This window comes from Pyxicephalus adspersus, chromosome 6 (genome assembly GCF_032062135.1).
Source record: "Pyxicephalus adspersus chromosome 6, UCB_Pads_2.0, whole genome shotgun sequence".
NCBI lineage: Eukaryota > Metazoa > Chordata > Amphibia > Anura > Pyxicephalidae > Pyxicephalus > Pyxicephalus adspersus.
Genome location: NC_092863.1, coordinates 82,039,967 through 82,112,055, shown reverse-complemented (window position 1 = coordinate 82,112,055; position 72,089 = coordinate 82,039,967). Strand labels below are relative to the sequence as shown.

The 72,089-nt window shown below is 37.5% G+C and overlaps 1 protein-coding gene across 3 annotated transcripts; it reads left to right on the top strand.

The window, feature by feature from the left end:
• The first annotated feature begins 33,467 nt into the window (after positions 1-33,467).
• On the top strand, positions 33,468-70,020 carry RNF180 (ring finger protein 180). 3 transcript variants are annotated; one of them, XM_072416364.1, is made up of 7 exons: positions 33,468-33,557; positions 36,652-36,776; positions 45,917-46,012; positions 47,401-48,282; positions 65,077-65,305; positions 68,353-68,478; positions 69,754-70,020. In XM_072416364.1, the coding sequence occupies exons 2-7, from the start codon at positions 36,672-36,674 to the stop codon at positions 69,945-69,947; spliced, it is 1,632 nt and encodes a 543-aa protein (XP_072272465.1). In that variant the 5' UTR covers positions 33,468-33,557; positions 36,652-36,671; the 3' UTR covers positions 69,948-70,020. The 3 variants fall into 3 exon arrangements, with proteins under 3 accessions (XP_072272465.1, XP_072272464.1, XP_072272466.1); XM_072416363.1 differs by lacking the exon at positions 33,468-33,557 and adding an exon at positions 33,567-33,668; XM_072416365.1 differs by lacking the exon at positions 33,468-33,557 and adding an exon at positions 33,575-33,684.
• The last annotated feature ends 2,069 nt before the right edge of the window (positions 70,021-72,089 follow it).

The following is a 72,089-nucleotide window of genomic DNA, read 5'->3' as shown; positions in this document are numbered from 1 at the left end:
AAAATTATAGTGATCATATAGGTGCTGTAACGGTCCCCCCACCCCTATATATATATATATATATATATATATATATATATATGTATATATATATATATATATTATACAGATGAGTGCAAAGCGTGATAGTCTTTAGAATATAAATAAACATCTAAGATTTAATTTTAAAATCCCAAGTGTCATAAGAATTGTACTAAATCTTAATATAACAGATGGTAAAAGGCTATTCCATAGAAAAGTAGTTATACAAACAAAAGAAAACCTTTAACCCCAAGTTTATTGCAAAAAATATATTCAGCATTATACACCAAGTGAATATCACTGAGAACATCTAGTCCGAGAGCTTTCTAGTTTACGGATATTGTCATTTCTTTTGTCTCTAATGCAATTTCAACAAATATTCCAAAGGCATAAATATTTTTCTAAAAGAAATACAGGAGATAAAACACATTCTTTGTAGAGATTTTTATTTCTATTGATGTGATAGCAATTCTAAATTGCACACATTTGACTTTGGAAACAAGTAATTACGTTTTGTTATCTACAGTATAATATTATGCTGCTTTTAATGTATCCATTTGTAAAATGTATATCTTAATGGGCCCTGTATTTTAATGTGTCATTAGTTTGTTACATTTACTTAAGTAACAAAATGTGTCCAGGCAATTGACCCCTTTGTTTTTTTATAATGTGACCTTCCTTCTACAGAATTCTACAGCTGAAATCCACCCATTCAAAATATGAATTTTATTTTAGAGTAAAATGTATAACACCAACATTTACTTACATTATTCTGGTGTTCACATTCATTGGGCTAATTCAGTTCTGAGCTATAGTTGCCTTCTATTCTCCATTCAGCTGAACAGTCTTGTGTCATAATGCCATCATACTACCTCTATAATCAGTACAGACCATTTCATTAAACGATTCAAAAGCAAATTGGCAGCATCTGGACAATCAGGAATGACTTGGATTTTTCCAGGAAATACTCTTCTATAATGCAATGTTGAGGATTAAAAAATTGGGATACAGCCTGTAACATAACCATGGATTAAGGTAACTAGATGTTGGTTCTAAAGGTTGAATTTTAAAATAAAAACTATGGCGTTCTTACAAGTGGGTAGAGACTTAAATAGCAGTTGGCTTTTTCCAAGTAAGCTTTGAAACTAGACAACGAATATAATACTTTAATGAGGGCAGGGACACAGTGGTGCATTTTCAATAAAAACCAGAAAGCCTCTGCAATGATAAACCAAACCACAATTTTTAAAAAGTGTGTTTATGGTTAATGTAAATGCCTCAAAAAACTACCGGTAATGGTTTTCTAAGGTACTGGGAGGAATTACATAGTAAGTCAGGTTGAAAAAAGACATAAGTGCATCATGTTCAGCCAGTGGGGAATAAAACATAAATCAGATATAAAAAACCCTATGGACATAGTTGGTCCAGAGGAAGACAAAAAAAACCCTGGTACAATTTGCTCCAACAGTGGAAAAAAATTCCTTCCTGATTCCGTTAGACAATCAGATGTTCCCTGGATCAACAGTCTTCATTTTATTTACTGTAAAGCTTTAATACCCAGTTATATTCTGTGCTTCTAGAAAAACATCCAGCTTTTTCTTAAAGCAATCTATAGTAGTTGCTGAAACTACTTCCTGAGGGAGCCTATTCCACATTTTCACCGACCCTACAGTGAAGAATCCCTTCCTTATCTGGAGATTAAACGTCTTCTCTCCAGATGTAAAGAGTGCCCTCTTGTTCTTTGTAATGATCTCAACGTGAATAATGGGGAAGAGAGTTCTCTATTTGAACCATTTATATCTTTACACAGGGTGATCATATCCCCCCTTAGATGTCTCTTCTCAAGGGAGAATAGATTCAGTTCAGCTAAGTTCTCCTCATAGCTGAGTTCCTGCATTTCTTTTATTAGTTTAGTTGCCCTTCTCCGCACTCTCTCCAATTCCACAATGTCCTTTTTGTGAACTGGTGCCCAAAACTGGACTGCATATTCCAGATGTGGTCTGACCAATGCTTTGTACAGGGGCAGGATTATGTCTCCATCTCTGCAGTCTATTCTTCTTTTAATACAAGAAAGTACTTTACTAGCTTTAGATATTGCAGCATGGCATTGCATGCTGTTATTAAGTCTATGATCAACCAGAACTCCCAGATCCTTTTCCATTTCTGACTCCCCCAAATGTATTCCCCCCTAGACAGTATTAAGTAATGAAGTATGCATGTTGTTATCCCCCAAGTGCATAACTTTACATTTCTTAAAATTAAATATCATTTGCCACTTGGTTGCTTAACAGTACATGTTTCAAAAATGGTCATTATACAATATATATATATATATATATATAGTGTAATATTTGAAAGTAACAGAGCAAAAAAATCATATATATATATATATGATATATATATCATATACACAAAAAACACACAAACAAACAGAGCAATAAATGAAGTAAAAAACTTTTAAAAAGAAAAAAAATAAAGAAATCAAATTTCAGCTGAGCAACTGATTGAGAAAAATTATAAGTAATGATTTTGGTACAAAATTAATTCATAGTTTATTGGCTAAATCATTTTTACCGAAATCACTTCACTTGATCCACTTGATCCAAGGCCCAGATCAGCGACAGTCCGTGAGCAGCTTTAATCCTAGTCTGGCAGATTTGCACTGGTAAAATGTACACACTATTGGTTCCTATCCAGTAATTACTAATAGAGCAATTCATATCACAGCTGTATCTATGATGAAAACACAGATATTAAAAAAAATGTTAAATATTCATTACCATTTATTTCAGAGTTAATCAAAACTGTTTTTATCTGTTTAGTGATTCTTGACTGCAGGAGAGTATGGCTAACAAGACAAGACACAACCATCAGTGAGGGGTTAATCAGTTTCCTGTAAGTGGGCCATGCTTGAGGGTAATGCAAGTTCCATTTCTTCAGCCTGATTAACATATCCTTTAAAGTAGAAGCATCAGGAAGAGATTAGCAAGAAAAAGAAAACTCTATAAAAGCTTGATTACATCTCCAATGTTCAGTAATCTCTTTAAGAGTGTGCAAATGTAAGATTGTCCAGCTCTAGAATTCTCATTTGCTACCATGAAAATTGCAGAAGAAAAGGACATATGGGAAACTCTTGAGTTTATAAACAAGCCTCTTCAGGCACAGCAATTTTACAGCAAAATTGCCAATCATTTTATCCATTATAAAAAATAATCTTTTCTAAGGCCAAACTGTGAATAAATTACAGCCAATGATGCAAGCCAATAAGCCATTTTCTTAGACAATCAAAATATTTTCATTAGAAAAAAATACTGAATGATTGACCGAGTTATATCGCTTTAATTTGGGTACATTGTATCGGCTTGATTTGAGTTTATTCTATGTTTCCATCTGCTCATGCATCTATTCTGATTTTTATTTCTATTTTCTGCTTCTCCTTGAAGTCTGCTTTCAATATGTACCAGTTAGCATGGCACTGAAAACCAAAAGTCTTAGTGACCTTCTGCTGCCCATTTATTACCCCATATTGTTTCTATTTCAAGTCTTGACTTTTCAGTTTATATAGAGCCATTGTTTTTGTAGTAACAACTACTTTTACCTTGGGGGGATTTCTTTTTATTTCATGCAACTACAGGACAGAAGAAAGAAGAGGGAAAACCTCTAAAACAGGACAAAAATTGCAATAAAACTGCCAAGTTTACCATTGCCTACTGCACTGATTATGAAAAAAAGTTTTGGTATTCGATGGACATAAATAAAGGAATATGATGTTCCTAGGTCTGTGATAGCCTAATGGCATAGAATTGCTCTGCTGAAAGTCATGCTGTTCTTTGCCTTTCTTTGGTAGTTGCTCAGCTGCCGACACATTTATACAAACACACTATTCTTTCTATGTAAGAGGCTGCTGTTTAGATGAATGCATGACTTGAAATGGCCACTTGATCTTGTTTTGTCTTGTGTTTGTTCCTCATGTTGTCAAGCTGAGGACAAAATGACTGTTTGGGATTACAGACATTTCCAGTCCTTAATGTTGCAGCTGGGGTGAACAAGAGCTCTCAAACTGCCATACATTATCAAAAGTAGATCTATGGTCTCCCCATAAAAATATGTTGTGGCACTTTAGTATATGTCTATCTGCACTTACAATATTCCTAGTTCCCATACAACATGCCAAAAATATCTGTTGAATAATTTCTGTTCAAGTAAACTAAATTCTACTTTTTGGGCTCACCTAATCCACCAATAAGAGTCCAGGGAGAAACAGGGGACTTTGGCAACCTTCTTTTTTGCTGGTTCCCTTGGAAGTGTCCAACTGTACACCTTCATTACATTGTGTGCCCCAGCAGACATTGCAGTGTGTTGATATGTGTTCCTAGTCAAGGTAATACTACTAAAATGATAGAATGATAGAGACTGTAATGAGACAAATTTATTAAAGCTCTCCAAGACTGAAAAGGACACACTTTCATCAGTGAAGCTGGATGATTTAGAAAACCTGAAATAGAACAAACACAAATAGCAAATCACTTTAAGAAAATTTATTCTAGGTTTGCTGGATCACACAGCTTCACTGAAGGAAGTGTATACTCTCCAGCCTTGGATATCTTTATTAAATCAAGGCCAATGAAAAACAATGGGACTTTGGGGCTCAAACACTGCACTTGGTAACTACTGCTTTGGGGTGTAGAAGCTATGTTAGAACTTGGTGGGAGAGGGAGGGGGGTGAACTGGGGATTTCTAGCTGAAACTTTACTTATATTTACACACTGGTCCTTTATTTCTTAATTGGTCACTACATCTAATATTCAGGTCATTGCCACTGAAATAGAAAAAACACCAAGATGTCTTTAAATGAAAAGAGACTGTAGATTTCCTATGCAGTTCTAAAAAGGTGAGTGCTTTCTTTTATATGTGACATGTTTAACACCCACTTTGTGCCAACTTCCAAAAAAAAAAAGAATATGACTTCCCCCCTTGTACCTGTTCTAAATCTTGTTTCTTGCTTGTCACTCAATACCAGGCTACACCTTGCTTTCTGGATTGGCAATACTGCTGCTTATAACACTCCAGTGTGATCAGAGGGGGAGCATGAGAAGCAAACTAAGAAGAAGTAGTCAGGGGAGGTAAAAGAATTTACTAATTAACTTTTTGAGGCTTGTGCATCACATCCCACTAGATTTCTGACTTCTTTAAACTGTTATAAAGAACCCTTTAGTTGGGCTTCAAAATGGCACACGCCACTGTCCTACCTAAACTAGAACCAGGCTAAACAGACTTATGGAGTTATTAGACATTTTAAAAGGGACATTTAAACGGACAGTTTTTTTAGAGTTCACCTTTAAATCTCAAATTCTAACAACCATTCCTTTTCTTTCTACTTTACTTTTTACAGCTAAGACTATTGTCACGTTTTCCCGGTATTATTATATTTTGATGGAGCCAGAATGTCTGAACGCTGACTGCCTGTTATCATCTATACTGTCATCCGTTGATGTCTCCCCAGGTTCCTTTTCTTAGTTTTTTGCAGTGTAGAAAATAACTTTATTAATTTGTGGTAACAGAATTCACAGCGTTATTCTCATTAAACCAAGCTTTGCTCGCTCATCATATATCTGAAGGTTTATACGTGTAGGAATTTTAAAGATATTTCTCCAAATTATCACCCAAAATTCATATTGTTTCATGCATTGTAATTAAGTTCTACTGAAATGTTTAATCTTATTCCTCATTGTATTCTTAAGGCTTTTCAATTATTCTTTTTTACCAAGTAACACCAGCAAAGTTTTAATTTTTTTGTTATTCTATACAGCTAAAATGTCTCAGTCTCTAATAATATCCTTGGCACGCATTGTTCCCCTCTTCAGTCTCTGCTGCCAGAATGACAATGGAATTTTATCATCCTGCTCTATGATTATTTGTCTTATTGCAATCTCACCTCCATGAGAACTGTAATATCTCCTGATCATGAAGTCACTAGGTCATGGGCATGGTAACTCTCGGTAAAGCTCAATTTATAATATAAAAAAATATATTATCCAACTGGCCCTTTTGTCAGTTCATACATTAGAAATAATTAAAGTAGTAATACACCTTCTGCTTTTTAACCTTACACTATTAAAATTCACCTTCATGCTAGCTTTACTTTGAATAGAAAGGTAAAGGGTTGGAACATCTATCATCGATGGGTATGTCCTGTCTAGTGGGATTTAACCTTTCCTAGTGACGAAATCTAAAAGTTGTCACCATAATAAGAATAGTGGGGATTCTTCAATGGGCATAAATGTTCCAGCGGCAACTCTATGGTAGGGGATTAACTTTTCTGTGTCCACATTAAAAGTGAATTCTGTCAAATGGGACATACATGTCAAAAAAAAACTTGACAAGGCTTCTGACCCTCTATATGCGTTTCGCATCGGAATTACCAAGACTGCTATCGAACATTTGCTATAGGCTGTAATATGTTATGTACCTAGTATAACTAATTTTGCTCAGCCAAACTTGTATACTGAAACTTTACATTAGGAGGCAAAAGTTTTTTAGATTGTATGATGTTTTGCTTTTTAAATATATGATCATAATAAAATGATTTTATCTATTTGGGCTCTATGCATGCTGCCTTAAAAGTCCCACTATGTTATATATTGTTTGGTTCTAAGTGAAATAGGGATGTTGGCAGCAAGGTAAATCTTGAGGATTTGGCAAACAAATTACTTCTTTCTATTAAATAATATATACTGAAAACTTAAATATTACTGCCATAGAAGCTTGTCAACTAGGAAAAGCTTGGTTTCTTTTGCAAAATATAAGCATTACATTAAATAGATGAGGAATTAATTATTGTAAGAATTTGTGGGGGCTTGTTGTTTGAAGGTTACTTTTTAAGCTTTTAATGACCTTGACTCTTCAGTATAATGGAAATGTTTGTGGGATATTAATGTAAATGGGAATCAGTGTAAGAGAGATTCTGATCCACAACTGTATTCCCCAAGAACACATTTACCCTATTTACATTCCTGTGTGTTGTTTTAAGCAACAAAAAGGGCAAGTACCATTTCTTTAGAGGGAGAGCATGTATACATTATTTTGGATTTAAATACATATGCAGCAGAAGTGCATTCAGGTGTAATGCATGGATAGTTCATTGGGTAACATTCCCACAACCCTTGGGATCCATATGTTCTTGTGCATTACATTTAAACATAGAAGTGTTACCAGGCATTAAAATGTATTGCCTCGGGGCAGCACATTCAGATAAATGGGCTGAGAATGCATCAGAATAAATAATATAAACAGACATGCACCATTTTTTGCAATGCAATTACGTTACGCTGCAACGTCAATTTAAAAAGTTGCCACTGCAAATGTTTTACTGCAAAGTATATCTCTGATTGGACCCAAAAAGATTTAGGAAGGCAACATATAATTTCACTTTTCAGCAACAACCCTAAAAAGTCAGTTTCAGATGATAACAATACATATAACAATACATAGTTGTAGCTTAAGCAAATTTGTTTAGTTTGCACAAACTTGGATTTGGACAAAGCACAAAAGCCAGAGCCGCACTGGTTATGGGGAGAAGGAATTTGTCAAAAGTTGAAGTAGATGTAACACTGATAAATTATTAAAAGCATTACAACATAAAATATTAACTAAATTTATAAACTAGTGCAGATTGTAACAAGAAGCAGGAGAGGCAATTCTTTACAAGTTCACAGAACTGTAGTCTATTGTCAAGTCACCTTGACGTCCAATGTAAAGAAGAAGCCTTAAGCGTTATATAAATCAAAAAACATTATCATTCTTACTGAGTTTAAAATGTCAGAAGAACATATTTAAATAAACTATCGTCTTTTTCTTACAAGCTATTTAGAAGTGCTTTGTTTCATGTAGTCTTGTAATTCAACATAATGGATATTGATTGAACCATCAACTTTTTTGTACCGCTTTAACAAGATGTTAACCAATAGTTGTATTCTACTTTTATGTGTTGTTTTTTTTATGTGGTCTGTGTTCAATTAAAGGGTTAATTATCTTACAGCATTTTTGCTAAGATATTCTAATGTACAGGCTTTTACCTTGATATGAAATTACAATTGCGGCAAAGGAGCATTCTGTGTGTAGCTATTGGCTGTTTAATGTGTTCTTAATAAGGCTGTGACATTAATATGGGATAACATTAAAGCAATGCATTCCTCACTCCGCATAACTATGATGTGCAATCGTAGTCAGCATGTGCCAATACATTAATTACTGTCAAATGCAATCAGGCACCGTTGTTATGAGTGCTTTTTCCAGGCTCTCCCCCAGCCATACGCAGATCTTCTGAACTGCAAAGTATGCCAAATTCCACAGCCTAGTGTCTTAATCTTGCTTTGACCGACTATGTACAAAACTTTACTGTCCTATTTTTTTAAGTTGTTGTCATGGTTACTCTTTGCCAGTAAAATTGATGGGGGAGTAGGGAATGGCTGTATCACAGGAGCTGAGATAAAATATAAGACAGCTTTCATAGATGACGATTACATTTTGTTTAACACAAACCTGACATCACTTTACTTTATTAGCTTTTAGTAGGAACCAAAATGATGTTTGCAAATACTGCTATTTGCAGTTAAAATTCTTCTCTGTTCATTAAATACTGGTAAACTTACAGTGCACGCTAGGATGGGGTGCTGAGAAGTTCCTGGCTTTGCCCTCTTCCAGATGAAATATAGAAATGAGTGTGGGGGCATATGACAGCCTAATATCTTAGTATGTAACTGCAAATATCAGGTCTTTACGATTCTTAAAACTGTTTTTTTCTTTTAGTGAGAAGCTGTGATGGCAGAGGCACAAGAAAGTTTCACGTCGTTGGCATTACAGGCCATCGTGAAGTTTTTGTTTCTCCAGGGAAAGTCAGCAAAGGACATTCACACTGAGATGTCACAAACACTGGGGGAGAAGTGTCCTTCCTACAGCACTATCAAAACCTGGATATCTCGTTTCAAGGCTGGGCATTTCACCGTTGAAGATGAGCCCCACAGTGGGCGCCCCCAACCTCAACTGACCCGGCAACCTGTGATGCTGTCCATGAGCTGAATATTGAGGACCGGCGAATATTTGCAAAAAAGGTTGCCCAGATACGTGACATCTCACGGGAGCGTGTTGGGTTTGTTATCACCACTATTATTATTATTATTATTATTATTATTATTAAACAGGATTATTCTAGGCATGCGCAAGCTATCAGTGAGTTTAAGCATCCAAAGCCGTTTTGACCTATTTTGAAGCTGCACAGGACTTTTTGGTTAGGTTAGTGACTGAGGATGAAACCTGGCTCCACATCTATGATCCTGAAACCGAGGAACAGTCAAAGGAATGGCGCCACAGCGGGTCCCCGCAGCCGAAGAAGTTCCAAACCCAGAAATCTGCCGAAAAAGTCATGGCGTCCATTTTCTGGGGCAAAGACGGTATTCTGTTGGCGGAGTTCCTACCTCAGGGCTCTAGTATCACCGAACAGTATTATGCTAACCTCCTGGACCAGTAAAGGAGGCAATTAAGATGAAACTCCATGGAAAGCACTCCCTCGTAAATGCTCGAAATGCAGCCAAGTCAAACATTTCAATTATCCCTCTGTGACCATTGCTTAGGCAATGTGAGATATCGCGGCAGCTTGTTCTTTGGTATCTTGCGCTGCATAGATATCCTAAAAGTGGCAAAGTCTGCAATCAATGGTATTGAGTATTTTAGGTACAGTGAGAAATACTTATGAACCTGTTTTATGCCATCTAATGTCCAGGCAAGTGGTGCTAAAAATTATTATAATTATAATCTATTAAAAGACAATTAAATCAAGTCCACTTGACTATAACTTATTAGGTATATATAATCCCCATTGACTGTAAATCCAATAATCACTAAGATTTTTAGATCCAAATGGCATCTGAATTCACTCGTAAAAGAATCAGAAACATAGTGTGGTGGTTGGATAGTTCCAATTAGAGTCAATTCTGACACAGATCTCATCTATTACAATCTCAGATTGCTTGGGATCATCCAATTCCAGGTTACTCTGTAGTATCCTTCTGCTGGAATGACATTACTGCAGCTCTCACGGTGGTTCATGACTATCCAAGGTGCCGTTTTCTGTTAGTCACAGACAGAGCTTGGCGCAAAGCTTTACGGACAGGTAAAAGATTTGCTGAATCCTTGGTAAAAAGAACCAAAACAGATCTGTCCATCACTACTTATTGATCCTGCTAGGGAAGACCACTCAACGCAGCTTGCTAAGATGGGTGACAACACTTCTGCACTGCTCCTGAGTTCAAAGTGATGTAACCCTTATGTAGGCTGTGTCTGCTTGCACGACAGAGGGGGGAGAAGCCGTTTCAGATTAAGGGGGTGTCTATCAGCATTATTACTGCTAATTCACAAGGCACCTTACTAAACTATGTACTTCCAGTCTTATAATGTATTATGAGTTTATGGTGTACATATGAATAGTTTAATCTTTGTTGTAAAGAACTCAATTTACACATTAGTCATCTGTGAGGAATGGTATCAATGTCTTTAGCAAAGCCAAGTATGTTTTTTAGCAAATGCCATTTTTACATTGACATCCGCATCAAATAAAAACCGATCTCTTTGACTTCTGTAGCTCCCAACAGAACAATGAAACACAACGCTTTTAAGCCCTAATCCAAATTCTATACCTATTATACCAGTTTCCCAGATCTCAATAATATTCCAGCTGTAATGAAGAGGGACATCTGGAACCCAAAAAAGGAATTGGTCACTTTTGTTAAATTTAACAGCTAATGATATATATTCTGGACAAACAACATTGGATTGGTGCTACTTTCTTTACTTTTTCCTCATGTAAATTAATACTTTTAGCTTCTTTGTAATTGTATAGTACCTGCCTCAGTCCCCAGGTCCAAAATAGTTTAATAAATATTGTCAGCCATCAGTGTCTGGAAATATATATTCAACAATAATAGTTAAGAAATAATAGGAGCATATGGGTTCAGTACATGATTTCTTTCTGCAACACACTACTAAGGTTGCCAAATCCAACACTAGAACTGCTGGCACCGCTTTCAAGCTTTCAGTCAAGTCAACTGAAGAAATGGTTTTGCTGAACTTATACTCAAACATGAATGGAAGGTAACAGTGTACATTTGGTCTATGGCTGTATGCCATGAAGAAAGATCCTCATAAACTCCTCTAGATTGCTAAGTTTTCACAAAGCCCAGCAGGTATACAATGCAAAGCAAGAAAGTAAAGTCTGCAAAACACGGTACAGCGGTGACAGTGGTTCTGTGTGTTTAAATCCTCATTTTGTGTGGGTAAGCTTTAAATGGCAAGAATGCCAAGAATACTTTCCAATTATGGCACACATTTATCTTTTTGTAGGTACCCTGTATTGATGACAAGGCAAGGAATCTGCAGCTGCAGCGTTACCTGAAGTCAACAGCAAAGATGGCAGCTTCAGGGAGTCTATGGGGATCATCTCCAGCCTCATGTTGTAAAAGGAATTAATGATTTCTATTAAAGATGAATTTTGTATTTTTATTACAGTGGGGAATTATTTACAATGTTTGGTTTGGCAGAAAAATGATATGCCTTCTAGAATCCTACCACACAAGGTTAAAAGAAAGAATAAACATGGGCAGCCGTTGCTGACCTTCCTTTTATGATGCCTATTGTCTATTTAGTAGATTTATGGACTTCAGTACAATCTGAGTCACTGTATCATTGGAACAAGAAGGTCGGGCTGGCAGCCAAACTGTTAACATTTGCTAACTCAACAGCAAGAATCAACGGCAGTTTCCATGATTCTCGTATGAAATTTCAATTTTTAAATTGTATGAAAATTTTTTTTTCTAATTAAACAGTTGGTATGTCCTGTGTATATTTCTTTGCTGGCTGTTTTCCATTTCCAGGTTGTTTTGAGCAGCAATATTTGACTACTATTTCTACTATACTACTACTTGTTTTTCTCAAATAGGCAGAGTATTTGTACTATGGTTTATTGCATATGCAGTCATTTTAATAAATATTTTTCAATAATTTGTTTAAATCTACAGCTTTTAGTAAAATAATGCATGGTAATCCTTCAGCTGGTGTCTTTGTTCAAAAATTTCTGTTATAGGTTCTAAAACTCCCCATATCCTAGCTGTGCTTCAGCAATTTTACCTTGTGACATGGGCTCCCAATGAAAGGAGCCAAGTTACCACCCCTTGTTTCTTGATCTTTTTAACATGGTGGAACCCTTGAAATTACTTTCAGGTCTTCAGGAAACCCCTGCTATAATTACTATTTCCATAGCTCACAGTACATTAGTACATTACATTACATTGTGGTGGTCAGGGGTAAGAATGCCTCTTGCTGACCAATGGGAAGAATGTCACTCGTAGAGATAGAATTATCATGTGTGTCATTAGTGTCAGATAAACTGACCTGAGCGTCACAAATTTCTTATTGCTCAAGGAACCCCCAGCAACCTCTGGAGGAACCCTGGGGATCCACAAAACCCTGGATGAGATACACTAGGCTAGACAATGCCAAACAGCCAGATAGGAAGAGGCTACAAAGATGGTACAGTAGATCAATTATTATTATTATTATTATTATTAAACAGGATTTATATAGCACCAACATATTACACAGCACTGTACATTAAATAGGGGTTGCCAATGACCTACAAATACAGACAGTGACACAGAAAGAGGAGAGGACACTGCCCCGAAGAGCTTACAATCAATAGCACCAACATGCAATCAGAGATGGAAAAAATTGGAATAAAAGCATTTCTATATTTTGATATAAAGCTATTGTTTATGGTACAGCAAAATAAACGTCATTCAGTTCCAGGTTACCTCTATTTTAAGAACTGAGTATGTATTGTTGATTGTGAGTAGTTTGTTAGCTTTAAAGTGAATATAAAGAACTTTCAATGTTAGAACAAAGTATTCAAATTAAAGTAAAACGATAGCAATCAGATAGCAATAAGATAGAGTATGTCTATGACAGAAACCATTATAATCAGTGTTTGTTCAGAGATGAGCTATGAACTGGAGCAAGGATTATTTGTATTTTATGAGTCATAAGCAATCTTGTTGGTATTGTTTTTCCAAAGTTTTATTTACTAAAGATATGTTATGAAAAGCACAATAGGACTGTAAATGTAAACTTCATATGTAGATACAATGTTCACTGCAAGACAAACAATGCCAAATGACTTTAAAGTGGAACTCCAAGAGTTCCCAAAATAGTAGACCTGTATTAAAAATAAAAAAATAAGTTTTCCATGCAATCTGGTGCTGTCCTTTGTGAAAGGTTCACTTTGCCCTGCTGCTGACATTGGTTTTCTAGGTTGTGACAGCCATCATCATTCAACCCATTTCCTGTGAACCCAGGCTGGCATGGTACTGCCCCTGAGGACTGGAGCTCACATATCATTGGGCTGGTGGTGCCCAGTCCAAAAAGAATGACCACTCACCACTGCTAACACCACATAGAAATATTGGGGTTCAGACGGAAAGTACTTTAAAGCGTGCACTGTTTCCCCGTTACTTCTATTGATAAATCTGAAAAGCAGTGTTAGTCAGCACACATGAATTTTTTATAATTAGTGATGAGCGAACCCGAACTGTAAAATTCGGGTCTGTACCGAACTCTACGATATTGGGTACCCGGACCCGAACCCGAACTTTGAGCCGAAGTTCGGCCGAACCCGGCCAACCCCAACTTCCAGGTGTTCGCTCATCCCTATTTATAATATATTTGCAAACAATATTTTTCATGTATTACAAACCTTGTATAGAGATATATCGATTATAGATGTGTAATATAAGATATATAGATGTGTATAGAGGATAATCATAGTATAATGTAGTACACACAGTGTTTTTTTTTTTGTGCAGCCTTGCCAATTGTTGTCTGCAGCTACAGCAGGTGACATACTCTAGGGCTTATCCCATATTTCCGAACCAGCAGCTAAGCTACGACTCAGACAGATGGCATCGGGTCATGAGAGCCGCAACAGTCATATGCCAATATAGTACTGTGCAATATGGCATGGGCTCTCAATCCGCATTCAGCTACTGCTACTGTGCAGCTCTAAATTGGCTACCATAGCCAATCAATATCCTAGTATTTAAGGTATGTATTTCATATCCAAGAATGTGTCTGCAAAGATGACAGTGCCAAGGACAATTTTATATTTTCATTGAGCCTACTATACTATTATCTTTTTAAATTTAGCATAGTATACATGCTTGTATAATAATAAAGTGTATGGCCATTTAAAAAAACTACATACTCCCACTTTAGTGAAGTCATCATAATATTTAAAAAATTTTTTATATAGGTGACCACAGTTCTTGTCATTTGTTACAGTAAAGCAAAGGACCGATTTATAGTTCAGTGATATGAATAACAGATTAGCAGAGCTCTAAAAATAAAAATAAAAATAAAAATAAAATTTGGGCAAATACAGAATGGTAGCATATACAGAAGGAAGGATAAGACAAAACATCAAATCAAATGAATCACTGACATAAAGGTATTACAAACTTAATAAACAATATTTATATAGCGCCATCATATTACGCAGCGCTGTATTATAGACTGGGGGTAGAAAATGATCTATCTGCAGTAGTTTTTGCAAGTGTTAAAATACTTTGGAGCACAGAGAAAACTATAAGACTCGTAGGGGCTGGGTGTGGAGTCATTACATTAAAAAAAGTAATTGCACCAAAGCCTCAATTCCTATTTTTTGCCTAATTCAGATCATGTACCCCAAAAATATTTAATTAAAACCTATAAATAAAAGTTTGTCTAACATTTGTTCAAGCATTAATATTCTATCTTTCTTTTTGTCATTTATTGTTCGTTTTGTTTGTATGTTTTTGTTTTTACTTGGTGAGGATTAGAGTTGTGCCAGTTATATTTCTGGAGTGACAATGTTACCTTGATAGTTGGTAACTGGCATTGTTGTCACTATTGAAGATGTTCTCCCTGTGGACTCCAAGCAGGGATCTGATTTCCTAAAGCTCTCCAAGGCTGGAAAACATACACTTTTACCAGTGAAGCTAGGTGATAGATCTGGTCCAAGATTAAAAACATTGGCTAAAAAATAGCAAATTACTTATATAAAATCTATTACTGGTTTGCTGGATCACCCAGCTTCACTGTAGAATGTGTATCATCTTTAATAAATCAGGCCCATAGTATACAAGCACCTACAGCTTGGTCATGTCACATGTTTGGTCCACCCAATCCTTCCAAGGTACTCTGAGCTTGGATCCCCAATACAGAGCCTTAAGTAAGCTGAATCTGAATTACTCCCAGCCTTATCCAGTATCCAGGCTCTTTAATTATTTTACCAGGAAAAATAGAGGAAGATGATGCCACATACCCACTATATTTGGTCTCACACACTCCATGATGTTAATATATTATATTTATTTATTTATTTAAACATACACCAAGGACAGACTCTAATAGGATGGACATAAAAATGAAAAACTAGAATGGGTTGTTTTTTTTTTTTTGTTCCCGGATGTTAAATTATGTGTGTCAGGCAGTGATATTGTAAAATGTATGCAATTCTTAATATACTGGGCTTCCCTTGCTTCACATTATCCATTGTACAGATTCTGAGTCAGGGGAAATGGTTTGAATTAATAAAACCCATACAATTCTTTCTGGTATGTGTTGTATCAATATACAGAATATCTATTGTGCAGATGGGAGTCAGAAAGCAGGGAATTGTCAGTGTGGGTTTAGAGCAGCTGTTCAAAGTTTAATAATTTATATTTTTAAAAAGACCAGTAAAAGTGTGTCAGTTCCAAAATGGACAAGATTGGGGAAATTACTCGGTGTTGGTGAAAGTATCACAGTGGGCATATGACAGTGGTCAGTATGTGTTGGAGAGAAGTGTTTAGGGTATGACAGTGGACAGGTAGCAATTCCCACCTACTAAGGTAAGCTCTTCAGGGCAGGGTCCTCTCCTCCTATATCACTGTCTGTATTAGTCTGTCATTTGCAATCCCTATTTAATGTACAGAGCTGCGTAATATGTTGGTGCTATATAAATCCTGTTTAATAATATTAATTGACAAAATATCAGTTTTGTTAAATGTGAAATTGGCAATTCAACCATAAAATTAGAACTGCTGAAAATTGCTGCTCAGAGAGGAAAGTTAGGAATGTGAGGCAGCCGAGGAGAGGTGTGTCATGGATAAAGCAGCCAGGAAATGGTCTGCATTGGGGAATGGGGTGCTGGTATAAAACGTATGTGAGGGTGTAAGGGAGTGAGACTAGTGGGGAAGAATAGGAGCTGGAGGGGGGTCTGGGATCTGATGAGTACTGTCTACCAGGTGGTATAGGTCCTAGCAATGGATGTGTATTGGAAAGAAGGGTGCTGCAACCAGAAATATATGTCTGTTGGGGGGGGGGGGGTGGAAAAGAAGCCTTTTGGCATGGAATTGCCTCTTTGATGCCCCGGCTATAATGCTCCATCTGGTTGATTATCCAGCAAGGGATGCAGCTAAGAAGATGCCCCCTCTTTCAACAGCAAACAGCAGGGTGGGCACTCACTCTCCTTTCTGTTTCTCTGTACTCCTGGTGCTACCACAGCTCTCATACTCCTTTTTGGTGCTGTCAGTCTATACTGCCTGCGTCCTTACAATTAGTAGAGATGCACAAGACTCTCTGGTGCAGGACAAGCATAACAATGTTTCAGAACTGTGGCAACAAAATAGAGTCTTCAAAAGAGAACATTTTGTTTAAGAACCATTCTTTCACAAATTGAGCCCAGTGAATTCTGGCATTGTCATCTCGGAAAAAACTCATTGATAGAAAAACCTGACTATTCAATATATTCAGGTAGTTAGCTGACCTATTTTTTGGGAACACGATATTGCAGAACTTCGACCTGACCAACTGAAACACCCCAAGATCATATAACTGCCCCAACAGGTTTGGGGACTTCATTTAGGGCCAGGTAGTTTAGAGCAGGGCAGGTATTCAAAGTGTATGTCAACCCTAACATTTATCGGATTTGCTTTCTTTTCTACTAAATAAAAAATGATTTATTATATTTGCTTGATGAATGTACAAATACAGTATCCATAAATTACCTTCTTTTTTAAAGGGGGGTGAAAACCCTTTTTTTTAAAAGAAGGGTAAAGCCCGGTGGTGTAGTGGGGCGGGCACGCGTGGCAATGCCATGCCGTTACTTTTTTCAGGAATGGGCACCACTCTTATTTTGCATTGTTCGGGTGTGTTATATCAGCAGTCACCAGAAAATTTTGGTGGTCTGCGGCTCTGGCCTGTCCGCTGGGGAGGCGGTGCACCGGCCAGTGCCGCGGACAATGTCTCCTGTATGAAATTGCAGGTTCAGGGATGTGGGCGGGTTGTCTCTCTGGACACAACTTGCCCACTCTGCCATTGCAGGCTCAGACCTGTGATGGGAGAGTTGGCAGGTTCTGGTATCATGACATCACTCTGGGGGAAGTTTCTTCCCCTTTGAGTGACACACGGCTCCCCGCGCATGTGTGGTCTGGAATATGTAAATTACAATGCAGTGGGTGGCAGTGGGTGGCAGTGGGTGGCCTAGGATGTCATTGCTGCTCTTTAGAGATGCAATGCAGTGTGTTAGCATTTTCACCCTAGGAAAAGGAATGTTTTATTAGTAGGATCAAGAGGTAAAAAGCTTGGAAAATACAAATGCAGCCACCATATCAAAAACTAGTAAAATGCAGTACTGTATAAAAAAATATTGATATATAACACTTTAGAATCTGAAACCGGTATGTCTAACTTGTGTAGCAGTATGTCTGTCTGACAGTTTTCTTTTAACCACACAACTAAAATAAAAGCTTTTTGTGTCCACCCCTTTCCATAACTGACAGCTAATAAGAGGTGCGCAGTCTGCATGCTTTTTGAATATTGACATCTAGGACACGCTGAAAGGGAAGTGCTCATAATGATTTTTAAATATTTTATTCTTCACATCTATATGACAGCTAGAGGAATCAACTATAGGAAAGATGGATGATAATAGAAGAGAACCAAAATGAGGTGCAGGATTCTAGTGCATGGTTTTACCGCTTACAGTAATGTAGCTTTAGCTATATGGAGCCAGAACCTTATCGTGAGAAAATCAGATGGCGTTCCAAGATTATAGGGGTAATAACAAGCATATAGGTTCCTTTATCTGCTGGCTGAGCAAAAAAAAATTTACTGTAGACTTGGTATATTTAAGGGATTTTTTTAAAATAAATTGCCAGATCCATTAAAATGGTCAAATGGCTTTTCGCAAGGCTGTAGATTGTGGATATGAACCAATGAAGTCATTATAATTGGACAAGTGTGATGTAACACTGCTGCTCGCAGGTGCCTGACTTACAGTGATCACTGACAGTTCTTAACAGCAGAAAATGTATTGATGCTGATTAATATGACAGCCTGTGGACTTATAGCAAGGCTATGCGTTGCTTGGCCTTGAGGGTCAAGTAAAGGCCAAACCTATTTCATTATAATTAATTACAGTCATTTAAGTGGTGTGAATTGTCATGGTCTAATGAGTAGCTAGTTGGTATTACAGTATAGAGAATAACGTATCAGCTATTGTTTTCAGCTGCTGTTCCAGCCCAGTTATATATGTCAAGCAAGACTGAAAATGTTTAAACTAGGAAACTCAGCGAAATTAGGATTTTTTTATTTTACCAAAATACTTCAGAATTGCACTATATTGTTACTTTTTTTGTAAAAACATCAAAAATGAATTTTATTGAAAATTATTGTGCTAACAAAATAGAAACTCACTCATAATATATGTTTATGCATCAACAGTTGTAATAAAAATCAATATTCAAGGATATAATGGGTTGGATTGAAGTCTTTACTATGATTGATTCTTTCGTGCTTCCTATATTGGGAATTTGAATTTTTGGACCACTTAGATGAAGGGCAAAAATAAATAAATATAAACATTCATATATCATACCTATAGTCTGTATATATGAATGATACAGTTCTATATGGTACGAGGTAATGATTATATAGCATTATATTCCTTGTATATAAAGGGGCATTTTTAGAAACAGTTAAACTTTTGTTAACAATTGATTCATTTAATCCCTAGATTTATTCTCTCATTAACATTTTTTTTAGGAGTGAATGCCTGCAAAATATGAAAACAACAATATGATGCATTTTAATAAGATGCATTTTAATAAGCAAAAGTAAAGAAATAAAATTAATTTTGTTTTTGTCTGTATTTGGATTGACCCTGGGCAGAAGATTTGTAAAATGGCCCTCAGCACTTCCATTCTGGATGACGTTATTGAATAGGACATGGCCACCAGCACCGCAGGCAACAGCCTGCATGAGGGTTATAATGGGTCAAGAATCTCTAGAGATGTGGGTCACATATGGACAAATGCCTCCTACGGAGCCTTGGGGCTAGCTGTACAATCCAATAATATCTGGAAAGAACTACAAGGCTGCTGCCCATGGTAATAGAAAACTAAGAAAAAAAAATGATTACCTATCACTATTAACATTGCATGAAAAGTTTAACTGGAAGATTTAAGTATTTCTATCTGAAGAACAAGCATAATGACTAGTGCACACCAGCAGATGTTCACTTCTGATCCAACAGAACGATCAGATATGAAGTGCAGGGAATTTAGCTGTCAACAGATTTTTTGGGGTCCAATAAGCTGTGAGTAGATCGAACTTGAATGTACATTTACAATCTAAAAAGACAACTGGATTGGATGAAGTTAATTTAAAGGGAATTCAATTGCTTTTATTTAGAAAAACTATAGTGAATACTGAACCTTTGCATATGTGTGCATTTTTGAGATTTCCCACTGATCGATTACCAGAATATTAAATGAGTTATGTCATTCAAGACCTGACTCCAGGAAGAAGATTGGGTGAAGATGATGGTGCCCATGATGGAGCGAGGACAGGTGAGAGATCAGGCAGCTAGGGTTATTTTTTGCAGATAGGACATTGCCTGCCCCTCCTGCAATAAAAGACCTTCCTGGTGACAGTTTTTTAACTTTTAGCCCTGTTTAAAGGTTACCATTTCAAAACTACTTGAGATATTGATATTGCTTGTGTATTGTATTGACTGTTAACATATGCTTCAATAAATAGTGTCAGCATATTCATATCCAATCTATTAAATCTGCAGCTTTCTGCTATGAAGATCCTGGTTCTTGTTGGGGGGAAACAAGTGTCTCCCAGTTGTGCTGCTGCATTATCACCCAGAAGCCCTCAGACTAAATGGCAGAGGCATAGCCCACTATTGTTTATATCAGAAAGCTGGTCCAGAGTAATTAGATATCTACATGCTCCAGCTGGAGCATGTACATATAGGCTGGACATTGGAAAATATAGGCTGTGCATTGTTGTTGGCTGGTCTGATGAATCTCAATTTCTTTTAGGACATTCCAACAGTATGGTCAGAATTTGGTATAAACAACATAAAAACATGGATACATCCTACCTTCAAAAATTCAGGCTCATTGAGTTGGTGTAATGTCGTGTGCGGATTTTGTCTTGGTACACTTTGTGCCCAATATTACCCACTGAACATTGCTTAAATGCCATAGCCCACCTTTTGTTGCTGATCATGTCCACAGTGTACCATCTAATTGTTACTTCCAGCAAGATAACACAAAGCCCAGATCATCTCAAGTTGGTTTCCTAAACATGATAAAAAAAAGTTCACCGTACTGATTTTCCCCCACTAGATTCATTCCACTTTTGGGATGTGGTAGAACAGGAAACTTGCAATAAGAACGTGCAGCCGACAAATCTGTAGCAACTGCATGATGCTATAAGGTCAATATGAACCAAAATTTCAGAGGAATAGTTCCAGCACCTTGTTGAATCCATGGCACGAAGAATTACATACGTTCTAAAGGCAAAAGGGGGTCCCACCCAGTACTAGCTAGGGTTGTACCTAACTAGGTGTACCTATTCAAGTGGCTAGGTAATGTATATTCTATATGTGCATTGGGGGTACTATTTAAAATGAATGCTAATGCACATAACCACGAACATGCTACAAAAAAACAAAGTATGTGAACTGGCTCTAAATATTAGCAATTTACTTTAATTTACTTTATATAGACAACGGAGCCATTTGTTACCATAGTGGATGCTAGTGGTCCAGAACTTTTAACCAAAAATTGGAACTGCTATTTTTCACAGATGATAGCTATTTAAAAAAAAATGGGTGTTCCAAATTACACTCATGGCAAATAGAAACTCTGGTGACCTTCTATTTCTTGTTACATACGATCTACAAGTTCAATTTCAATTGAATGTGTGACCCCCATGTTGGTGGAGTACTATGTTTTTCATGGTTTGGGTAATAATTAATCAATAATTGTAATAGAAAAGAAAAATAACATTTTACATTGATTTTTGGGACATAGTTGCCAGAGAATTAGGCCTTAGTATGAAAAGTGTATGACCTAGATTACTTTTATAATCAAAATCTAAAAACTAAACATATATGGAAATACATAATGAATGGCTGCATTTATCATGATGCATTCAAAATTGTCCCAATTTACAGAAAAACATTCCATGACTTTCATCTGTCCGGACTAGTCTAAGCTAATAGTTTTCAAGCTCACAGCCATGAAAATTAAACCGAGTGCCCTTCACCACTATAAAAACAGCCATATTTTATATTGTGTTTAATAGCAAAATGCTTAGAAAGGTATTGAACTCTGTGTGATATGAGATGCATATATGAATCAAAGTACCCAATTATATAGGAAAGCTGTAGCAAACTGAATATATTGTCAGCAGCCCATAAAACAATAAATGTAGATGAACAGGAGATACATTATCAGAGTTGTTTAGAGGAGGCAGACAGATATGACAGAGCCACATAATATGTAGTTCAATTATGGGAAATAGGATGAAGTCATTTAACCTGTGTATGAAAGGCAGACATTGATTGCTTGAAAAATGTTCTCTTAAACCACCCAATTCTATTTGTGCTGTTTGCCTTGTATAATTATCACTTTGTCTGCGTAGAGAAAAATGGCTTCATTAAACTCCCAATAAATTAAAGGAAATTTAGTTATACTAAATATATATGCCTAGGGATCAAAGTTCTATACATTAGGCAAGTATTGGGTGTTTTTTTATTTTTAATAACAATAAACCTATCACCAAAATTTTACATTACATAAAAGTTCAGATAACACTTTTATTTAAAGTAAAACATGACCTTCTTCTTTTTTTCTTTTAAACACATTTTTAAAAAAAAAAAAAAAGGAGGAAGCTCCTTTTATTCTGTTGTTACCACTGCGGCACATGCCCAATGTTGAGTATGTGCAGAAGGGGCTTTTTCTTGCAATGGGAAAAAATGCTGATCTTACGCATGCGCAGTGAGATCATAGAGCAGGCTACACGCCCCCCGATCTTGCGGCTGCACAATGCTGGATCAAAAAGGGCGGCACTGGGTGCTTCCCGTGCCCGGGGACAAAAGCGGATTAAAGAACAGCTTTAGACCTAATCAAGGAAAGCCCCAGAGGGATTATGGGCTCTGTGAAAGTAATGTAATTTTTTTAGTTTAGTTCAGCTTTATTGTATAGCTGGGAAAGCATGTTTTCAAAGCCACCCACCAACCATGGAACATGTTACTATAGGCTCTTCTCTATTTTGATCACAACAGCATGTGCAGGGGATATTGAGAAGATCCCCTGACCATCCCTAAGTTATCAGAGCTTGTTCATGTCATGAGCTACTCCCCAATCCAATTACCATACAATGAGATTATCACCTAATGTGTACCTGAAAACTAGCTTCCAATTGATGTTCACCTATAAAACTGTAACTATGGCCTGAAAGCCAGTTGTTACTTTGTCAAACCCTTTCAGCTCAAATTTCCAAATATGTTTGCAGAAATTTTGAATGGTGAAAGTTCTAATCAAACCCACTGCATTTTCAAACATGAACATCATCGATATTAGAAAACTGAGGATTAGTAGTCAGCTAAGGGTTCCAACCAAGAGACACACATTTACCAAACTAAGAAAAGTTTGATGTTTGTCACACAATACTGACACACGGGCCAGTCGGTGGAACCACAGCATGTAGTAAGGAAACACATCCATCACGGTGGGGTTTCTTTGAGCTGCAAGACAACGAAAGGCACAGGCTTTAGTTGCAGGAAAGGTAAGTATTATACATCATACATCATCACAGGGTTCTTTTTATCTGTTTTTTATTTACCTATTTATTCTTGGGCAACAGAATCACTTTACAAGTTCTTCTTTAAAAAAAAGACTCCACATTTCTAAAAATCTTTAAAATAACTATATGTAATATATAAGGTTTCCAGTTTCCAGTAATGTTTAAACGTTTCATTATCGAAGATTTATTCAAGAAGACAAAATCTATTATTATGATGTACTAAAATTATAAATAGACATAATCCAATAAGTTTAAGTGAGATGTTTCATTGTCTTGTCTTTCACATCTTCTTAACATTCGCTGTCTATTCCAGGTTGTCTAGAAGAGAATATTCTATTGCTATCCCTGTATCTTAAATGGATATGTCCAATCCAATGGATAGGTTAATTGATCATACATATTCTTTAATGCAATTTTTGTTTTTTAGTTTTTCAAAGAGATGCCAAAGAAAATTTTGCAGTGATGTAATTAGGGTCTGATTATTTAATAAAAGCTTCAAGGCATTGCAAATGTACCCTATCGGTCTACAAAGCCTAGAGATCCATTTATATTTAAAAGGTATGTAAGATTTTAATCTATTATTTAGTATGTTTGGCATCATGCCTCAATGTATACAATTACCTTAAGCAACTTGCTTTTTGCAAAGTTTCTTTGCAAGTAACAGCATTTCTTCTCCCGACCTACTTCAAGGAGGGAGTTCTTGGACCTAAGTGGCCAATCACCATGCCTGATATAAAGACGTCATGAAACTTGTGTTTGATACTCTTGTACAATCTAACTCAGAACTCACTCAGGTCCATTATGGCGGAGTGCCAACCTTACTCCCAGGAGGCAGTTCTCAGGCCTAAGTGGGCAATTATTGTGCCTGATGTGAAGACATCATTAAACTTATGTAAGCCCTAATACCATCTAACTCAAGTAAGAGCTTACTAAGGCGCTGACTCCAAGAAGAATGGAGTGGAAGGGAAAAATAGAAAGGCTACCAAGAACTGAATGGGAAAAATGTCCCAATATGGGAACCAAGTCTCTATGAAGGATTACATAAAGTCTGAAAGTGAAAAGGACATAGTCCATTGGGTAGCCTAAACCCCGATCTTATGTATTCCCATATCACAAGCTGCTTTGGCTGTCCGAATACAACTTGGGAGATAAAGGTCATCTGAGCCCTGGATTGGGCTAGGAACACGCTTTTTTGGTACATTGATGGGTCCCCATGAAACTGTGCATTGTATGCTTTTAAACTTTAGGTCCAGTTTTAATAAGCCTGTATATCAGTGCTGCAAGTAACAGCATCCCTTGTTTCATGCTGACAACAGTAGTTAGCAGTCTTTCAGTCCCCTGCAGGCCTAATAAGAAAGTCCAATGGCCAACTTTAGGAGCACTGACAGCTGGATGACAACTGCTAATACTATACCGAGAGGCAGTGGTTTAGAATTGTCAACTTGCAACAGGAAGTGCTGTTTTTTGCACATCCTCCTGGCGGAGGTTGGTACTTGAGTTGTCCGATTTAGGTCACCTAATAAACGACTTGCGACTCGACTTGGGGTTTTGTCCAGTGACTTGCAACTTGCCTTGCAGTGAGTCTTCTGTTACACCACCTTCCTACCCGCCTTCCTTGCATTCTAAGTCAATGGCTTTCTCCTCTGACAGCTGAAGGGGGCAGGGAGGAAGGCGGTGTTACAGAAGCCTCACTGCCTTCCTCCCCGTTTGCTTCAGCTGTCAGAGGAGAAAGCCAAACTTCGTGGACTTAGAATGCCAGGAATGCAGTAAGGAAGGCATTTTACCAGACTATGGCTGACTTGCAAATAACTTGATAAATGAAGTGACTAGACTTGGGACTTGACTTGGAAGAATTCTCGCTGACTTGAGACTTGACTTGGGACTTGGTGTCAATGATTTGGGAAACGACTTGGACTTAAAGGGTGATGACAACCTCTGCCTCCTTGTAAGACACTTTGGGCCTGATTTATTAAAGCTCTCTATGGCTGGAGAGGATACATATTCATCAGTGAAGCTGTGTGATCCAGCAAACCTGGAATGGATCTAGTCCAGGATTCAAAACATTTGCTAGCAAATAGCAAACGACTTAAGAAATCCATTCCAGGTTTGCTGGATCACCCAGCTTCACTGACGAAAGTGAATTCTCTCCAGCTTTGGAGAACAAAGAATTTATATATATTGATTTCTTAAAAAAGCAAATCATAATGCATAATAATAAAGGGACTATTTACAATTTTCGCATAGTGTGTGGAGCCATACAAATCAATACTTTTTTGTCCTTAGGCCAAATGTCTAGGTCTAGAACAGGTAACTGGAAAGGCTTTGTACCACTGTATAGAGCCATTTATTTCAAACTAAATACACCTTCATTATTGGTATTATATACAAACCATGACTTCCGTGGAGTAGGGTTTGGCAACTGACACAACAGTATAATCTTTCAGAATACATTGAGATGGGTTGAAAGAAGCCCTCCAGTAAAGCAGAGCTTAGCACAATGGAGCAGTTATATAAAAAGACATAAATATCTCACTTCCATCATAAATAAAAAATCAGATTATTCCTCAATGTAATTTAAAATTCATTTCTATTTGCTGCTGGGCCAACTGTGTACCCGGAGATGCTGCTTTGCAGCACAGATACAGCTCAATTTTATACAGCATTTGTTTCCTAACTGCACACATGTGGTGTGAATAAAAAATTCTTGGTTTTACCATCTCTATCTGTCCTCAAAATTTACATCTTGATGAAATACTTTTGGAGGCTTTTTGTACAGGTCCTGGCAAACCCAAGCACAGCTGCATGAGACTTGCTGGAATTCACTATATATTCAGCAAACACTTGTTACATTGTAAGGCCATTGTCACAATGGAAACTTTTTAGTAGAAATCTAAAGCGGTTTCAACTTTCCTTGCTTATTTCCTTTGTTTGTAGCTGGGTAGATCAATGCTGCTGAGATTTCAATTCTTCTTTAGACAGCCCCAAATGCGATTACTAGGACCTCCATTGAATGCCATGAACGGCTACTAAAACCAGCAATCCTCTATCTAGCCTGAAATGTTGCAAAAAATAAATTGCACGTTGACTACAAATCATTTGAAACTTCTTATGCACAAACTTTTCATTTTCTGCAAATAATTTTTTTCGACCAACAAAATAAAAAGATGATACATATTACTGCTACAAAACCCATTGAAATATAGGTCCCTGATTTATTAAAGCTCTCCAGGGCTGGAGAGAATACACTTTCATTTGTGAACCTGGGTGATCCAGAAATCCTTGGTTGGGTTTGCTTTATGTGAGCAAATGTTTTTAATCCTGGAGCAGAACTATTCCAGTTTTTTTTTTTTGGATCACCCAGGTTCACTGATGAAAGTGTATCCTCTACAGTCTTGGAGGGCTTTTATAAATCAGGCCCATGAAGTCTGCATTTAACAAACTGAAAATGTGAAAACCTTTATTCAACAAATGTGTAGGAAAATTTCATTTAGGTCAAAGTGACAGAATGTTTTTCTAGGTTTTTTTTCCTGAACTACCTATAATAACCCTCACTGTGCTAACTCGGTTGATCTGTGACAGCCGCCTCAAATGCCAGCTGTTATGGTGTATGGAGGAGTATGTGACCTGCTCCCAGGAGGTGGTGCTCCCGCCTGAGTAGCCAATCACCATGCATGAACATTGTCATATGCTATGAAGACATCATCAAACTTGTGTAAGCTCTAACCATCTAACATAGAGCTTACTCAGGGGTTAACTCCTAAAAGAATGGAGTGGAAGGGTAAAAATAGTAGGGCTAGTAATGGAAAAATGTCCCTATATGAGAACAGAGTCTCTATAATAGATGACAAAAAGTCTAAAAGTAAAAAGGGCATAGTCCATTGGGTGGCCACAACCCCAATCTCAAATACTCTCATATCACAAACTGCTTTGGCTGTCCAAGTACAACTTGGAAGATAAAGGTCATCTGACCTTCAAAATTTGTCCAGCCCTGGATTGGGCTGAGAATATGATTTTGTGGTACATTGATGGGTCTCCATGAAACTGCATTGTATTCTTTTAAACTTTAGGTCTAGTTTTAATAAGTCTGTATATTATTGCTGCCAGTAACATCACTTCTTGTTACGGGCCGACAACAGTAAACTTTAGTAAACTTTGGGTCAAGTTTTAATAAGCCTTTAATTCACAGCATTTTTCTATGTTCTTCCATGTGTGCGCCTGAGTCATGTGATCAAAATGTCATTATACAGCTGTTGCCTATAGGGCCAAAAGCAAATCAGTGTAGTTCTTGGCTATGTAATTATTGTGACAGCCTCAGTGATAAAGCTCTTTGTAAGTAATATTTGTCTCTGCAATTAGAACTAAACTCCCTCCAGTCACATTGCTTTGTGAAAAAAAACAAGACATGACTGTTTCCCTTTTGTTACCATGAAACAGAAATAAGCTTGGCAGTTGTTATATATTACATTTAGAAGTGGGAACAGCAAAATGTATTTTTTTCATATTTCTAGCCAACCCTGGTCTACTCTGAAAAAGTACGGCAAAAAGCAAGAAATCGTCAGGCAAGTTAATTACTTTCTCTATTTCGGCCCATGATGTCTACCTACCTATTAGTATGTGAATATAACAAAGGTACTTTAAGCTATTATTAAAAATTGCACAATATGGGATAAACATTAAAGACGATTACAGGTAGTACCCAGGTTACATACGTGATTGGAACTGTAGGTTTGTTCTTAAGTTGAATTTGTATGTTGAATTAGGTCGGAACATGTATATTATTTTAATAAATGCAATTAGGACAGATGTTTGTTTCAGCATATTCTTGGGCAGTATGGTGTCAGTTACTGTATAAATCCTCACAGTAGGTTAATCACAAATAATGCAAAAAAAAAAACTTTATGGAGCCTAGACATTCAATAACTTCTGGAGCAAGCTGTGCTTTGTTATACAAAAAGAAACAACTACAGAATTTGTCTTGGTCATTAAAGAGTTACAAGAGGCTGTAGAAAGAGCTCAGTTCTTAAGATCACCCACAACCTCACCTGTGGTTAGCTAAGTATTTCTTCTGCAAGTAATGCAAATCGCCCCCTCAAGCCTCTGTCCTGCACACAAGCGAGCAGGGAAGCCCCCTTCATATCTAGGAGTCGTCCGCATGTCTGTATTTGCCAAATATTTGCAAACCAAGAGTTGAAAGGTAACAAAGTTGTATGTAAACCCCAAGACTAAATTTAAGTTCTTTGCTCCTTTGGTCTGGTAAATATATCATTGGAAGTGTTTTCATAAAACTGATAAGTACAAAATGAATACCTGTTGTTCCTGCCTAAAATATTGTGAGCTTAAAACTTCCTGTATTGTTTGCTTGCTGACTATTATTATTAGATTTGTTCTCAACTCTCTCTTTGGATTACAGAATACATCCCCCTTTGTATTATGCAGAATAGGAGAATGGGAGAGTTCTGAAGTCTTGTCCCAGGGTTGTGTCTCTCCTCTATAGATACAGTATGGTCACCCTAAGACCCTGTGTATGGACACCTAACTATAATCACATCTGTGTATTCTACAAAAAGAGGAAGACAAACAACAAGCCCCCCACTGTGTCCATAACATTGGGAAATAGCAGGGATCATTCCAATTGGTTGTTTAGTGATCTGGCAGGACGGGTCATTAAATTACATCAGGGGACAGCTGTACAGACGCTGGATTTTTGTTCTAAACATTCACAAACTATTATCGAAGGGTGGCAAATTTCTAGCATCTGTACCCAGATGAAGTGTGCTACGGGCAGGATAACCAAGGGAAATTAAAGGGGGGACATGCAAATGCAGCCATTACATCTAAGGACTGGTTTACAATGTTTAATTAAATTATTCTTCTTGGGTTTAGATATAGTCTTATTTTCTGCAGCAAACATGTCATATTATGAACTGTTTTTGCATTTGAGTTATAATATTTTATTTAGGAAATGCTACTGTATGTGTGACCCTTATATGATATATTATAATGAATTTGGGTTGCACTGGGTTCCCTTGCGTTTCTCCACCCCATAGAGATTGGATGGGGGGGGGGGGGGGGGGGGTCATAACAGACTGTTGCTCTAAACCCATTCCCTGTTGCCAGTTGGTTACATATGCAAACCTTAATATATGAAAGTGATCTTTCATTTTATTTTTTGCAAATATTGTATCTTGTTCATCAGTAATCTATCAATTTCAGTCTTCGATATTGCTAGTCTTTTTGTACTTGTTCACATAAAATAATTACATGTCTCGATTACAGAACTGACCCACAGGAAACCAGAGCCGTGTTCATTATCGCATTTCCAAAGAAAACGTATTTTGACTGGTATGTACACAGCATGGCATTTTCAAGTAAGTTAGACACTAGAAGCTCAGCATTTATAGGGGGATGGCGTTGGCAGAAGCTTTGCCTTAACTTGAGCTTAAATTTGGTCTAAAATCGTATGAACAGATGTTTGGGAAGATAACAGGATATTTAGTAAGAGAGATTAAGGGCACTATTCTGCTCAAATGTTCCATAGCTTCTGTGTACAGACGCCCACAAACAAGCTTCTGCACCTGGTGGTGACCTATTTTTACTAGAATGCTACAAATGAAGAACCAAGGAGATGGCTTCTTACAGTATTTCACATAACTCTAAATTTGTTAGTTTCATATTCTGCAGGAATGTTCCAATATCGGAAAAATATCACATGACAAAAACTTTCTTTAATCTTCTCCCTGCCAGATGGTCCAGCAAAACCGCCTCTGATAGCTACCAGAAATGGTTAAAGAGACACTGACATGGCAAATCATGCCAGGAAAGTATATTATAGTGAGGTAACCCTGACAGATGCTGTCTAATATCAAAACAGAAAGCAAAAGCGTGGTACGGATGTCTGACTTTTTTTTCTATCCAGACTATGGAGACATTTAGAACGTGATTTTATTTTTCACACCACAAAGTCTAATTGATCAGATTCAAATATAAATAGCTGCGTGCATATGAAATATCATAACACCAATTCCATTTTTACAAAAGATTCAGCCAAACAACTAAATACACCATTGAAATAAAAATAGTTTTAGTGATAAATGATATGGAATCCTGTCGGACAGTTTTGTGTACCAGAACCAATGCCAATCATTGGTAGAGACTGCAAACTTGGTAAAGAAAACCACAGCATGTCTGATGGTTGGATTGTGAAGGAGCAAAACAGCAGCAGGAGGTCCCAGGAAATATTACTCTCCCATTCTTGGCTAATTAGGGAAGTACCCCTAAAAATATCCCTTTTCTTATCTTATTCCAAGGACACTTCTGTAAAGAAAAGAAATGACACAGCAATACAAAGCAATGGGCATGGACTAACCCAGAGCAACCAGAAAAGATTGTCTTACCTTACTTAATTATAGAAGAAACTAAACACAAAGTCACCAGGAGTTAAAGGATTATGGCAAGTCTCTTTTGCCAAAAAGTATTTTCCCCAGCTCTTGGTCGATTGCCCTATACAGTGCAGAAAGGGGCTCTAAATGTGTTACTGCTGCAAACAGACGCAAATGCCGGGGACAATGTAACTCCGATAGTTACACCAGCAGTGGCCATCCAGTGGCCAAAGATAAGCACCATGAATTTGGAAGAGAAGATGGCAACTTCAGGAGATACAGTGGTGACAGGTTACTGGATCTGTCATCACTGCCACAGTCATATATCTGATGGATGCCCAAACGGATGGTGGTAGCCTGTCTTGCCAATTTGACCTCTGTGGTCCTGATATTGGTAATAGGGGGGCACTAGGAGCCAGGAGGGTATGAGTGTTGGTAAACAAGGCAGAGAAGCAAAGATCAGAAGCAAGTTGAACAACAGGCAATGGTCGGTAACATGGTAGCAGGTGCAATACAGGAATGGTAGGAAAAGCAGGTCCAGGAGCAAGCCAAAGTCATCAACAGTTAAACAGGGTCCACATGGGATAAAAAGAGAGTGATCCAAAGATCAGGGTCAGGGTATAATCCAAGTTGCCTCAAGTGATCGAAGAACACATGTCAGGTCAGGTGCATACAAGGCTAAAGACCAGTTAGCAAGATGGCAGGCTTTGAATTGAGTTTAAATGGCCTGCCTTGCATTAGATGAGGAATGTATGAGGGTGTCCATGCCTGAACACAGTTCCTGCAGGGATGCTTGCATCTTTCTGATTGGATGTGAGCATATGAACATGTGCACGAGACTATCTAGTGGACTGATTTTTTTTACTGTGTCAACAAAAATGGATTCTCAGGTAAAACTAAGCACAAAATTGTATATCCCAGCCTCGATTCTGCAATTAGGCCTGTTCCCCATGATGATTTATTGTCAGTTCTGGTACCACCACATGATGGACTTGCTTCTGTAGAAGGTGATGAGTTACAACACCGAATCATCTGATCCTGACTACTTGGCCGATGAAGATTAAGAACCAGAGACCTTTACATAAGCAGAGCTGAATGATCTCGTTCGTGATGTAAATCTCTCCAAAGACAAAGCAAAACTTATTGCTTCAAGGCTTAAACAGAAGCATTTGCTTGCAAAGGGTGTAACTGTAACTCACTACAGAAAACAAAATCATAACTTGACAACGTTCTTCACTAGTGATGGCTCTCTGTGCTACTATCATGATATAAATGCACTCTTTACCAGTTTGTCACAAGAGCATGTTCCATCTGAATGGCGTATCTTGATTGTTCTCTAAAAGAAGCTTGAAAGCAGTCTTACTGCATAATGGTAATTACAAACCAAGTTTACCCATTGCCAATTCTGATAACCTAAATGAGTCCTATAACAACATGAAGTTACTACTTGAAGCAATCCAGTATAAAACAGACCAGTGGAACATATGTGAGGATCTAAAGGTCATTGGCTTGCTGATGGGAATGCAAGGAGGATTCACAAAATATTGCTGTTTCCTATGCCTGTGGGACAGCCGATCTACGGGAGACCATTATGTCAAGCGTGATTGGCTACCAAGAGATACCTATAAGCCTGGAACAAGCAGTGACAAGTTTCTGCCTCTGGTTGGTCTGCATAAAATTATTTTGGCCACCTCTCTATATCAAGTTAGGCTTGATGAAGAACCTTGTAAAGGCCATGGGTAAATCAGACTCCATGGGTTTTCAGTACCTTGTTGAGAAGTTTCCAAAAATAAGCACTGCAAAAATGAAGGAAGGGATATGTATAGGACCACAGATCAAGTCTGTTTTGCAGGATGATGTTTTCAAACAATCTCAGCAGCTGAGCTAGAAGCTTGGGATGCATTCAAGTGGCTATATGAAAATTTCCTGGACAACCATAAGTCTCCTGCATACAAGTAAGGAGTTCAGAATCTGCTTAATGAATACCAGAAACTGGGTTGTCGCATGTCATTAAAAATACATTTCTTGCACTCACATATAGAATTCTTCCCGGAAAATCCTGGTATGGTGAGTGAAAAACAAGGAGAATGTTTTTACCAGGACATTCAGTTAATGGAGCACCGCTACCAAGGTTTCTGGAATAAAAGTATGATGGCTGACGACTGCTGGATGATATACCGCAACAATCCAGACAAAGAGTACACAAGAAAATCATACCCTAAACATTTGTGAAGAAACAATGGAACCTGACTGACACTGTTCAGTAGATGTATATCACAGTGTGCCTTATTTTACTTCACACTGAAGATGTAATAACATTCACTTCAATGGTGCTTACGTTTTAGTACAAAATACATGCACGTACGATGTTAACTATAATAGTACTCATAACTCAGGAACTGTACGTGTTAGAAGAAAACAGATCTGAATCTGCTTGAAAAACTGATTTAGAAAAGTTTGCTGTGGTTTCTGATGATTATCAAAACTCATTTTTTGTTGAGCTGTGTAATTACAGACAGGTGAGTTTATTATATTGGCAAAGTGACATCACCTGTCCCTTTCTGCAATCAAACCCTGGCCGGTGGCAAATTTTTAAATGTTTTCAGTTACCTCCATAGTATGTTTATACATTATAAACTATTTCCGAATTAGTTGTTTGATAAAACTGGAAATAACTGCAGTTTGGCATTAAACACAAATGTAAAACAATGTTGCAGAATGCTGAGTAGACAGCATGCCATGGTATGACAGTGTGAGGGAAGGGTGAGGTATAACCCCCACCATACAGGACAGGCCCTGCACAACAATCCCTCAGCACTCATCTAATCCCTGGCAATGTTTACTTTCTGCATTCCTGGCGTGTGATTGGAGGCGGCAGCAGCACGTGACCCGTTACCCACGTTGCCGTGTTTCTCCAGGCAGGAAGTGGTGAGTGTTGTGCAGAGAGAGGAGATCACTGTGCTTTGTAGAGGCACCGAACAGCTCTGTACAATGGCTGTGTGCCCATGGCAAGCAAGGGGATGCAGAATACTCCGCAGGGTATATTCTGCATTGTGTACGTGGGACTGAACGGGGGGTAGAATACTCTGCAGTGTATATATGATTACAGGGGGTAGAATACTCTGCAGTGTATATATGGGAAGCTGGGGGGATGCAGAATACCATGCATTGTATATATGTTTTTGCAGGGGGTAGAATACTCTGCAGTGTGTGTATATGTGATAAAAGGGTATAGACCACCATCATCACCATGATATGTTACCTTACCAGTATTATATGTGCTATATTGTCACAATGAATTAAACAATGTGAATACTGTATTACACAATGTATTATGAATGTTTATATTTTCTTAGTATATATATATTTTATGTTTGAGACACTAATTTCTAGACCATACGTCCCCACCTATATTGTCACATGTATCGTACAATGAATAGTTCAATCCATATGTAACTGATTATATACATTTGATATGTACTTAGATTATGTCAAGCTACCGCTTAGAATCGGGCCAAACGTAACAGTCACCCCTGAGGAAGCCTAACCCGGGCGAAATGCGTCGGGTATCGACATACGTATGCAGCACAATTTAATTGTATATTTATATATTCCTGACAGTAGTCGATTGTCTAGTGCCCACTAAGGGCCCGCTGGTTCTAATATCTGCAGCTATCAATCTCCAGATATATTTGTCGTTTTAACACTGTTTATATTTTGTTTCATGGATTTTTCAATACAATTTCTTTCTTCCTTTGTGGTTCTGCATACCTGAGGGTTGGCAAACTGCCCCCTCTCAGAGAGCTGAACTAGTCTGATTAAGACCAGGCAAACATTCCCCATCCTTAATCTCTGCGTAGAATACAGGGGGGTGAAATACACTGCAGTGTATATATGTTATAACAGGTAGTAGAATACTCTGCAGTGTATATATGGGAAGCTGGGGGATGCAGAATACTCTGCAGTGTATATATGGGATTACAGGGGATAGAATACTCTGCAGTGTATATGTGTTCTTACAGGGTGTGGAATACTCTGCAGTGTATATATATTAATATAGGGGGTAGAATACTCTGCAGTGTTTATATGTTATTACAGTGGTTAGAATACTCTGCAGTGTATATATGTTATTATAGGGGTAGAATACTCTAAAGTAAGATGTGTGACTATGTACTGAATACATAGAGATTAACACAGTGCATTATCATGATAAGTTGTAGATATAATAATAGATAAAGATTGGGCTGAACATATGTAGTGTATTTGACACCCTCTTGTTTAATCGCCTAGTAGCCAAGGGGAGAGGACCCTCTCACTATATTAATAGGCATTAGGGGCAAGGAACTTCTTATAATAGTGGCAAGTGGGTAAATGCCTTCTTTTTATTAGTTCCCAATGGGGGAAGGCCCCTTTATATTAGTGGCAAGTGGTTGTAGGATTTTCGTAGATAAATGACCAGTAGAGGAAGGAGCCCTTATGTATCTGTGGACAACACATTTCACAGGCAGCTACAGAGATCATTGATGTCAGTGATTGGTAATAAACAGAAATTGCCTATTGCTTAATAAACCTCTAAAGGGACCGATGGAACTAGAGTTGAGTTTGGATTGTCTATATCAGTGGTCCTTTTGGAAAATTTTCTGGCTTCGGACCATGCATGCGCGGGGAGCCGGGTGTCACTCAAAGGGGAAGAAACTTTCCTCTAAAGTGACGTCATGATGGCAGAACCTGGCCACCAGAGACACAACCCACCCACTTCCCTGAGCCTGTGATCCGTACTGAGGACATGGTCTGCGGCTCTGGCCAGTGCGCCCTCCCAGTGAGCCCGCTTGGGGGCCCATCGGCCAGAGCTGTGGTCCACCAAACTTTTCTCCCGGATCACCGGTTGGTGACTGCTGGTCTACATCACAGGTGTCAAGCACAAGGCCACGGGCCGTTTTATGTGGCCCGCCGTGACCAAGCACCTGACATTTTCTGGCAGGAGGACCCAGTCCCGGAAAGCTAGGTAGAAGCAGGGCGGTCCACATAAGTGCCTGATCATGCTGCAGACAGAAGGACCCAAGTTGCTACTTCACACTCCTGCCAAGCCCAGTACTAAACACAATTGTGCCAGAGTTCCAGTCCTGCTGCTGCTGTTGCTGCTCCAGCTATGGAATCTCAGTGCGTGCTACATTAGCAATGTCTCCAGACTCCGAGACACAGGCCTCCACCTCAGCACAGTCAGTGGCTCCATTCCCCTCACATAGGCCAGGATAGTCCAGGTACACCTACCTCAGAAAAAGCTGCTAAGAACAAAAAAGCAATAACTCCCAAAATGTGCAACAAGAGTGCTCCAGTGCCTCCTGTTGCACTTTTTATAATGCCATAGATATAATAATCCCATAGATATATTAAAACAAAACCCAGGATGTGAACACAACTGTTTCCTCCACCCCAACTATAATATCCAGGCTTTAGAATAGTGACAGCGGAAATTGTGGCTTTAGCCACTTGACATTGGCAATGTAAGGAGTTTTAGTGGGATGGCCATGTGAAGTTGACAACTTTCCATCAAACTTTCATTGTTCTAAAGACACGACATAGTAATAGACACCACTTTTATTGGAACACTCACTGCATGAGAAAGCAGTATGGGACCTTCCGCCAGCAATGGCAGTCTTTATCATTATTGTCAGGCTACTCTCCAAATCTCCAAACTGAAGGAGTGATGCTTTTATATACAGAACTTTAAAGCACACCCATAGACGTTTGTTATTTCTGTCCTCAGGTCAGTATAAAATAACTAAAACATCTAATAGTAATAGTGAGAAGCCTGTAAAAATGTATAGACCTAGGAAGCTATTGCATTCCTGGGGAGATTTATATGACAGCCGGGGGGGGGGGGGAATCAAAATAATGATCCTGGTCTGACCCGTCACATAGTAACTTTGATCAAGTTGACAGAATGTCACCCCTAAAAAAAAATTGGGAAATAAATACTTGAGGTTCTAAAGAATGACTAAATGTAATTTGATTTTTGCAGAAATGTGAAAGTAACCTAAAATGAGCCATAAAGGTAATGTCTTCCCGCTGCGCTGCTGGAAATGCCGAAAATGTGTAGCAAATTCCAATTGTCTGATCAGGGATGGAGAATGTGCACATTGTGAGGTGAGTAAAGAAATAACTCTAACTGATGCCTTGATGTGAGATAGGTGAAAAAATCAAGTTTAACCCAAAATGAAAAAACAATAAAATCTGCATATTCCAGACAGAAATCTATATGCATAGTTAATCCAGAGGAAAGCAGAAACAATTCTGATAAAGTATTGTCCAATTATTTAAACTCAGAAACCAAAATGTGATAAATTGCAGTTTACCAGTCCTTACATGTGGTTTCTTAGTTTTTATATATGTTTCCTGTTATTCCTACAAGTAATACACTTCCTGTCCTCTGCTGACACCGCTGATTTTATAAACAGAGGAACAGTGTTGTCATCCTAGGACACTGAAAGGCATATTTACAAAGCACTGACTTTACCTTTCAATCATTCACTATAGATAAATTGCTCATATATAAAATACATGCCCCAGGAAGCTTTACGTACAATAAATGTCACATTCACTGCCAGCAATCTGAGCATCAGCATGATTAATTAAATTTTCCCCTGAAAGTGACCATTGACAACACAGAAAACATTTGAGAGACAATGACATTATGTTGTCATCCCATATCAAGAAATGCTTAAATTATGGCTTTATCTAAAATTCTTTTAGCAACCAACTATTCAGCGTAATTGGAAAGGTTTACCAAATCAGTAATAAATCTCTGGTTACAGTTTTGTTTGTCAGCCTACATATGGCTACTGTCCAAAGCCTACAATATGTATTGTTACTCTCGCTGCACAGCCTTCTGAGAAACAGAAAAAAGCCTTATGTCCAGTAAACTGTCTCAAGGAATTGCAACTTCAGGCAAAACACAAAACAACCAATAAGCCTTCATCATACCAATATTTAATCTACTATGCTTACCATCCCTTTAATTGTTTTTTTCCTTGTTGTGACCTTTTGTTCTGTGCTAGCCATTGCCAGCCCTTGCATCTGTGTTTACCATTCAGCTAAATGGAAGTGATATCGTCACATGCAAACACACTGCAAAGCTAGATAGGTGACAGACCAGGCATTGTCTTATGTCATCTCTCTGCCTCCATTGGGCAGTAAAATACATCATATCTGCCCAGTGAGTAAGAGCTGACCAATAAAGCAGTAAATCTGATCCAAGTACTAATGGAATCAGGAAATTATAATTACTTCAGCAAGTTAAAGGTTACAACTTTATGCCTGCAGTTCTATTTTAAAGTTGGACTCCAGACCGTTATACAAGACAAATATTTGTACAACTCTGTAATTGGCATTACATTATTAATTGTATTTTTAAAAATGCAAAGAGTTCAAGCGCCTAAATTTGACCTTAAATCCACTTTCTGCAATCGTCAGTACAGCAGCACTCAGATTGGGATGATAAAATACCACACAGAGCCAGTTATAGAGATTAGCACGTAATGTGCTGCTTCCTATTTTATTGTCCAGTGACATGGTAAGAAGAGGACCTTCAAGCAAAAGTTGAAAGATCAGAGTCCCCTCTACTGCTAAGCAGACGGTGTTGTATGGCAGAACTGTGTAAATCTCAGGACTGGCGGACAGAAATAAAAGTTTGTTTGTAGGTAAAACAGCCTCTGTATATGTGTTTTCCTGGAGTTCCGCTTTAAAGAAAATCTGTCATGAGAAAACCATGAGAGTTCTGCCAATGCTGTTATAGAAAATTATATGTCCCAGCTTCCAGGCTGACCTTCAGCAGCACTTTGAGTCACTGACCCAAAATAAGTATGAATATGTGGAATTTTATACTTTGACTTACCTGACATGCTGAAGGGAATACAAAGTTTGCCATTGCAAGGCAGCTAGCAGGTGATCATTGACAGCCCCCAAGTATCCTTTCCCTAGCGGAACCAGTATTTACTGTTGTTGCCGCCATTTGAAATACCAAAAAAATGACAAAAATAGTTTTGTTTTTTTTGTTTTTTTGTGTATACCACAATTAAATACAGTTAACGTTCAACAATTATTTTATTAAATTACACAAAATTTAAATTACATTAAAAACATCAAACAATTTAAATATGTGAAAGGTAAAATCTGAAACCATTTTAGGCAGGTAAGTACATAGTATTTGTTCTACATAGTTATCACAAATTGAGTGGTTTCCCTTGGTAACACGTTTCACAGAGTCTTCTCTGCTTTATCAGACCAATATTATATAAGATAAATGTCATTGGAAATCAGACTTGCACTGAACAGGAAAATATGCAGAGTAGTGTCAAACAAGGTCTGTTTATCTGCAGGCTGATACATGCCAGCAATAGACTAGGCAGTCATACAGTAAGGAAGGTGGATCACATTGCATATTTCTTTATAAATATTTAAAATGGTCAAACATTTTGTATTTTAACTTTTGTTTTAATTTTTTTAGTTTGTTTTAATACGTTCCAGCAGCCCTCCTAAGTGATGGACTGACTGCTTTATTCTCTAATACAGGAAAATATGTATCAAAACTCCAGCACCACCAATCACCATTGGAGTTCCATTCATCCTTGCTACTTGTATTAGATTATTTTGCATGTGCTGCTTTTTGCTGAATAGTGTATATATCCACCATTTATACAAATCCCCTTCCTTCTGTTTTCTGTTTCAGTCTATGTTTCCTAATTTGTTGTTATATGGATGGTGAGTCCTTAAATTTGTCAAATTGTTTAAGGAAGCAATAAAAAGACATTGGGCCAGATTTAATAAAGCTCTCCAAGGCTGGAGGGGATACTCTTCCACCAGTGAAGCTGGGTGATCCAGCAACGGTGGAATGGATCTGGTCCTGGATTCAAAACATTCTAGCAAATAGCAAATGATTTTGAAGAAATCCATTCCAGGTTTGTTGGATCACCCAGCTTGACTTCTAAAAGTGTATTCTCTCCAGCCTTGGAGAGCTTTTAAAAATCAGGGCCATTATCTTCCTGCCTAACAAAAGCTCCTTGTCTGGCCTCGTGCTTTACTTAAAATACGTACAGAAAAAAAGAAAGCTTGTGGGTTCCAACGTGTCCAGGGAAAACAGGATATGATGAAAAATAAGAGGCAATGCTAGAGCCAATGCATAAAGTGAAGTGCCCGTAGGAATAGCAGCTCATCCTTAGCAGGAGGGTAAGCTCTGAGCTGGAGAGACCAGAGAAAGGCACATTTAATGGGCATCTGTGTGAATATTACATTTTAAAGGCACACAGGTTCCTAATTTATACATGTTTAATTAGCACGAGTCTGAAACAACACTGTGGGATCTATATGTAAAGCATTGAATTTTACATTCACTGAAACATTCCCTAGTAGAGAAACATAAACTGCTCGACCTAGAAGATTCTCCACCAGGGAATGTCAGATTCACTTTTTTTATAAACAGACCCCTATGTAGCAGATTAGCTATTTGATTTCAGTTACTGTGTTCAATTTGAAATATCTCCAGTCATACAAAGGCACTGAGGATGCTAAGGAGCATTTAGACATGGTGATGCATGAGGAGGTAACATGTAATTCCTGTGCACATACAATGCTGTATGCCATTTACCAAAATTTGCTGCAACTTTATACATTTCACAAATATTTTCTCTTTGCAGTATGATCTGTAATATAACCTCTGGTTGCAATTTCAGCTTGTTAATGCTTGGCCAGATCTTTTTTTTCGACTTTTACAAGGTATAAAAATGGTCAGAACTATTGGGTTGAAATGAAGTCTCTTTTCAGCAGGTATTGTGTACTATGCCACTGAAATGTTAAATAAACACAAACGCTCACATTTACCCTCACAATCTTAGCATATTCAAGCACAGAGCAGACATTCACACCTCTGATTAGAAATTATTTGGATTCTCAGCTGTGCACAATTTCTTCTTCTATCTCCTATTTGCTGGGTTGTAGTACTGCACATATGCCAACTCATAGCCATATATTGCCTTCCTTTGATGTGCATCAAACAACCTGCCTGCTAGTAGTAGATAAAAGGAAACATATGGCATATGTATTTAGGTGGAGCTAGTGGGGAAAGCATTTCAGGGCACTTTTTCAGAATTCCAGTGCTTTAAAAAATGAGAATTTTTATATATGTAAAGCTTCTCAGAATGCAATTCTAGTGTAAATTAGGACTCTCCTGTACATTACAGAGTTAACATTTGGAACCCATAACCTACATACAGGGAACAAGCTTGTTTGTCACAGCTTCTGTTTTTTATCCAGGCATAGCTGTAGTATACCAGGCCACCTACTGCTTAAACAACCCCTTCCTTTGCCAATGTTTATAGAAACCGCTGCCAAATGTAAAGTATTTGGCTTCTAAACAACTCATCAGTGAATAAACAGTGAACAAAGACTCTGTTCCATTCTGTCCCTAGAGAATCAGCTATTTCACCATTGGATGCCACGGTTTTGCCTCTCATAAAGCATAGGAATGAAGAAGGCAGGCTGTCAATCACAGCCCACACATTAAAGACACATCTGCTGTTCCTGTGGTGCTCATACACTGCCTGTCCAAAAAAAAATGCACATACTCTAATATTTTGTTGGCCTACCCTTAGCATGCATTATGCATACCCTTAGCTGTGATTACAGCATGCATTCACTGTGGTGACCTTTTGATAAGTTTATGCAATATCACAACATTTATTTCAGTCCAGGGTTGCATTATTTTTTGCCAAGATCTTGTAGTTAGATCAGCTAATATATATATTTGGATTCTTGTGCTGTTTCAAAATTTAGGCCCCAATGAATTCTGGCCTTATGATCTTGGAGTATGCTTATGCCACCAGGGAACAAAATATCCATTAACAGAAAACCTGGTTGTTTAATATATTCAGGTAGTTAGCTGACCTAATTTTTGGGCACATTCCTGGACCTAGACCTTGGCAACTGAAGCAACGCCAGATCATAACACTGCCCCCACAGGCACCCCAGATCATAACACTGCCCCCACAGGCACCCCAGATCATAACACTGCCCCCACAGGCACCCCAGATCATAACACTGCCCCCACAGGCACCCAGATCATAACACTGCACCCACAGGCACCCTGGATCATAACACTGCGCCCACAGGCACCCCAGATCATAAAACTGCCCACTACACGCTTGTTTTTTGCAAATGTCTGTTACTGGAGAGGGTGGGATTAGAAATGAACATGAGGACTTTCTTGTTCAATTTAACAAAAAGTCAAAATTCACAAACTATTAACAGCACCTTAAAATCTGTGTGGGTTGCTCATTCTGTAGTAGTTTTTTTTTTTAGTCACCAATTATTAAGAATATTATAGTATCTGTAATTGTGCGTGGGAACATATTGGGAAATCTGTAATTGTAAAATGCTTAAGAACTCAACCTAATCCTTCCTTTCAGATACATTAAAAATACAAAACTTAATTGGTTGGAGTTGGGCACTGAAATTAGCGGTGTTGATGACCAAGGGAAGCAGCAACATCCCTTCCTAAGCATGTGATATTGGCTAGAAATTGTCCACTAGACTCAAGTCCAGTCTAAGGGGAAGATTGTCGCATAGTCCAGCGCTAGGTAGTATCTTCTTCTGAAGTTGCAGAAGGAACTGTAGGGAAAAGCAAGCTGGATGACTATTAGGGTTCAGGGGAGCCTTTGGAAGGGCACTGTTATATTACCCTGCAAGGGCAAGTTACACTTTCTATTTAAAGATTCTGCTAAAAATAATTGACCAGTAAATCTAGAATATGGATTGCTTATATCCAACATGACTACCCATGTCCAACATAAATGTACATGCCGTATTTCCCACTTTTGCTAGGTTGCAGCTTTACATATATTGATAGCCCTGACATGTTTCCACTGAGGACATTTTGCCTTTTTGTGGTTACACCATTATCTTCCTGTCATGTGTTGTGAACTTGAAGTGTGTGACCAGATGTCATACCAACAAATACAACTGGGAGCTAGAAACCCCGCAGAAATCTAATACATTAATGTTGTCCTTGTCAAATGCTATTAAGCATTGACTAAATTACATTTGTATTAGTTCTGAGAAGTCGATTGAATGCAAGCGTAAAACGTGTGAACTCTTAATTGTCTAGGCAGATAGCCTACTGGAAATACACTGACACGATTAGAAAATCACTCAAGCTTTTATTGGGTTTATAAACTTTTGTTTTTATGTGCACTGTTATAGAATTTTCTTATTGGGGTCAGATGGGGTTAGAGTTTTTTGTAACTCTGCTATATAGGTATTTTTTATAGAACTCGATTTCTAAAAATAAAAACTGGCCACGTAGTCACTGATTGAGTTTAACTGGATTTATTAAAGTTCATAACAAAACTGAACAATGATGAAATAGTGGTCCAACAAACTGGGTTAAAAAAATAAGTTTATAGTAACACAAATTTAAATGAAGCATTTGACAATGTACATGACAAATACTTACCTAGGAAAATACTTGGTAGCAGGATAAATAAGGGGCAATAGCACATAATGTGGCTCACAAAATAAGTTGCAGGTAGAGATAAATAGCCTGCTGACCTTTTTTCATTGATAAAAAAAAACAGCATAGGTAAAGTAACCTCTGTAAAAATGAATGTTCGAAAAATGCGTTAGTTTTGATTGACTTGGTATGAAGGATAAAACCAAGAAGCTAAATTATGAGGGGGTTAAAGTTAAGTCTGATAATATATAATACTAATATCTTTGAGGTCTAACATCATCATTTTAGTATACAATTTTCAATAGTCTGGGGAATGTAATGTAAAGCACAGTGTATAAAGAGCAGCAGTTTGTGGTGTACCAGTTCAATGGCAGAAGTAAGTGGAGAAATGCATGTTGGGAAAGTCAGTGGAAAAGTTGTTTGTTGCATTGGCAATAACCTGTGAAAAAGTGTTGAGTACTTTGGGGCTCAGAGGTAAAGTTAGCAGTTACAGTAGCGTTCAGTGAAGTGGGTACAGGGGTGATTTGGTGAAGAAGTGACTGTGTGTGTACAGTGGCAGTCTATGTAGGAGTGTGTGGGTGCAGTAGCAGTCAGCAGATACGTCTTGTGTATGGTATATGGTCAGGGCAGTGACAATTAGTGGGGAGCTTTATGCACCATGGCAGCCAGTTGACTATTAACTGTCTATTGACTGTCAGTGGAGACATGTCCAGGTGCAGTGGTGATCAGTAGAGAGGTGCAAATGTGTTGGAACTGTTGAGAGTTGAATTGTTCACTGAAGAATGTGAACTGCTACATGTATTCTGCAAAACTTGGGGCTCTTCACTACTTACTGACCAATAAACACAGTTGTACCCAAAAAAACTCAGGAAGTGAAATTGACAGTGAAACAAACTCTTGAACTTATTTCTAGAGTTTCAGATGTAATACCTTTTTCATCACTTTCTGTGTATTGTCAGTACTGTCTCATTGTAATACCATTTTTACTGCACTTCCATAATAGTTATTCCTGACTCGGAGGTTTCCTAAATCTTCTAACTAGGTTAGAAATAGGATATGATAAAAACATCCATTTAATAAACCTAAAAGAAACTAGGTAATTCCCAAATAATGTTTGATAAATATATTGATCAGAAATTGATCAAGAAAGCCCTTCTATGTCACAAACCCTACACATAACACCTCCCCATCCCATCAGGCTTTTGTAAATCAGTAGGGAGCATTCCCTGACAACTAACAGCAAACAAGAACGACACAGCTCTGCCTATTAGCTCCCATTATTGCTAGTTGTTGGGGAGCTCCCCCACTGACTTATGTTACTTTGTCTGACTAGGGAAGGCGTTGGCAGGAGCAAAGTTTGTGGCAAGGCTGTTTGATGGGTTTATGGAGGCAATGCTGACTAATTCACCAATATCAGGAAAATATAGATGGTTTACCTGGTTATACACCCCAACATATAGCCACCTTTATCTAGAATAAAAAAAAAAAAAACATGGCCGAATCAGTAAATCAGCCAGGTGATCCTCCAGAAAACCCATTTGGGTGAACTATGTCTTCTGCAGAGGTACAGGTAATTTTAAGTTTCAGAAGAGTGAAATCAATGCTGCAGCTCTTCTCCTGGGCTAACACTGCATCCACAGAGCTAGGAAAGTATATCTAAGTATATCTAATAGAGATTCCAACAGTATTTAGAAACACTTGTAAACAATACTTGCCAACAGCATGTTGATGTGTGATTGGTTTCTGACAATTCTAAAAACTATTTCTGGAATGTCCTTGTCAGCAAAAAAGGTTTGGATTAGGATGTAAAATGCCATTGATAAAGTCTCCACACACCATTTCACACCTGTTTGCTCTGAAAAGGTGCATATGACTGGTAAAAAATGGCCTCAGCTCCAGTTTCTGATATAAGTTTATAGGTGAGAGCAGAATCAGCAAATCCCTTTTAAGTCTATAAAAGCAGAAACATCATCTCTACCACCTGATGAAATAAAGTAATTTAGAACAGAAATGCTGGTGAATGTCACCTCATCTGTTCTGATATAGAATAACCATATTTTCCTCGGCTGTGAACAAAATGCGACGTGTAAGTTTATAGGGAGGTTAGGCCTTACATATGCTTGACCTGACAATACCCTGTTCATTGTATGCATTGTGAACAAGAAAATGGGTGATTTCCTGCCTACGCAGCCGCCTGCTAGTGATCTGATCAGAGAGAAGAGCTGGATACAGAATGATATTTAAAGACTTTTCTTAGAGCTGTTTTTCTCCTTTTTCAGCGTAAGCGGAACATGTCGTTCATATTCCCTTAGATTGACATTGAATCTCAGCATGTATTACCGAGCTGTGTCTCATAATTATACTTGAATGGCAAACTTAATTGGTTGTAATAGAGCAATAGATATTCTATAATAAATGCCAATAAGTTAGAAAAATTAAATTGGATTAATTATAATTTTTTTTTGTATAATTCTCACTAAATCAGAGAAGCGAACCCTTTCATCACACTCTAGCTTAGCAGACCTATGCCCACCTCATTCGGATTCTTATCCCCTTTTGTTTCATATCTCAAGAAGCACAAATCCATCTCTAATTAAGTTTAAAGTCAAAACTTCAGTAAGAACACAAAGAGAAAATGAGAAAAATAAAGACTTTTAGGATTAGACAGCCAGGAATGCTTATCTGCAAAGTACTTAATTATAAGATGTGGTTTTTGATAGCGTGTGTACTGTGTTGCTTTTATTTAGCCACATTGGAAGTTGCTTTTTTTCTTGTTCTTTTGCAGAAAGGTGTTGATTCATCCATTTATCAAGGGGCTTGTAATATATGGCACGTGGAGGCTGAAGAAAGTCCAGACTGGATAAAAAGAGAGATTGAAAAGGTAATGTTTTATTCATTTTTTATGTTCCCAGTATGGCTGTTCAAAGATAGGAACAAGGCTATAATCTTGTTCCTTTAATAGGGAGCTCATCGGTGTTATGGAAGCTGAGCCTTCCACCAGCACAGGATGGTATTCATAAAGTTGAACAAATCCTAAAGTAGTAATAAAGATTGAATATTAGGCAAAGTATTCAGTCAAACCAAAAATTGCTGGTAGACCTGCACAATATAGTTTTGTTTTAACAGAATATTTTTTGTTTTAAAGCAGAAAATGAATGTATCGATAATACAAACATAGCTCAGTAACTTGTTAAAGCACCCAAAAGCTCCCAAAACTGGGTATCATTTTCCCACGTGTCTGCAAAAAATGCTGCCTTGGAACAGAGATTGCTGCAGGGATTCAGGTAGATAACAATGTGCAGAATACTCTAGATCAACTTTTCCCAAACAGGTCAGTAAAATCACAGGTTTCCCACAGAAGTTGTTAGGGGTTCTTTCTATAAGGACTAATGAGGTATTGATGGCACCTTGCAGATCCAGTGGCATAGGAACATAAAAGTCTCTTGTCTCTGTGGTAATTAAAAACTGACACAAATAATAATGTAGAAACAAGAGACATTCTTCTCACTCACTGCCAATATAAGGGACATTTTTCCCAAAGACTCCAATTTAATGGGTTATGCTTCTCTTTCGCCATCAATATAACTGTGCATTTCACTGTCCACCAGCAGAAGAGGCATTTTTGACAATAACTACTGGTCTCATGGGTCTTTCTCACATTGATCTCCTGTGTATAAGGTTTCTTCTCAAATTAGTGTACAGTGGTCCTTTTTGTTAGTGACCTACAATTTAAAGTTGTCAATTAAAGTTTAATTTATTAAAAATTTAGTCAGATTTGTGTGGGCAGAATCTCTCTCTCTTTCTGCCTCTCTACCTCTCTGCATGTATTGCACAGAACAGAGAGAGGGGATTAACAAAGATGAGGTTATTTAAATTGTGTTTTAACATTTTTTCCAATTGAAGAAATGTATATGTGTACAAATACTATTCAATTAAATTATATATCGTTACAATTCAAAACATTAGTTGGAGCACTAAAAAAATAAGGTCCATACAGTCTGGATAAACATCCCCAATGATTGACCACAAAAGGGTTAAAATGTCTCATTCCACCACAGCTGATGGCAACATTGTGATTCTTTTCCAGGGACATCTGTGTTGTTGAGAATTTCTCTTTCAGAGCTAACTGCAAAGTGTTTTATGTGCTGACAAGCTTGTATTTCACATAAAGCAAGTCAGAAAAGGGAATTCTTTTGTATGCAAACAAAACATCAGTTCAGTAGTTTTGTACCAAACCACGGAACAATTTTCCCATCTCCTTATTTTTAGGTTCACTGGACAGCTGGCAAGCTCAACTGCCCTTATTGCAGGTCCCGACTTGGGGCCTTTAACTTTGTCGGCAGCACAAAATGCTCCTGTGGCCATCTTGCCGTTGTACGTCTTTGTAAAAGCAAAATTGATGTAGGTTTTTCAGTAACAGAACCAAGCCTGTCATCTACTGCTCTGCCTGCCTTTAAACTTGCAAAGGATTCCACCACCAAAAGCAGATGTGGGCTGATGGAGCCATACAGAAGGAAGTGGGATCTAAATGCAGACAAATACAAACCCTCTTCTGGATTATTAATGGAAGCATTATGTCTTGAAGTGCCAGCATCCAACAATCAAATGTGGCAAACATTTCTAAAAACCACAAAGGAACCTAAATCTAGCTCCAGAGAATGCAAAAGAGCCTTTAGTGGATATTTCTTACACCGTAAGTCAAAAAGTTTGGACTTGCATGCCAAGGAGTTGCCAAAACCGAATGAAAACTTCCTGATGCTGCAGATGAGCCAGAGACAAACTGAAGTTTCTCTTTTAAGTTCTTGCAGCGCGGATCAGCCTTCTTTTAGTAATAGATCACTAGAAACAGTAACAGGTTCTTCAGGAAATACATCAATAGTATTAAATGAGCCACTTCTTAGTAGAATAACACATGAACATAGCAATAGTACTACTTTGTCAGCATCCATATCTAATGCTGAACCATCAAGATCAATGCCTCGAAATGTTTGCCAGGCAACAGCAGAATCTACCTCAACCCAGATCACACATCTTCCACCTACCAGGTCAGCTGGGGTTAACAAACGATTATCCAAGAGAGAAATAAATAGGCTGAAAAATTTAAGGAGAAAACAAAGGAAAAGAGAAAAATGGCTGCTTGAACATAGACAGGTAAGCCCATTTATTACATTTAAAATTGTTTGTTGCATGTGTTTTGATAAAGTAGGGAAGGTTTGCAACCCTTCTAAGTTTCTGTTGTTGTTTATGACCCTAAAGAAGAGCTTTCCCCAAATTTCAGTCCCTGTAATCACACAGGAGGTAAAAAGAAATCTTAGGCTACACCAGATGATTCTTGGCCGTTGCGAGCCATAGGACTTGTCTTAGACGAGAATCTGACGTGTACAGTAGCCGTCCAACGTCATTCATGGATCCGTCCTGGCGGATCCATGAATGTCAGAAGACAAACGACTGCAATGGAAGTAATAAAAAGAAAAGGCAGTGGGCTGGTGCGCGCTCGTTCTCCCCCTCTTCTCTCTATAGAACAGAACAGAGCTGTATGTACCTAACAGAGGCTATAATTTTCCCACACACCCAATGTGAAACTGAAAAGAAAGTTTGGCTACCAATGTGCCTAGATTGGTGCTTTTTTTTTTTTACATATATACATGTGCACTTACTAAAGAACCAATCTAAAGCATAACTAAACCCTTTTCATACTCACCTGTCCTGTTACATCATAGGTGCTGCCAACCTTCTTCTCTTTCTTTTTTCGATATTCAGAAATCTTATTTGTCTGTCCGCCAATGATATACCAGTCGCACATGAGCTTATTCAGTGCCGGCAACCAAAGAGGAAGCTGGGTTGTGCCCAATTTCCCAGTAACTGATTCTTTAGTTCTGCTTCAAGCCTACCATTTATTGGGCCTGAGTTGGTTGGTAACTAAAGCCAAATGCCAGCCTAAGCCAACAATACATCTGTTGTCCATCTGCTTTACACAGTGGCCCACGTGAACCATTTTCAGGGGCCAGGTTTAAAAAAAACTGTTAGCAATTACTCAAACTTTACTAAGTAGAAATATGAAGGCTACTTATACCAGGTAATTGAAAGCCTAAATTTACTACATAGCGAACAATATTTTGCTGCAGTCTTGCTGGATCGGGGAATAAACTCAGTCCTTGTTGGTTGTACAAAGCCAAAAATTATCACAGATCTACGGTGCCATTCTGGCCTTCTGCAGCAGTAAGGAAACCCCCTTTTTCTTCCTTTTTAACTGACTAAAAACATTTTTACTCCATAATCTTATTTATATTATTAAACAGTATTTATATGGTGCCATATTACTGTGTATATGATGTGTGATGGAAAGTTATCTGCAACTTACCTACCTTTATTAGAGAGATGGCATGTTACCGCTTTCCCAGCAGAGTGCTTTCTAAAGTTTAAAGTGACTTATTGATTAAATTCAAAGCCATAAAGCAGCCATACTTGTAAACTAAGGCCCTTAGGTCTGAAATGCGTGAACATAATTGGCCTATGTTTGGGATAAATACTTGTGTGCTGAATCTCACCTGGTCACCTGTAATCAAAAGATGATTGTGAATTTTTGCTTTTCCTTCTGCTTTTGCCACCAGTACGCAAATCTATTCACAGGAAATCTCCATGAAAATTCTGCAGGGAAACCAACACTCCAAGAAGTGTTGATCTTCTGCATCCCCTGCAGCTCTGACTGGTTTCTCTTGTTGTTCTCTGCATTTTTACTGTGTCCTGTAGTGTATGAAGGTCAACAAAAGGAACCACTGGTAGCCGTGGGGCAACATAAAAGATCAACACACTTGAAAGCGTTCCCTCCAGACCTCACATGAATATTTCTTGTAAATAAGCAATGCTTTGATTCTGTGAATATTTCTGTGGTGATGATGGCAGGTCATGCAAACTAGCACAGGCAGCCATATTCAGCAAAATAAAACTGTGATGTTCATCCACTACTATAGGGCGCACAAGTGAACAGGAAATCATGAAAATACTGCAAATGAATTGCAAAAAAAAAAAAAAAAAGACAAACTGTTCAATCACAGTTAAACTTGTTAAACAGCATTTCATTGAGCATGTATATCAATTCTTTGTAGATCTGCAGTACTTATATGGAGATCCCACCACTGACGGCACTTCTGTTACAGGCTGGAAAGAAATGTTTTGTAGCCTTTTGGCTTGCCAGGGGTCAATCCTTGTTTCTCACTATTGTCTATTCTCTTCTACAGTCTAAATTAGTCATTCTTAAACTGTGGGTTGGTAAGCAATGGTGAAGTGAAAACTCCTTTAAGCGCCTTGTTTATTGCCCAGAGTATGTATATGCCGAGCCAGTTTGCAGATACTGATGTCATTCTTTTTCCTTTTGTGCATAAATCTATGGCTTTCTTGTAAAATTTATTAGACAGATACTTAAGAAGGACAGGAAGGCTTTCAAGGAGTGACCACATATGGAATATTAACGCACCAAAGAAATACATAATTTGTTTATCAAACAAGTCATAGAACATTAAAAAAAAAAATCAGCAGTGAGTTTTTCTTGTAGCTATCTGATGATGCGCCTCTTCATCTGCCTTGGCTTCTGCCCTTGTGAGGCACATATGACCCACACATGGGGCGATTCTTCTGGACAGAAGACTGGTGATTAATGACACACGCTGACTCTGGCTGCCCTGTGACTGTTTTGTGGATGCTGATTTACAGCAAAGTCATAAGATCAAATGATTTATATTGTGGGTCAGCTGGACAGTGAAGAAATGTAAACTGTGTCATAGCAGAATAACCTTCCTCCAAGCAAGGACACCTTTCTTGGCCAAGCTGTTATATTCTCATACTTCAGCATTGTGTGTTTGCAGGACGTATTGGAAAAAACAAAGAAAATGTAAATACTGTCTACCTTACATATTTTGTTTAATACAACATCAGCATCAAAATATTCTTCCATATGAGAAATCACATTCATAATTTGAGTCTATTTATTTTTTTTTTATTTTTTTTTAGGTTTAAACATTTTCAAACAGTTGTTTAAGAACCTGTGAGCCTAAGTAAGCAAGAAAAGAGTGTAACCTAAACTAGGACCAGGCCAGATGAAATAGCCTACTACAAATAAAATAACAAAACTAGCCTTAGTTGGTCTATTTAGCATTATTTTTTGCCACTAGAAGCCCTGAGACTCATAGACTCTGCCCTCTCATTTACCTCCCATATTTAGAACATTTCCAGGTCCAGTAACTTTAACCTGTGCAACATCTCCAAAATCCGCCCCTACCTGTCCCCAGAGACCACCAATCTCCTTGTACACGCTCTTATCAGCTCTCATCTGGACTACTGTAACCTCCTCCTCTCTGGTATTCCACTAACACGACTCTCTCCTCTACAATCTATTATGAATGCTGCAGCCAGACTCATCCATACTTCCCACCACTCTTCTTCTGCTGCATCTCTTTGTAGATCTCCTCATTGGCTTCTATTTCATCTTAGAATTGAAATCAAGCTCCTGTGCTTTGCCTTCAAATCCCTACACAGTTCTTGTCCCACTTACATTTCTGATCTGATAGAAAAATACATCCCTACCCACTCTCTTTGCTTCTCCAATGTCATTTCTGGAGCTCCACTGATTCTCTGGAATGGTCTTCCTCCTATTCGGCTTCCTCCTACTTTCTGCTCCCTCAAAAGAGCCCTTAAAAACCATCTTTTCAAACTTGCCTACCGATCATCTTCGGTCTCCTGAAGCACTCAGTACTTCACCAATCTAAATCCCCCCTCCTATGCTGCTTCCCCACCTCTTAGATTGTAAGCTCTTTGGGGCAGGGTCCTCCCCTCCTCTTGTGTCACTGTCTTCATCTGTCTGTCATTTGCAACCCCAATTTAATGTACAACGCTGCATAAAAATAATAGTATTAGGCAGCATCATTCAACCCAATTTGAATTTGAATCCACAATTTCTGTGCCCATGTCATCTCAACATATGACTTGACAGTGAAAGAAGAAGCAAAACAGCGATAGGCTCTTCTTACTTGCACTGTGCTCACCTTGATTGGAGCTTTGTGCTGCTTCCCCTTCTCATAGTCTTGCTCAGCTATACAGGAGCTCTAAGAAGCCTATGCCAGACCATATGTTAGTACGTACACTACCTGTATTCAAAAAATACATTTGTTGTTTTCAGGTATTTCTCGAGTTAAGGACATCCAACATACGGACGACTCCTAGATACGAACGGAAACTGTTCTTGTGCAGGGCAGAGGCTTGATGGGGGCGGGGGCGGTTCATATTACTTGAAGAAGAAGTATTTTACTGTTCTGCAACAAACTCTGAAGTTGTTTCTTTTTGCATATCAAAGCACAGCTTGCTCCAGAAATGTCTAGGCGACATAAAGTTTTTTTTTTTTGCTTTGTTTGTGATTAACTCACAGTGAGGATTTTATACAGTAACTGACACCACGCTGCCCAATATTATGTTGAGACAAACATCTGTCCTAATTGCATTTATTAAAATAATGTACCAGTTCCAACTTACATACAAATTCAACTTAAGACCAAACCTATAGTCACCATCTTGTCTGTGACCCAGGGACTACCTGTATATTAATAATAAATAAGCTGTTTTTTTGTGTTTTCTATGTTCTAGAGTTTAGCTTACTGTTCTGTCTTTCACGTCCATGGCCAACTACCATCACTTCAACTGGCATATGAGGTATATCAACCCCAACACTTCACTGCTAAAATAAATACATTCCTTTGTGTGATTGGAATGATTGGAAGTAGTAGGTAACACCCCTACTTTTATTATACAATAATAATATAACGCCAACATATTACGCAGCGCTGTACAAAGTCCATAGTCATGTCACTAGCTGTCCCTCAAAGGGGCTCACAATCTAATTTCCCTACCATAGTCATATTTAATGTACAGCGCTACATGTCGGCGCTATATAAATCCTGTATAATATTATGTAATTAGCACAATCTAAGGTCAGCTTTTGGGGGGAAGCCAGTGATGCTAACTACATGTTTTTGAAATGTGGAAGGAAACCCAAACAAACACGGGGAGAACCTTCAAACTCTATGCTGATAGTGTCCTGGCCGAGATTCGAACCTGAGATCCAGCACTGCAAAGACCAGAGTGCTAACCACTGAGCCACTATACTGCCCTATGTAATTTTAGCAAATAGGGGATAACAATATAATATTATTATTATTATTATTATTATTATTATTATTATTATTATTATTATTATTATTAATAGGATTTATGTGTAAAGTTCTGTTAGAGATGTACTATGCTATGTCACTATACTTTCCCTGGTAAAAGGAATCATAAGAAGGTAATTAAATGGAGGATTAAAGAGAATCTGGTTGCTTTGTCCTTTGTGAGTAACAGTTCATGTGCAATGACAGCCAAACAGCAATTGTCATATTTTTGATGAACTTTCACCTTTACCCGCCAGGGATCAGAGTGGCCTTTAGATACAATACCAATAATAGAGATAAATCAGGAGGCAAACAAATATTTCGTAGGACAACCTGCCCATGTATGATCATTCTAGTTTATGTATTCATTTTACTTAAGCCCAGTGGTGATTGGTTGTTTTTACTTTGTAGAATTCATCAAATTGTCCTCACATTCATTTCTTGTGCTGAATACAGCACTTTATAATCCATGGTCCTACCCAGAATAAGAGCTGGTATAAACCCCAGTAACTACAGTAATTCAGAGGAAATCTCCTCTGGGTGGACGTCCTATTTAAAAGTTGACACTCTACTACTGATAACTGTAAAATCTTATATTTTCTGTAACATGAAAATATTCTCCAGGACAGAGGGGGTGAATTACTGAAAGCACCAAGATCCTTACATAGTTTTTAAATTTATATATTTATACACTTTTTTCTTTTCCCCTCATCTCAATGCAAATATGGTAATGGATGGCTACATACACCTAACTTAACACCATCATTGACATTTCCAAGATACCATATTTCTTTATTAGTATAATATGCACACTGTACTAACACAAAGCATCCATTCAAACATCACCTTTATTCATTCTGATCACGTTAGACTAAAGAACTGTCTGTATGTAACCGTAATAAATAAACCCACATGGTTAACTGAGTACATTTACAGAATAATTACATTACAAAGCAGTTAGTATATTAAACATCTCCTATAATTTTGTTCTAATTGAGCAATTATAAATAAAGTGTGTGTTCTTATACAGGGTCCTCTGGAGAGTCCAGAAACCAATCCTGTTGATTTGTGGATTGATGATGACATTTTAATTTAAATAACAGTTTATTGCGATTTGTACAATTCAAGAGTTCTGCTTGGCATATTTATTTATTAACAGAAGAGGGCAGCAGACTTCATGCTACATATGCTGCAAATATTACTACATGCCTTGCCCCATCAACACAGTTGAAATCCTTGTACGCTGAGCATAGTGAGAAAGTGGATACAACCAATGCATGAATATGTGATACGGATAAGGCTTTTGTTTAGTGCAGGTTAGTGATTTTATTTGTACCCTGATTAGGTATCTTTTAATATTAGGTTGAGAAATAGATAAAATATAAAAGAAGAATATAGTTTTAAAAATGTTTATTATTTTTTTTAACTGTATTGTCATTTAACATCCATAGGCGTTTATTATTATCCTACCTCTCTCTGTTTAAGGCACTGTAATTGCACTATTTTTAAACAAACCCATTTCATTACTGAATATCAGCTGTAAAGGTTGCCACATGGTAGGTAACCATTCCAATTAATTCCCTGGGTCTGATTTCTAAAAGCTTTCCAAGACTGGAGAAGATACACTTTTATCAGTGAAGCTGGGTGATCCAGCAAACCTGGAATAGATCTGGTCCAGGAATCCAAACATTTGCTAGCATATAGCAAATGACTTTCAGAAATCCATTCCAGGTTTGCTGGGTTACCCAGGTTCACTGATGAAAGTATATTCTCTCCCTAGCCTTGGGGAGCTTTAATTAATCAGGCCCCCTATGTCTAGGACCAGGACCCGTCACTTGAAAGCAGTAGCTCATTCCTAATTCTTACACAAAATATTAATGTTATCTGTGCATAAAGCAACAATGGCAAAAAAGGTTGCAACTATATAAAAAAGAAATATTCATTAATAAAGGGTGGTGCATAATAGAAGAAATTACTTACTAGTTAAGTTGGTAGTCATTACTCAGAGCTAGAAAAGCTGATAGGATCTTCTAGTTATTAGAAATTTCAGGACTGGATGGACAGAAATGCAAATCTATTGACAGGTAAAACAGCTTTCATGTATGTGTCTTTAGCTTCCTGGAGTTCTGCTTTAGGTAATAAGATTATTCTACTTTAAAAGGCTGTTTTTTTGGTTTTGGTAAGTATGAAAATCCTAACTTAAAGAGTTAACTTGACAGACTTTTTTATCCCACACCAATTAAAGTGTAAACTTTAAAGAGCATGGTCCCCCCCTGTGTCATGAAAAAGAAAATGAATTGTTGGAATGAAATGTCCGGGTCACATGGCCAACAAAAATGCACAAAACATCTATCAAAACCAACTCAAAAGTACAAAATATTTTACCGGGCAAAAAGAGGGGAGAGATAAATAGACTGAGATATATATATATATATATATATCTATATATATATATATATATATATATATATATATATATATATATAATGTTTAAAACAATATGTGCCATGAATGTATTTAATTATTTTATTGGCATTTCAATTGATTACTGTTTAATTGTTAGCAGTGATGGCCTAGGTTTATACTCTATACAGTTAGAAGCACAGTGACTCAGAGGTTAGCATGATGATCTGTTTTTAAAACCATAGGCCTTAAGATATTACCCCCCCCCCCTTTTTTTTATTTGCCCTTTAAAGCAGTAAAATAAACTTAAAAAAAAAAAAAAAAAAAAAAAAAAACTTTAGTGTTTCTGTTGATCCCTCTGGAGGTTTTCTGGATCAGGTCCCGTTTCCTCCTGGAATCCTCCTTTATCCCTTCTTCCATCTTCTGCCTATGTCATCCAATTTCGCACTGCGCAGGCAAAAGATTGGGTGACATAGCCTGTGTGTGGTAGATGGGGGGGGGGTGGAAGAGTCTCTTTTTTTAATAATTGGTTTTATCCCCCACCACAAAAAAATGTACTTTTTACCTTACATAAAAAGGTTGTCTACCCATTTATGTAGGGTAAAAATTGTTCTGTGTTGCCGCAAATTCTGCAGATAAGATTTTTTTTTGTCTTCTAAATGAATGGCTTGCTTGGACACAACACAGGAAGAGCATTTATGCAGTTCATATAGAGTGAGTGTTTTTTCTCATTTTTCATTTTTGAAGTGAACTTGTGTCCAGATCATGCACTTTTAAACAAGCACTCATTCATCTCTGTATGTGTAGGCATTCTTGGGAAAAGAAATGTTTAAATTTCACAACACAGTTATTTAAATCCTAGCTCTTTTCCTCTACATTTCTTTGGCACCTTGTTGGGCTGCCAGCTCTTCAATGTAAACAACCAGCAGGTGTTTTAATCTGTTAGGAATCAACTAAAAAACTATAGTGTTTGTTTCAAACTTTGAGAAGGAATACCTTTGCATTAAAAGCAGTTAGAGAGGTCAGGGAGCTTGTATTCGTTTTATGTTTTCACTTGTTAAGATTTAGTAGTTTATTGTCTATTGGTCTGGGCACAAGTGCACTTTAAAGGATGGCCAATAAATAATGCGTGATATGTCCTTCTTGAAATCAAAGGTACCATCCTGCTTCTTAAGAGTTGGAAAGTACAAGTTATTTAAAGCAATTGACACTTTTCTACCTTGGAATCATTGATGGGAAAGCTATTCCTTCATGCCCTGTTTGAGCTGCATTAAAAATGCCGGTATTGATTGCGGCACTTAAATTTGTTTTTAATTATTAATTGTGTTTTCTTTGCCAGAGAAAAATGTTCTAACTGAGTGGCTTAATGGAACGCGAGACAGTTAATTAGACTATTGAGTTTATCGGGAATATGACTGATGTCACCTGAACGAGAACAATACTCATAACACGTAGTCATATATATCTTGTGCCACCTAAAACTCTATACCCACCTAGATTTCTACAGGTGTTGTAGGTAATGGAAATGGTATAACTGTGTTTGATTCATAACTGTGTTTGTTATGTTATGTTATGTTATGTTATGTTGTGTTTGTTATGTGTTTGTTCATAACTGTGTTTGATTATAGGAGTGAAAATTGCAGTATTTTTGGACTGTATCAGTTCTGGTCCAGATTTGACAATCACTTAGTAGCCTGATGTTTTATAGCTTAGTTGAAGGGTAAAGAGTAAATGGTGGTGCTACAGTAAATCAGTTATTTACCTTTGCTGAACGAAGCTACACATTCACTGTGCTGCTTCCTTCTCCAGTAGGATCTTCTTGTTTTCTTTCTTTTCCATTACCACTCCATTTTGACATTTGGAATAAAAAAAAAAGATGAGTACACAGGTCTAAAGATTGTCTTCCTACCCACATGTGATCATGCTGGGCAAGTCATCATGCTTGCCAGAGAACAGAATTCCTTATGTTCAAGTATAAACCAAGATTTTTGCCCTCCAAATGCCATTACCCTGTTTCCCCGATTATAAGGCACTGTCATACATTTTTTGAAATGCCAAAATATGCCCTAGGTCTTATTTTCAGGGGATGTCTTATTTTTCAATGAAGAAGACTACAGTACACATTTATTGTTGAAAGTCACTCATGATCACTCATGTTCCATTGATTGTCCCCTTCTGATCACTCATGTGCCGTTCATATTCCCCTTCTGATCACTCTATGCCATTGACTGTCCCCTTCTGATCACTCTATGCAATGATTGTCCCCTTCTGATCACTCTATGCCATTGATTGTCCCCTTCTGATCACTCTATGCCATTGATTGTCCCCTTCTGATCACTCTATGCCATTGATTGTCCCCTTCTGTTCACTTACCAGTAATTAAGTGTAGGGATCTCCGTTAGGGCAGGTAACTCCGTTAGGGCAGGGATCAGCAGCGTGCTTCCTGGTTCAGAATCGCGGGGGCGTGTGTGCCGGCTTTTTACTTTCAGTTTGGCTCTGCACTGCAGCCAGGAGGAGACATACGCTGCAGCCAGCATCAAGGAGACACACACAGGATCGGATATCGGGGGATGTCTTATTCACAGGTGACTGTCTTATTTTAATTATTTTTTCAAAAATCGGGGGTGGCTTATTTAATGGGGATGACTTAAAATCGGGGAAACACGGTAGAAAAACACTCTCGGTTTACACCCATGTCACTCACCAGTAGATGGCTCTTTGTCCTCATGTAAAGAATGTAACAAACTGTCAGGCACATGTGCAGTTGTTATGGAGTTGGAAAGAATATTTAAAGAGGAACTAGACTCAAAAACAAGTCTTTCAATTATTAATCAATTCTTACTTACTTGCACTAAAATGTCAGTCTTCCCTGGTGGCACTGGCTGGGTCAGCTTGTATCCATGCAATATATACTGATTTATAAAGTTTTTAGAAGTGGCCAGCTTGTAACTGGCAAGTTTACATTTTCTGCCTCTCCTGACCTTCTCCACCCACTCCCCCTTCCCCTCCTTCACTGCACGGAGAGCTCACAAGCTCAGCAGCTGTAGACAGAGCAGTCGCATGGTGACAGAAATAATCTGCATAGTCGGCAGTGGGAGTGGATTAGAAACACGTCCACCAAGGATGGCATTTCCCAGATTGCAGTTCACCGCCTAGGCGATGGAGAGACCTGGGGGTGTGGCCACAACTCATTTTTAATGTTTAAAGGTAATAGCAAGCTGGAAAAAAAAGGATTCAGATGATAATAACATTGACTTATGTTATCCATAGGCAAAAGTTGATTTTGTGAGTATAGGTATGCTTTAAGGGCAAGTGATCCATCATAACTTTTTCAAAAGTACAAAACAGTAAACTGTAAAAAAAATTTAGATAAATGTTTTAAATATAAAACACTATGTATATTATATTGTTTTTATTGGTATTTCTATTAATTACAATTTGGAAAGCAGTGACAGAAAAATTTTGTGCTTTGGGTTTATACATGAGTCTAAGCAGGTAACCTGTGTTCTCTTTTAAAAGTACCTTTTTTATATTCAATTCTATATGGCATGTGCTGTTGGGAAGGGTGGCAGTAGAGTAATGGTGGTTAACTAGATACAGTGGCCCCATCTGCAGCCCCTGATATACCCTGGGGGTCTGCACATAACATTCAGAAAATGAACTGTTACAGATAATAATAAGAGGTTGAGAATATTCTGCAGGAGACAGAAAATGGGTATATGTTACATTATACTGCTATAATATAGGCCAAGTACACATTTTTCATTTAGATCAACTGTATGCTATACCATGCTATATGTGATTCAACTATATAAAGCTTTACCTAACAACAAAATGTAATAACAGGAGCCTCACTTAACACAAAAGTTTGGTAATTAAATAGAGCCCTATTAATGACACCAGTTTTCTCTTTCAGTATGTTTTTGTTGTAGCGCAGGCAATATAAAATTTATAAACATTCTAAATGAATTTAATCCTGTTAATTCCAAATAAAATTCAATGTAAAATTCATAAGCATTCCTAATTCATTTTATTCAGTTATGTGTTCATTAAAGATACTTAATGTACTTTTAAAAGGTACTTTAATTTGATTACAATTACATGAAAGAAGACAGTAATATATAAAGAAGAAGGAAAGATTAGGCTGTTGAACTTACTTAATGCTAACAATTTAGGATAAGCACACATTTGCTGTCTAGTGCATTGTAATGCTCTAAATCTGCTTAAAACAAACGCAAGGCAAAGATAAAAAAAAATGAACATGTAATTTAAGTGTTTAGTTAAAAAAAACTATTACAATTATTCTTTAGTGCAAATAGTATAAGCACCTAAAATTGAATTTATACACTGTACAGGCAAATGTTTGTAGACACCTGACTATCCTATTCCAGAGCCATGGGCATTTGAGTTGACTTCCTATATGTCTATATTAGACTGTACCCTCCTATGAGGGTGTTCCACAAAACTTTGGGAGAAATTTATGTTTAAGTGGGATATGATCCCCCTATATAAGTAAGGCAACACTCTTTGGGCCTAGTTTATTAAAGCTCTCCAAAGCTGGAGAGGATACACTTTCATCAGTGAAACTGGGTGATCCAGCAAACCTGGAATGGATTTCCTTAAAGTCATTTGCTATTTGTTATCAAATGTTTTCAATCCTGGCCCAGATTCATTCTAGGTTTGCTGGATCATCCAGCTTCACTGATGAATGTGTATCCTCTCCAGCTTTGAAGGGCTTTAATAATTTAGTCCCCTAGCATCTGGAGGTGAAGAAGTTTGATCTCCAGATAAGGAAGGGATTCTTCACAGTAAGGTCCGTGAAAATGTGGAATCAGCTCCCTCAGGAAGTAGTTTCAGCAACTTTTCTAGATTGCTTTAAGAAAAAGCTGGATATTTTTCTAGAAGCACAGAATATAACTGGGTATTACAGCTTTAAAGTAAAGATAACAGTGACTATTAATCCAGAGAACATCTGATTGCCTCATGGAATCAGGAAGGAATGTTTTCCTCTGTTGGAGCAAATTGTACCAGGTTTTTTTTGCCTTCCTCTGGATCAACTATACCTATAGGGTTTTTATCTGAGATATGTTTTTTTCCCTAGTGCTTGAACTTTATGGGCTTATGTGTTTTTTCAACCTCACTAACAATGTAATGTTAAATTGTGCTCATTCAGTGTGTTTATGTGTGTGTGTATATATATAAATATATTTATATATATATATATATATATATATATATATATATATATAACAATGTAGGTGTGTGTATATATATATATATATATATATATATATATATTTGAAAAAAGAGCTGGCACCAAATGATGGTAGATAGGGTTGAGTTCAGGGCTTTGTGCAGGCCACTTGAATTCCTCCACACAGAACTCCATGTCTATGGACCTGGACTTATAAATATAAAAACTCAGTTTTCCATATAATTATGGACCTATATTGTAAGTTTTCTGTACAACTGCCGGGTGAGAAACAGGCATCGATATGAGCTGTTAAGGCATTACTACATTGCACTGTGCTATGAATCTAACAAATGAAGCTTGCTAACTTTGCTAAGTGAACAATCTATATTCCTTTGGCTATCTAAACCCTAATGTATTAGTGCTTAAGTTACTACAAACTACCAAAGTTACCTTTACAATGTTTCTAAAGTTTACTTTTTTTGGATAGAGTAGGCAAGAGTGATCAGCTTTATTTCAGTGCGTGCAGCAATTACAAGCACTTTTTACAATTTTGGATTAGGCAGGGTATTATTGCAGAAAGGGAAAGGCAATGTCCCTTCTGCAATAGGCACTCTTACCTGCCTGATCACACTGTGGAGCTGTGAAAATCGCTGAGCTGTTCATGCCCAGATACCCAACAAACCTGGCTTCCCCTACACTTGTTGGAAATGAATGAACCCCCACGTCTGTGCAGGTGGCAGTAGGTTTCCTAGAAGAAGGAAGAAGATGGCGGCACCTAGCGACAGAACAGGGACAGCTGAGCAAAGCACAGTTTAGTTCTGCTTTAAAATTGATTCTTTAGCTCCAGCAGTAATAATCTATTTTTAAGTCACCAGTATTGCTCTATATAGTGGTAAAAACAGGGGCTGCTGTTAAGAGCAACGATTTGCAGAAACAGTGTCCTGCCTGTATGCTTTCTCCAGGCAGATTTACAAATAGTCATACCCTTGCTGGAATAGAGCAATGGTGGAATGTGTCATAGTCTTCTGATGACAGAAAAATCTGCCCAACTACATACATGTGTAAATTCTCACGTCACAGTACAAGGGCCCATGCCAGTGGTGACCCTGTTTGTGTCTATATTCTATTATTTTATCTAATACAAGCTGCACCTTCTCAACATGATTTATATTCTTTGTCTTTTACAGTGCTAAAAATATGCCCAGGCTAAATGGTTATACCAGAATAATTACAGTTTTCGTGTGTAGAGCTTTCTTGCACAGTAAACAGATGGCTCCTCCATAAGCAAATGACAGTGATTAAGGTTTATTAATTCTGACACATTAAAGGGGAATTCCAATTTATGCCGTATTGTTTTCAAACAAATAAATGTGCTACGCTAGCACTGCTTAATTTATATTTTTGTTTATATTGTCAACTTAATTAGGTTGTAAGAAGAACTTACAGTGTAGCTGTCATTTTAATGCACAAATACTGTGGATCCCTCTGAAATTCAGGGAAATGTTATGTAAAAGTATGGTCACTTATGTATAGTGCTTGGCCTGCACTCTTTCAGACTCTGGTAATATCAAGTGAAGCTGTCCATAATAGTGATTAGCCTATAGGAGAGATGAGAATGTGGGAGGTACTGATGCCGACTTGTTTTTGGAGGTGTTTACTTAAAGGCTGACATCATTGCTCTTGCTACACTACTTTTTATTGACTAACAAGCATGCAGCTAATATATGAATATTAATATATATATATAGGGATACCTGATATGTACATGCTTGGTCTGGGTCAGTGACTTACCAGGAAATTATGGTGCAAAGCGCAGGAAATTGGACTTTTTTTTATAAAGGAGTGGATTGGCTTTTTCATCTTAGGTCGTATTGTTTCCTGGATGGCATGAACTTTATAGGAATGTAGAGTTGTTTCGAATTTTCTTTCTTTCTTTTTTTGGCAGATAACTATAGTAGGTTGAAAATTTGTATTTTTATTCTACTTTGTGGAGAAAGTTTGAGTCTCCTTTTTACATGGGCAGCTTGTTTAACTTTCACATCAGCTACAAGAAGCTAATTGTTTCAAGACCTCTACAGCTTAGGCTCCGAGGTTTAGGTTTGAGGTACAGATGTAGCCCCCAAGCGAGCTTTGTCTTCTTGCTGACTTGCTGACCCATAGTGCTTTGTTTATCCATGTATCTAATATTTGTAAAATAACAGTTTAAAAGCGTCCTTCTGTCCACACTGCTGATTTAAAGATTTTAAGGCTTTCTTTAGGATATAAAAATTTTAACATCCTCTTTGAAAAGCAACTTTGAGCTCTAAGGCACTTGGTCATCTAAAATTAGCAGCCTTTGAACAGTGGGACCCCTAAAATCGGCAATGCTCAGGGTAGCTTTTTGGTAGAAGAAACTTTGAATGTTAACTACATTCTCTTCTTTTCCATGAATTTTCGTCTGTATACACTGTCTGCAAGGCCTGCATAGTGTAATATAACCGTGGCACTTATTGTAGGCATATAACCGTGGCACATTAGCCACCTCATGACCAAAAAAAGAGGATAGGACAAGCTAGAAGGTGAGTCTTACATTTTAGAAAGTCATCTAGTTTCTTTCTACAATTTACTTGTGCTTTACAGGTTTGTGTGTTGTAGATATGTAGTTACATATATCAGGAGTTACATCTACCAAGAATTTGATTTATTGTGTTTTTCCTTGCTTAATAATGCATTTTATTGTGTTTGAATTTGTGTAAAATGTGCTGCAACTATGCTTTGTTCTCAGTAGCACAGCAGAAATGCCAGTACTAGAACCATCTCTTCTTTTGTTCCTCCTGTCCTTTACCCTATTACCCTCTCATAATCACCTATGACAATGGGAAAGACTCCAACTGTTCTTTATTATTGCATCATGAGCATGGGAGGTTTTGTTTTATGTCCATAATTTAATAATATGTAGTACTTTCCTATCACCCCAACCCCAATTCATTAGTTGTGCCCCCCAGGCTTAGGATTTGAGTTATGAACATAGATAACTAAATGGAATCTCTTTTAAATTTGTGAAATATGTAACAAATGAAGGACTATTTCAGTGTTCTCTCCAGAATCTTTCTTAAGCTGGGTGGGAAGAAGCTGTAGGTGGGTGGTGACCTGACTTTTCAGTAAACACCCAAAAACAGCTGGCTGGTTACTGAAAAGTGCTGGGTGGTGTGCCCAGCTGAAACGGGCTGGGGAGAACACTGCATTTCATCACATGACTGGGAACTAGGAGGATTTTTCAATTTTTTTTTAAGGAAAATATTAATTAGAAATTATTAATTTAAATAGAAGTTAAAAGACAAACTAAGTATTCTTTCTAAGAAAGGTAATTATTTCACTGCTTCATAAAATCTATGAATAGTAAGTGATGTGTGTATGTGGAAAGCAGGGGTAGTTTCCATTTTTCTATAGGTCATCTTAAAGTAAAGTTAATAAAAGACAAACGTAGCATTCTTTCTAATTAAAGTTATTTTCTTGAACTTAAATTACCTTTCCTTTCTGCCAGCCTGTATTCTAGCTCAACTCTTCCCTAATTATCCATATAGATGAGTTTCCTTACATGAAACCATGCTTATATGCCTCTGCCTGTGTCAGTGCTGCGCCATATGATTTCACACGGGCGTTGCGGCTCATCTTAGTGAAAGGAGTGGGCATAGACGAGCTAGCTTGTTCTGAGAAGACTGGTGATTGATTCTTTTTAGAAATACAGTAGACTCGGCTCATTATCTCTGTGACAAATGTGCCAGGACTGGTGAAGCATCAATCAATGTGGACTGCATGCAGGGAATCATGTTAGCGATGTCCTCAGCTTTCCACTATGCAGATGTCTGTGACCAATTACTCATTATCTGCTTACTCTCGGTTTGGAAAAGCCTTCTTTCCACTTGTTAATGGCAGCTTTGAGATTCGGCCACGGTGATACATGGTTGCTTTCTTCCTGTGCTTCCCACTCGCTCCCTTCACTGCTGGCAATGGATAATAAGCGCTTTTCACGTGTCTTTCTGACATGCCTGTTAATTCTGTGTTGAATTGGCTCACGATCCGGGGTTGGGTTTATGAGTCATTAGACGCTCGTGTGAAATCACTGTGTGTGCAAAAGGCAATATATCACTTTAATGTGTTTTATTTTTTCAGATCAATATTTCAAATCCAAGAACAGAGGACGAGGAAGAGGAGGATATCCCCGAGAAGGAAAGCTACACTTGTGCTGTGTGCTTAGATGTATATTTCAACCCTTACATGTGCTATCCATGCCGCCATATCTTTTGCGAGCAATGTTTACGGACGCTGGCAAGGGACAATCCATCAAGAACACCCTGTCCTCTTTGCAGGACAATCATTGCCATTGTGCACTTTCAGACAGGTAAAAGAGTTTTAGAGAGGGCCTGCCACTTAACAATGTCTTATTTGTCTTATATATCAGTCAGCTTGATGGTGGCCATGAAAGTTCTGGGCACAAACTTTTTGTGGACTATGGTAATGTTTTTCATGAAGGCTATTTCCTTATACAGTTGGGTCCATAAATATTTGGACAGAGACAACTTTTTCTAATTTTGGATCTGTACATTACCACAATTTTTTTTAGATGAAACAACTCAGATGTAGTTGAACTGCAGACTTTCAGCTTTAATTCAGTGGGTTGAACAAAAAGATTGCATAAAAATGTGTGGAACTAAAGCCTTTTTTAACACAATCACTTCATTTCAGGGGCTGAAAAGTAATTGGACAAATTAAAAAGCTGAAAATAAAATGTTCATTTCTAATTTTTGGTTGAAACCCTTTGCTGGCAATGACAGCCTGTAGTCTTGAACTCATGGACATCACCAATTGCTGGATTTCCTCCTTTTTAATGCTCTGCCAGGCCTTTACTGCAGCGGCTTTCAGTTGCAGATTGTTTGTGGGCCTTGCTGTCCGAAACTTAGTCTTCAACAAGTGAAATGCATGCTCAATTGGGTTCAGATCAGGTGAGTGACTTGGCCATTCAAGAATATTCCACTGCTTTGCTTTATTAAACTCCTGGGTTGCTTTGGCTGTATGTTTTGGGTCATTGTCCATCTGTAATATGAAACGCCTCCCAATCAATGTGACTGCATTTAGCTGGATTTAAGCACACAGTATGTCTCCGAACACCTCAGAATTCATTCAGCTGCTTCTGTCCCATGTCACATCATCGATAAACACTAGTGTCCCAGTGCCACTGGCAGCCATGCACGCCCAAGCCATCACACTGCCTCCGCCATGTTTTACAGATGATGTGCTATGCTTTGGATCATGAGCTGTTCCACACCTTCTCCATACTTTTTTCATGCCATCATTCTGGTAAAGGTTGATCTTGATTTCATCTGTCCAAAGAATGTTTTTCCAGAACTGTGCTGGCTTTTTTAGATGTTTTTTTTAGCAAGGTTCAATCCAGCCTTTCTATTCTTGAGGCTTATGAGTGGCTTGCACCTTGCAGTGCACCCTCTGTATTTACTTTCATGCAGTCTTCTCTTTATGGTAGACTTGGGTATCGATACGCCTACTTCCTGAATGTTGTTCACTTGGTTGGCTGTTGTGAAGGGGTTTCTCTTCACCATGGAAATGATTCTGTGATCATCCACCACTGTTGACTTCTGTGGACGTCCAGGTCTTTTGGTGTTGCTGAGAACTTACAGTTTAGCTGTCATTTTAATGCACAAATACTGTAGATTTTGCCACTCCTAATATTGTAGCAATTTCTCAGGCTGTGTTTTTTCTGTTTTTGAAGCTTAAGGATGGCTTGTTTCACCTGCATGGAGAGCTCCTTTGACCGCATGTTGTCTGTTCACAGCAAAATCTTCCACATACAAGCACCCCCACCCCCCTTCAAATCAATTCCAGGCCTTTTATCTGCCTCATTGATAATGACATAGCGAAGGAATTGCCCACACCAGCCCATGAAATATCCTTTGAGTCAATTGTCCAATTACTTTTGAGCGCCTGAAATGAAGTGATTGTGATAAAAAAAAAGCTTTAGTTCCTCACATTTTTATCTTTTTGTTCAACCCACTGAATTAAATCTGAAAGTATGCAGTTCAACTGCATCTGAGTTGTTTCATTTAAAATTAATTGTGGTAATGTACAGAACCAAAATTAGAAAAAAGTTGTCTCTGTCCAAATATTTATGGACCTAACTGTATATACATAGATTGATAAGGATTATTCAAAGACATTCATGTTCATCCAACATAAAAATCATAATTAGAAAACTGGCATGTAAAGATCCCAATATGCCTATTGTTAATCCAGATGAAGGCACCTTAGATTGGAAAACTTGCAAGAAACTGTATCTACAGGTAATCTAAAGATTTTTTATACAACAGCTTTCAACAACCTCTTTAATTATTACCTTTCACTTGTCTCAGACAAAAAAGTTTGTTACACACTTTACATAAGAACACAGCACCATCTTCTGGTGCCATCCGAGTATGAACAAAGATTATTTTTTTAATGGCATTTTGCGGGCAAAAAAAAAACAGTAAACACACCAGTATATTTTAGGGTTTTGATTGAATGTTTGTTATTCCAAATGAATTTAATGATAATACAGATATTACCCTTAATGCAAAGTAAACCCAGTTCTGTACGATGAATTTTCCAATTGCTAAGGCGCCAGTATGAAAACCTGGCTTTACTATCAGTACTACCTACTGGCTCTGTGATAGATATTATCCTTGGTCTGTCTATGCAAGCCAACAACCCTTTTACATATTCCGTACACAGAGGAGTTAAAATTATTTTGAGAGACCAAAATCTAAAAATCTCCATTAAGTTGTAAAGCTAATGTTTAAGCAGTTAAGATAGCTATATGAATTTCCTTTAAAGCCTGATTTTGTTTAAAACAGAAATGTGAACTAGATTTTGTAGTTCCTTTTTGTATTTAAAAATTAGCCACAACCTAAGTAGAAAAGACTGTCACCAACCAGCATGAAGAATTAAGAAAATCAGTCTGTCTTATATGCTACCTGCAATTACACTTTTGCAATTAGCGGGGAACCTTAAACCTTGCTGATAAGTGTCACTCAGTAGAGGACATGTTGGACCTCTACAATGACAATTATCCTCAGTTTCCCACTTTCCAATGTTAATGCTAATCAAGTATGTAGTAATAATATACAAACTGAAGGCTCAGTTGGGCTTTACAATCACCATATTACACCATTACTGTTTGCAGAACTATAAAAGCTGCTAAGTTGACGTTGTTGGTAAATATGTCGGAGGGTCGTAGCGTAAGGTAACTGTCACATAAGGTTATTATTACTCAAGCTCTTCTAATATGCAAAGCTGAATCATCAAGGTGGCCAAATATATAATGTATGTGTTTAACGTGAGCTGATTTTATTGCGGTATTAGTTGGAAACGTGACCTGCTTTTCTTACTCTTGAATTCCAGACCTCAGCAAATCTTCTGCTGCTCTCTTTCCAAATGAATATCTGAAAAGGAAGCAAAGTTTCCATAGAGCAAGTTGTTCAAAGTGGCCATTACCAAGCTGCAATCGAATTTTCAGAGTGTTCGGAGGTAAGAGAATAGAGTGTCGGGCCAAATGAGCTTATGTTATAAGAAAGTTTACTAATAAACTTTAGCAGACAAGCAGTATTCTTCTTTTATTGAACGTTGGTTGTTATGAGCTTTTTCTCTAAGCCCACAAAAGATTGCTTTAATTAGAAACTATTTAGGGCCACCCTTACAAACTGATACATTTTCATAAACCAGTTGTTTTATGAAATGTTAAATTATTATTATTATTATTATTAATAATAAACTGTATTTATAAAGCACCAACATAATATGCAGTGTTGTACATTAAATACCCTAATGACTTGGAGGTTCTCAGCTATAATAAAAGTTTCAAAGAATTATTTTTCCCTTGAGAAGTGTTAATTAGGGTCATGTGATCAGTTTTTTTGAGTACAGTAGCTGAATGGTTAGAACCCCAGCCTTGCAAATGTTGGGTGGACTCCATTTGCATGAAGTTTGTATGTTCTTCCTTTGTTTGCCAGGGTTTCTTCCTAGATCCCAATAAACAAATAGTAGGCTTCCTTCTAAAGCTGGGCTTAGTTTATGCTGTGGATGTTAGATTATTATGACTATGATATCAACATTAGATTGTGAGCTTCTCTGAGGGGCATTTAGTAGCATGTCCTTGGGCTGCTCTGCAATATATGTTGGTACTATATAAATACAGACGAGTAATATTATCAATATAAAAATGCTCTATAAAGTAAACCTGATGAAAGAGCTGTTTTCTTTATATGGGTCACTTGGTAAAGCTATCAGGAACAAAGGTTTACCCTACAAAAGGGACCTTCACAGAATTCTTCATGGTTGTAAAAATGTTAAATTGGCAGTTAGAGCTAGCTCTGTAAAAAGATTCAAAATGGCACTAAATATAAACTGGTTACTAAAGAAAATGAAGCCACAAGAAATTCAAGATGGAATTCAGGGTTGGGAGAGTTATGATGATGTGCCAGGAGATTATGACATGACTGTATATGAATAATGTTGATTTTTTGATTAAGAATAAATGTTGATTGTTGTTCATGAAAAAATAAGTCATCCCCAAAAAAAAGCCCTAGTGAAGCAAAAATAATATAGGAAAATGTCTTATTTTCGGGGAAACAGGGTATTAAGCGGTGGATCCTAGAGGTGTTTGCATGCTGCTTGTGAATCATGATGAACACTTTGGTGATACAATCTCTGTTTATAGACTGCGGAAACAAGCTAAAAACTTATGTAAGCTAAGTATCTGTGCTTTAGTGTGTCACTTATTCCTAATTACATCCCTTGTGTTAGATTTCAGAAGACACATGGACCGTATAGGAAGAAGGCAGTTTCCACATGCTGGTTACAGATTTGACTTTGAAGATGAAAGTCATGGATGGAGATTCAACCTCGACATGATTATTATATATTTTTACTCCATGAACTGGGTCATTGGATTTATTGTATTCTGTCTTCTCTTTTATTACTTCTTTTTCTCAGCGTGACAAAAATACTTATTCATCATAAATAACACAAATGTTAACCATTACGTTCACAGAATAAACTTTTTATTCAGGAGTGTGTTTTAATAGGAGAGTCTGTTCATAATACAAGCTTCTATATATTGTACTTGAGTTATCAGTCTGCTGTGATGATTTCACATTCTCACACCCAATCATAATTAAGAGCTTTGTGATCACAATATGACTTTATAAGTATAATTGTAAATGCTCCTTCATGTTAGAACAATAATTAATTTTGACATAGAGATTTAAAAAGGAGCAACCGAGTGTATTCCTAGTTCTCAGACCCTTTACCAATCAAAAAAATTGGTAAAATTAGAAAGGCACAAACATAATGTCATTAAGTATTTGAGGATATACAGAGTGCTACTACTTTTAAACATGAAAGTGATGTTGACATTATAATATATATAAACTAGATGTCGGAGGTTCCAAAAAAAAAAAAAGTACAATGGGCCTGATTTATGACAGCTCCCCAAGTCTGGAGAGGATACACTTTCATCAGTGAAGCTGGATGATCCAGCAAACCTGGAATGGATCTGGTCCAGGATTGAAAACATTTGCTAACAAATAGCAAGTTACTTTTAGGAAATCTGTTCCAGGTTTGCTGGATCACCCAGCTTCACTGATAAAAGTGTATCATCTCCAGCCTTGGAGAGCTTTAATAAATCTGGCCCAATGTATCAGAGAGAGATCCAAAGATAAGATGATCTAACATCTCAAGATGCTATGCACATTTGAGAAAAAGGTATAAGGGATTTTTAAAGTAGCACTAAATTTCACAACAACATATATATATGAAATCAGAAAGCTTTATGTACATAGATTCTTTAAAAACATAAATGCAAATACTGTTTCCAAGTATAACTATATCTCCAATATTGCAAACAGGATGACATAAGGGGTTTCAATGAAGAATAACAATTCTCACAGAAGCAGTTGTTCATTTCTTTTTTGTGTTACGATAAACATTTTCAAGAGGGTAAGTCTGTGTGACAATCATTTAGAGAGTAAACTGTGCAGCATAGCCCTGTAATAGGTATATTTTAGACAAAAAAGTGAACACCAGTCAGCCAAACAAGGAGTAAGGAACTTTGTTACACACCACTGATACAATAGGGTAACCTCTTCTATTGTCTTTCCTAATGCAACACCAATTTATTTGGAGAAAGCACCTCTGCTAAATAAATGCTTCTGTTTTCTTCAAATTAATTGGTGTTGCATTAGGAAAGACATCAGAGGGGCCTACCATATTTAGGAATAAGGGAACAGACTAGTAAAATAGAATATATATAATTTCATTTGGTCAGGTGTGAAGTGGTCCATATAGTTTCCCTTTCCTATGAAACGTTTGTACATGTGAACCAACCATATAGGAAACAATTAGATTTCTGCTTGTAATGCATTATCATGCAGCAAATCACATGCAAAATGGCAACATGTAAATCAATCATCATATTTAGGGAATATGAGATGTGTATCACATTCTTCATTGCAGTAATGTACACTACAGTTATGCATGCTTTAATATGTATTCAAAGAGCACAGACTACACTTTTGTGGTGCACCAGTACACTCCATTTTTTAACCCCCCTGGTGTTAAAATTATGTCCGTATTTTTATGTCAAAAGCAGTACATTGTTTTGCGTGGAAATTTGTTGTTTAATATTTTAAGCCTGTAATTCTTAGAAATAACTCCCAGTATGATAAAATTTGAAACACAAATCATAAGTTTTAATATAATAAATATTTGTAAATAATTTTATAAATAAAATAAACTTTATTAAAAAAAATATTATTTTTTTAAATTTGCCCAAACAAGGGTACAATAATAGAATAAACTTTTGGATTTATTATTTGGATTTATTTTTATAACTTTATCACCGTGATCAATGTTTTGTAATCACATTTCATGTAATCTGCTTTTAAATTTCCTGCCAAGCCATGCCTCCCCGGCGTACCGACGCTTCACATCGATCACACCGAGGATGTGACGCAGAAGCCGACCGGGGGATTGTTGAGGATGCCGCTGGAACAAGAAGGAGCAGGTAGAATTTTTTTTTCTACCCCGAGTGTGGCTCGGGGTTTACCGCTTTTGCCATGTAAAATTCATCCCGAGCCACA

Coding starts and splice junctions, on each gene's coding strand:
- RNF180 (XM_072416364.1), top strand. CDS start 36,672: ATGAGCCATAAAGGTAATGTCTTCCCGCTGCGCTGCTGGAAATGCCGA. Junction 36,777..45,916: donor GAGAATGTGCACATTGTGAG/GTGAGTAAAGAA, acceptor GTTCTTTTGCAG/AAAGGTGTTGATTCATCCAT. Junction 46,013..47,400: donor TAAAAAGAGAGATTGAAAAG/GTAATGTTTTAT, acceptor CCTTATTTTTAG/GTTCACTGGACAGCTGGCAA.